This window comes from Polyergus mexicanus, unplaced genomic scaffold, assembly GCF_030449975.1.
Source record: "Polyergus mexicanus isolate NDT 795.1 unplaced genomic scaffold, iyPolMexi1.0 SCAF_21, whole genome shotgun sequence".
Classification (NCBI taxonomy): Eukaryota; Metazoa; Arthropoda; class Insecta; order Hymenoptera; family Formicidae; genus Polyergus; species Polyergus mexicanus.
In genome coordinates this window covers 2,565,542-2,637,630 of record NW_027223341.1, presented here as the reverse complement: position 1 = coordinate 2,637,630, position 72,089 = coordinate 2,565,542, and the positions used below count along the sequence as shown (strand labels likewise).

The 72,089-nt window shown below is 33.2% G+C and overlaps 3 protein-coding genes across 7 annotated transcripts; 2 read left to right on the top strand and 1 right to left on the bottom strand.

Annotated features, from left to right (window-relative positions):
• Positions 1-25,289: 25,289 nt before the first annotated feature.
• LOC138942168 (uncharacterized) lies at positions 25,290-26,066 on the bottom strand. Its single transcript, XM_070312217.1, has one exon. It carries the CDS (start codon positions 26,064-26,066, stop codon positions 25,290-25,292), a length of 777 nt encoding a protein of 258 aa, XP_070168318.1.
• Positions 26,067-34,642: 8,576 nt separating this feature from the next.
• LOC138942095 (17-beta-hydroxysteroid dehydrogenase 13-like) lies at positions 34,643-48,356 on the top strand. Of its 2 annotated transcripts, none has more exons than XM_070312133.1 (8): positions 34,643-35,322; positions 43,680-43,826; positions 45,624-45,778; positions 45,903-46,080; positions 46,311-46,440; positions 46,583-46,703; positions 46,950-47,075; positions 47,266-48,356. In XM_070312133.1, the coding sequence occupies exons 2-8, from the start codon at positions 43,686-43,688 to the stop codon at positions 47,333-47,335; spliced, it is 921 nt and encodes a 306-aa protein (XP_070168234.1). In that variant the 5' UTR covers positions 34,643-35,322; positions 43,680-43,685; the 3' UTR covers positions 47,336-48,356. The 2 variants fall into 2 exon arrangements, with proteins under 2 accessions (XP_070168234.1, XP_070168235.1); XM_070312134.1 differs by lacking the exon at positions 34,643-35,322 and adding an exon at positions 35,943-35,957.
• A 13,717-nt stretch (positions 48,357-62,073) lies between these two features.
• On the top strand, positions 62,074-67,739 carry LOC138942103 (uncharacterized). 4 transcript variants are annotated; one of them, XR_011448268.1, is made up of 9 exons: positions 62,074-62,684; positions 62,788-62,919; positions 63,896-66,071; positions 66,146-66,275; positions 66,477-66,755; positions 66,874-66,924; positions 67,005-67,228; positions 67,314-67,476; positions 67,557-67,739. XR_011448268.1 is itself a non-coding variant. In XM_070312146.1 (8 exons), the coding sequence occupies exons 3-8, from the start codon at positions 66,236-66,238 to the stop codon at positions 67,688-67,690; spliced, it is 891 nt and encodes a 296-aa protein (XP_070168247.1). In that variant the 5' UTR covers positions 62,074-62,684; positions 62,788-62,919; positions 66,146-66,235; the 3' UTR covers positions 67,691-67,739. The 4 variants fall into 4 exon arrangements, 2 of the variants coding, with proteins under 2 accessions (XP_070168247.1, XP_070168246.1); XR_011448267.1 differs by having other exon boundaries at positions 66,146-66,372; positions 66,468-66,755; XM_070312146.1 differs by lacking the exon at positions 63,896-66,071.
• Positions 67,740-72,089: the final 4,350 nt, after the last annotated feature.

Here is a 72,089-nt window from a genome sequence, read left to right as displayed (position 1 = left end):
TTATTATTATTTTATTTATGAAAGCATCGTAAAAAGCAAAGCTACTGAAAAATTAATAATTTATGTGAGTTTTCGTTTAAAAAAACAAATTTAAAATAAAATCGCTAAAAAGTATGGAATTTACACACGAAACACGGTCACTGAAAATCATACTTTGAGATATTTACTATTTGAAATATTAAATTACACATTTTATGTAAAGAAATATCATAAGAAATCGATTTGTCTAAAAAAATAGATATGTGTGATTTAATTTATAAAATTGTTCTTAGAGTGATTTATGGTAAACGTTAATTAATATCAATATTCCCCATGACCCTTTAGAATAACTTTTGTTAAAAACAACGAAATATGAAGATATTTATATTAATTTTCATTTTTAGCATTTTACATTTGTAATGCAAATTTTAATATTGCTTTGCTTCTCGTATTTCTATATATAATACTTAACAAAACTGTATTTTTCATTTCTTGTAGACTACATCTCAACGATTTCTTACGTTTCTTCAGCGACAGATGTGGAAATATTCTGAAGGATAAATTACTTTCTAAAGGTATATATATTATCAATAATGAATAAAATTTGGTACTTGAGGCTTTCGCGGGGTAGAGAAATACTTATTTTGATTTTCGGTATAGCGCTGCGTCCTTCGTGAGTTTGTTTCCGTTTCATGAGCATTTCAGTTCACTTTATCAGGGAGGAGAGCAATCTGATACTCTATACTCTATCTATAGTATCAGTTATACTGCTCATTAGTTATTAACGATAGAAGTTTCAATGTTCATATTAGCAAGGTCACCTCCGGTGAGCTTGACCTTGACATGACTTTGTTATTAAGGTCTTGTCTCTGAATAATATTCAAAAGCCGATATATCGACTATCAGTCACTCAACAATTTAACATGTGTTATATTGCATTTACATTGTTGAATGAGAAATATAATATATATGTAATATGTAACTGACTCATTGTCAGTGTTTACTGAGAAGGTTTTATGCGTCTCTCATTGTTTACTACAAACTTATTAATAAAAGAAATTTCATAAATGAAGCGTACATTTCCGACACTATCTATATTTAGAATACACAGTGATCATTTAGATATTTAAAAGATATATACTGTTTATTGAAAAATTAAAAAGTATATGCGCGTGAGCGGGATGGAAGGCTTTCGGTCCAATCCCGCAAAAAATCTAACTTTATCCCACTTTATCCTTATTACATTTATTGATTTGTTGAAAAAATTATACATTTACTGTACGTATATTTTAACGACCAACCAACCAATCAATATAATGTAACAAGGATAGGGTGGATTAGGATTAGGTTTTTTGTAGAAGGAGGTTGGCGCTCCACCCTGCTTACGCACATGTATTTTTTAATTTTTTAATAAATAGTACGTATCTTTTAAGTGACCAAACAATTACTGTGTACTTAAATGTACCGTATCAAAAATGTACGCTTTATTTATGAAATTTTTTTTGTTAATAACTCGGTAAAACTGCATAATAACGGACCCAGCTCCAATAATCTTGACCTTGACATATGTTGTCAAGGTCATGACCCTGAGTAATCTGCAAAAGATTTTAACCGTCGCTCGTTTTTTTATTAAAAAGTTATTAACAAAAAAAGTTAACTAAATAAAACGTAATTTTTCTGATACTATGTACATAAACTTTCCTTAAATATATCCATTAAATATGTTCAAAATCGAAACGTTGAATTTAATCGATCGAATTCAACGGCAAGTTTCGCTGACAAATTCAAACGACAAAGAAACGACATCAAAACACGAGCGAGGGTAAACACCGTCGATCAGCCGATCAGCGCGTGAACGCGTTGTAACGGCAGGGCCGTTACTACGGCGAAATATACATATGTACATACAATAACATATCTGCCTCGCTTACTCTACCCTACTCTACCTATCCCGCTCGCACAACCACCGCGCACGTTCTCTCGCTCGCACGCATGCCACACGCACCATCCCACTCACACTAGGCGCGCTATCTCGCCGGGCATGCGCTCTCGCTCTCGACACGCCGTATCTCTCTCACGGTTCCCCACGCGGAATCGACCCCACTCCCGGCCGACGGTATAGTGGGAGGCCCCGGCCGGGTATATAAGCCCGGCCGGCCGAGGCATCAGGACCAGATCCTATCCCGACATCCAGCTCCCGACACCGACCTGACCAGTGCCTACTACCTCCTCGGGCTAAGGTTTCTCTTAGCCCTGTCGGGTTTCGCCGGCTCCTGTCACCGCTCCTCGGGCTAAGGTTTCTCTTAGCCCTGTCGGGTTTCGCCGGCTCCTGTCACCGCTCCTCGGGCTAAGGTTTCTCTTAGCCCTGTCGGGTTTCGCCGGCTCCTGTCACCGCTCCTCGGGCTAAGGTTTCTCTTAGCCCTGTCGGGTTTCGCCGGCTCCTAGCACCTACCCGGGCTGAGGTTTCGCTCAGCCCTATCGGGTTTCGCCGGTCTCCGTTGCCAAGGCCGGACCCGACGTGACACTCGGGCCTGTCGGCAATACCCACCTACCTAGCCTAACCGTAGTAATAAGCCACCTGTAGATATCGCGTCGTAGCCCTAAGACCGTTAGCCATAAGTCCGTTAGTTCTAACCGCGTCATAGTAAAAGCCTGTTAATAATAAGTCCGCTAGAAATAAGCCTGCTAGACCTAAGAGCCTGCTAGTTATAACCGCGCCGTAATCTTAAGTTTGTCTGTAAATAAAGCCGCACCATCGCGATTAAGCCGCGTTTCTTGCCGCGTACCGCCTTGCGTTTCTCGTCGCGTACCGCCTTGCACACCCGCACCTGACACCAGCTTTCTGCCGACCGCACGCTGACCAACATCGCCTGGCCCTGCACGCTACTTTGTACATAGCTTTATTTAAATAAACTATCTTTTCTACTTCTATTGTGTTTCGTAAGCTTGAGTCTCCCCTCCTCTCGAACCCTGACACCGACGAGCCGATCCGAGCGTCGAGCGAAGTGACCGCGTTACAATGGCGCCCGAACAGGGACCTGCCCAGTAGAGACTCCAGCTTGCGTACACACCCCGATGAAGATCTCCTGGATATACGCGCTTACGAAAGCCCAACTCGTGACTCTTCTAGTCAATCACGGCCGCGATAGTACCGGTAATATCGATATTCTGCGACACCGGCTGCGACAATTCGTAACCCAGAACTCAGACCTGTTCCCCGAATACGATACCACCGACATGCCGAACGAAGGAGAGGCAACGCCAGGCCGAACCGAACCGATCCTTGACCGTACCGAACCGACACTGACCGACCCCACCGCGGTTCTAGACCGAATCCGCAAATGGGGCCTCTGCTTTGACGGGAAAGACCCGTTTGCGTTCCTCGAGCGGTTAGAGGAACTGAAACGATCCTACCGCTACGACGACGAATTGTTTCTCTTGGGGCTACCAGAAATGTTGCGAGGAAACCCGTTGTTGTGGTACCGAAACAACTACGAGGACTGGACCACGTGGAACGCCTTTTGCACCGCCTTTAAGCTAAAGTACCTCCCACCGGACTACCAGGACCAGCTACGGCAAGACGCACAGGCCCGGAAGCAAAGATCGGGGGAGTCTTTCGACCAATACGCCACGGACCTGCTAACAATGATGAGACGAGCTGGGGGCTACACGCCACAGGAGAAGGCCCGCTTGGTATATAACAACTTACACTCCAGCTACCAGCTATACATTTGGCCGGCAGAAGCCACCAGTATCGCCGAGCTAAGCGCCCGGGCGACCGAGCACGAGAAGGTCCTGCGCCGGCAAAAAGAGGAACAACCACCGACCCTTAGCATGCCAAGCCCACCGGTCGCCGTCGCCGCCTACAGCCGAGAAGAATGCTGCTGGCGCTGCAAACAACGGGGCCACACGCGGCTCGATTGCAAGCGGCCGCCACGCAAGTTCTGCTCCCGCTGCGGCCGGGACGGGGTACTTACCCGCGATTGTCATCCACCGGCGGGAAACGGCCCCCGGGCCGGGGAACCAGCGGCCACCGCCCGACCCGACCGAACCCCATAAGGTTCACACCTAGGCCGCACTTAAAGATCCAGCTGCTCAACCGGCACTTATGGGCCCTACTCGATTCCGGCTCCGAGGTCTCGTTTGTGAGTCCTGCCACCGCGAAACGAGCCCGATACTGCGGCCACCCGCCTCGGAGAGTAACCCAGCAAATTCACTTGGCCGACGGCACCGAAGTACCAATCGAGCAAACCGTGGAACTACCCATCACCACGAACGACCGAATCGTGACGCACCGATTTCAGGTCATGCCGAACCTCAGCGGACCAATCCTGATCGGCATTGACCTGTGGGCCAAACTGGGAGTAGCCCTACCAGTACCTCCGAGCGCCAATATCCCGGCGGTACCCACCGTAGGAGAAGTCTCGGCCGGGCTAACGCCACGAACCACCGACGAGGACCGCCGACTACGGGAGTTCCTGAGCCAGGAACTATCAGCTTTCAACACCGTGCGCGGACCGACCGACCGTATTGTCCACCGGATACATCTGACAACCGATCAGCCAATCAAACAGCGCTATCGGCCGCGTAATCCAGCCATGCAGGCCGTGATCGACCGCGAGGTACGCAACATGGAAGAAGCAGACGTAATCGAACCTTCGCGAAGCGCCTGGAGTTCTCCAGTGGTGCTGGTACGAAAAAAAGACGGCACCTATCGGTTCTGCGTCGACTTTCGCAAAGTTAACGAAGTGACGCAAAAGGACGCCTACCCACTGCCGCACATCACGGCCACTCTCGATAAGCTACGGGGCGCCAAATACCTTAGCACCCTGGACCTGAAGAACGGGTACTGGCAGGTCCCGCTGGCCCCTGAGAGCCGGCCAATCACCGCGTTCACCGTGCCGGGGAAGGGACTCATGCAGTTCCGAACCATGCCGTTCGGGCTACACTCGGCCCCCGCCACGTTCCAGCGCCTCCTAGACTCCATCCTGGGGCCAGAGCTAGAACCAAACGTACTAGTGTACCTGGACGACATCGTCGTGGCCAGCCCAACTTTCGAGAAGCACCTGGAACACCTGGCCGAGGTCTTCCGCCGCCTACGCTCCGCCCAGCTCCAGCTTAATGTGGACAAGTGCCACTTTTGTCGAGACAGTCTACGATATTTGGGCCACGTCATCGACCGCCACGGTATCCGCACCGACCCCGCCAAGGTGAGCGCTATCGCCGACTGGCCAGCACCAACCAGTCTCCGGCAGGTCCGGCAATTTCTGGGATTGGCGTCATGGTACCGACGCTTTATCGCGGACTTCTCCGCGCTGGCCGCCCCGTTAACGCGTCTGACGCGTAAGAACGCCCGCTGGACTTGGACCGCCACCGAGCACGAGGCCTTCCAACGCCTCAAAAGTGCCCTGACATCCGCCCCAGTACTCGCGTGCCCAGACTTCAAAGCGCCGTTTACCCTGCAGACCGACGCCAGTACGCACGGACTGGGCGCCGTCCTGACGCAACAGCTAGCCGAAGGGGAGCGGGTCATCGCATACGCCAGCCGGACGTTGAATCAGGCCGAGCGGAATTACAGCGCGACCGAACTGGAGTGCCTCGCCGTCGTCTGGGGGATCCGGAGGATGCGGGACTATCTGGAGGGATACCGATTCACCGTACTCACCGACCACCAGTCCCTGCGATGGCTCCAACGCCTAGAGGCCCCGTCAGGCCGACTGGCGCGTTGGATGATCGAGCTTCAACAATATGACTTCGAGATAAGGTATCGACGAGGCGGCCAGAACCAGGTGGCCGATGCGCTCTCCCGTCAGCCCGAGGTCGCCGCAACACGGCAAACACCGCCATGCGCATGGTACCGCCGGGTCAAGAAAGACGTCCAGACCCGACCGACCGATCGACCGGACTATCAGATACGCGACGGGCTCCTATATCGACACATACTCCACGACTTGGACTTCCGGGAAGTACCCGCCGACGCACAGTGGAAGCTATGCGTCCCGACACCCGAACGCGCCGCCCTGCTCCGACGTTGGCACGACGATCCCGCAGCCGGACACCTAGGGACCGCCAAGACCATGACACGCATCGCCCAGCAATATTATTGGCCGGGGATGCTCCGGGAAATCGCCCGATACGTACGCTCCTGCGGAACCTGCCTAGCCCATAAGACATCACAACAGCGACCCGCCGGCATGATGCACACCGCTCCGGTCGACGCACCGTGGCAACAGGTCTCGATTGATCTAGTGGGACCACTGCCCCGCTCCAACCAAGGGCACATGTGGCTCCTCACAATGCAAGATCGGTTCACGAAGTGGCTGGAAGTCAGGCCCCTGCGGAAGGCCACCGCAACGAACGTCACGAAGGCCTTCACCGACCAAGTCGTGTACCGACACGGGTGCCCACAATGGGTCATATCCGACAACGGGACCCAACTAAAATCCAAGCAACTGGAAAGGCTGTTAACCACATTCGGAATCAAACACCGCACTTCGCCGCCCTACACGCCACAGTGCAACCCGGTGGAGCGGGCTAACCGGACTATTAAAACGATGGTGGCCCAGTATATCGGGAAAAACCAGAGGACATGGGACGAACACATCACCGCTCTCCAATATGCGTACAATACCGCATGGAGCGAGACCACGGGGCATACCCCGGCCTACCTGAACCACGGGAGAGAGCTCGCCAGGCCGCACCCGGAAGACCGGCGCCAAACAGTAAACGCAGCCCCACCCGACACGACCCACCGACGGCTACAAGAGGCATACGAACTGGTACGAGTATGCTTAGCGCAGGCATTCCAACGCCAAGAACGGCACTATAATCTACGGCGGCGGGAGTGGAGGCCAAAATTAGGAGAGCTCGTATGGAAGAGGAATCATACCCTATCCGACAGGGCCAAGACGTTCAACGCCAAACTCGCCCCGAAATTCGTGGGGCCCCTGGAAGTGCGAAAAATCATCTCGCCAGTCATCGTCGACCTCCGGGATCAACGCGGGCGCTGGTACCGGCACGTGCATGTGCAGGAGCTAAAAGCTCACCCAGACCACTCCCCGGCGACCTAAGCCCTCCTAAAAACAGTATCGGCGAAAATCCCGAGGTTACCGACCGCGATTATCGGCGTTCTTCGTTGGGATGATAATCGCGATTACCGAGCGCAAGTGTCGGTACGTGCAAAGACACCCGCGAACCACGGCCGATGGCAGTACCTGTCCCGGCACGCGTCCCAAAAAGCACCCAAAACCGCGCGTGCCGTCTACCGAGCATCCCGCGCTAGGGTATAAAAGGCCGAACGCTGGGCCACGGGACAATCAGTCCATTAGCGACAGCCCAACCATGCCGAACGAACAAGAGAGGAGGCAGCTGGAGGAACTGTTCGGACGGTGGTCTGACGACGAGGAGGGCGAGATCGCGGAGGGGCCGGGACCGACACCCGTCACGCCGCCGCAAGCGCCTGACCCACCCCACCGGCCGCCACCGCGGATTGGGACCAGGGTCCAGCGGGGCGACGCCGAAACCAGGCGGAAAATCCGCCTCCTGACCACGCCGCCACCACCGCCGCCGGGCCGACACCGCCGCACCGCAGTACCACCACGACCACCGGCCACCCGAACCCGATCGACGGCATGCGCCGCCGCCGCCACGCCAGCCGCAACCCGCGGACCGCGCCCTCGGCACACCGCACCGCCACCACCACCAGCGCCAACCCGGCCCCGGCCGGCCACGGAGCGAGGAGCCATCCGGCTCACGCACGCCGTCGGAACACGGCCCCCGGAGCCGATCAGGGTCAGAGTCGCCGCGGGGAAGGTTTTAGAAGTCCCGTACCGCGCCGTGCACCACTCGCGGCGGTACCGGCGATGGACCTCGGATGGGCAGTGGACCCTCCGGTTCAATAAGGACGGGACCCTTCGCAGTAGCCGCCTCCGCCGAGCGGCCCCACCCGCAAGAAGGGGGGTGATGTAACGGCAGGGCCGTTACTACGGCGAAATATACATATGTACATACAATAACATATCTGCCTCGCTTACTCTACCCTACTCTACCTATCCCGCTCGTACAACCACCGCGCACGCTCTCTCGCTCGCACGCATGCCACACGCACCATCCCACTCACACTAGGCGCGCTATCTCGCCGGGCATGCGCTCTCGCTCTCGACACGCCGTATCTCTCTCACGGTTCCCCACGCGAAATCGACCCCACTCCCGGCCGACGGTATAGTGGGAGGCCCCGGCCGGGTATATAAGCCCGGCCGGCCGAGGCATCAGGACCAGATCCTATCCCGACATCCAGCTCCCGACACCGACCTGACCAGTGCCTACTACCTCCTCGGGCTAAGGTTTCTCTTAGCCCTGTCGGGTTTCGCCGGCTCCTGTCACCGCTCCTCGGGCTAAGGTTTCTCTTAGCCCTGTCGGGTTTCGCCGGCTCCTAGCACCTACCCGGGCTGAGGTTTCGCTCAGCCCTACCGGGTTTCGCCGGTCTCCGTTGCCAAGGCCGGACCCGACGTGACACTCGGGCCTGTCGGCAATACCCACCTACCTAGCCTAACCGTAGTAATAAGCCACCTGTAGATATCGCGTCGTAGCCCTAAGACCGTTAGCCATAAGTCCGTTAGTTCTAACCGCGTCGTAGTAAAAGCCTGTTAATAATAAGTCCGCTAGAAATAAGCCTGCTAGACCTAAGAGCCTGCTAGTTATAACCGCGCCGTAATCTTAAGTTCGTCTGTAAATAAAGCCGCACCATCGCGATTAAGCCGCGTTTCTTGCCGCGTACCGCCTTGCGTTTCTCGTCGCGTACCGCCTTGCACACCCGCACCTGACACCAGCTTTCTGCCGACCGCACACTGACCAACATCGCCTGGCCCTGCACGCTACTTTGTACATATCTTTATTTAAATAAACTATCTTTTCTACTTCTATTGTGTTTCGTAAGCTTGAGTCTCCCCTCCTCTCGAACCCTGACACCGACGAGCCGATCCGAGCGTCGAGCGAGGTGACCGCGTTACAGCGTGATATTCGAAATGAAAAACTGTGACAAACAGCTGGACCTCGAAGGTTCGACGTCGAAAAAATCTTGTTGTTCCCATCGGCAGAGCGCGAGTTTCCGCGGTCGGTCGATTTAGTCTGCCTCTAACGACGTTTCGAGCCGGTCGACGTTCATCGAGCTCGATCAACTTTCTTTCTCTATTCTCGCTCGTATCGGAGTTACAGTGGCTTACTCGTCTCAAAATCGAATTGGCTCGCATCCGATCGCACACATATTCTCACGGCGGTCTTTTCGGGAAAACCTCACGCTGTATTATTTTCTCTTTTCGTGCTAAGACATTGTGAAAGTTAATTGTTTGGAGTCCGAGAGTCGACGCTCGTTATCCGCATCGCGAATGTCCTCTGCCTTGCGCTAAATTCCATCCAGCGTTCGCGGTCAAGATTTCCGTTATCGCGAGAGTTTCTAGCAAGAAGCTCTTAATCAAGATTTCCGAACCGCGCAAAAGGGCAGTAATTAACAGGACAATCAAGATATCCGTCGGAACTGCGGGATACGTGCCGTCGCTCGCTCCTATTCTTCTAAATAAAACGAAATCAAAATAATCTGCATTCGAATCTTGTCTATCAACACCTTATCCTCCAGCAAATCCACGGATTCGCGTTACACATCGCTTCTCGCTCATCTCTGAGCGTCTCTATACAATTTCGGGCGATCTGTCGTCGAGGTCGACTCCCGAACAATGTCCATTAAATATATCCAATTTTCCTTAAATATATCCATTATTATGCAGTTTCACAAATAACTCTTTAATAAATAGTGAGAGATGCATAAAATCTTTGAATATTGAACTCAGGGACAAGAAGTGGTTCCGCTAATGTGAACATTCACTAAAACTTCTTTTATTAATAACTTTTTAATAAACAATGAATGACAGGAACAAGATCTTAATAACATCAAGGTTAAACTCATCGGAGCTGACTTTTATCAATATTTAACTTTGAAACTTGCCATTTTCACGTTTTGTGCCCATTGAGATTTTTAATCAGAAACATAACAACTATAACACATCACAAATTCAAGCAAATTGACCGAAAACATTTGTTCTCATAAGAATCATGTGTGAAGTTCTTTTTCAAATATAAGTTTTATAACTTGTATAAAAACTACATCTGATTTAAGTTCAACTAAATAGATATATACAAAAAAACTTGAGTTTACGTCTTGTAGAGATATTATATTATTAAAATATTGAACACACACACACACGCACGCACGCGCGCACACGAACACACACACATACAGGGTGTCTCTTGTCTCACAACCTCTGTACAATACTTTAATAGTATATTCTAGAGATAAAATACAATCAAAAATTCTAATACAAAAATTTTGAGGCTGCGATAGTTTATGAATTATAAGCGATCAAAGTTTGCTAATGATATTGCGTGGAGCTTGCGCGCTCAGATCCGTAAACGCATACACGCGTACCGATCTCTGTCATCTGTTATTGATTTTACAAATCAGGTAATATTGATTTTTACTGCACAGCTGATTTTATTATTTCTTATGTGTATGAATATTATGTACGACGGTTAGCTGATATTAAGGAACTATAAATATTGTATATAAAATATTTAATTTGTTCTTAAATAACACTTTAAATGGTTGATGAATTATTATATTTAAATAGAAATATAAACTTAATACCCAGTCAGCCAGGTCTGTTCTAACAGATATTGCCAAGTGCTTGCTACAAATTATTGTCAGCAAAAAGGCTACAAATTTGGTACAAGAGTTGTTATTACCGATTAAGCTGGCAGATTGCCGGCAAGAATCAAGCAAAGCTTGTTGACATAACTACACAGCAAATTGGCGGCAGAAACCGAGCAAAGCTTGCTGACATGACTGACATCAGATTGTCGACAAAAACTGAGCAGGATCTAGAGTGCGCAATCTGATGGCAAATTGGCAGCAAAAACCGAACAAAATCTGCAGCTTATTACAAAGTATTATAAAATAGTTCAGTCGCTTATCGCTATGCGGCGCGTTATTCATTATCTATACCCGTATTCAAATTCTTGTCATGAGTGTATATAAAGCCTACAAAATGCTAATAATATTATAATATATATATTTCTATCAGTTCAATTTTTGACACAATTCTTATACAGAAAATTCAGATATTGAATTGATTTTTTGCAAATCGGACAGATAATTGTTCGATTTTCACTTATTCAAACAATTTCTGTCCAAAAAGATCTTTAATTTTATAAATTAAGTTATTTAAATTTACCTATATGTTTTAACATATTAATATATGATTTTATATAATGTCTAATTATCTAATGGTCATTTTATGACCAACACTTATCATTATTTTGTTACTTAGGGTTAAGGCTTTAAATCTATTTAAATATATACTTTTATATGAATGGCCAAAAGCTGCAGAATTTGTTCGGTTTTTGCTGACAATCTGCTATCAGATTGTCTTGTGCAGATCTTGCTCGATTTTTGCCATCAATTTGACGTCAAATCATGTCAAGCTTTGCTCGGTTTTTGCCGTCAATTTGCTGTCAGGTTATGTCAACAAGCTTTGTCACCAAAACACAAGCTTAATGCGGACACAGATGGCACTGGATTTGTTACCAAGTTTTGAGCGAATTTGATGCCAATTTGGCAACAATTTGTTATCAAATTGCTTACTGGGTATTTTCACACATTTAAGAAACGAAGTTTACTTTTTTTGATCGCGCAGAGAAGTTTTGTGGAAATTAATTTATTTATTTTATCTGTCTGCAATAACAAATGACAAATTAGTACGTGTGTAAATACAGTTACGAGCCTGAGGGCGCGAATTCTACCCAATATTATTGGCAAACTTTGATCACTTATAACTCACAAACTATTGTAGCTTCGATATTTTTGTATTAAGGTTTTTTACTCCATTTTGCCTCTAGAATACGCTATTAAAATATTGTACGGAAGTTGTGAGACACCCTTATATATGTATATATGTATATATATATACATATATACATATATAATAAAAATGTTAAATCTTGCTTTTTATGCACAATATATTTTTTACTAGATATCAATATATTAATTGCATTTTTGCAGAAGATAACAGCCATATACATAATTCAATATCTGATGAAGAATATGATTATGTGTCTTCTGAAACAAAATCAAACATAGTACACAATATAGAATATGACGCAAAAATTAATATAAAAAGGAAAACACCATTAAAAGAATTATTAAATTGCGAGAAAAAAAATAATTCACGCGTAAAATGCCACAAAAGAAAACAGGAACTATTAAACATTGATAAGGGTAAGCATGTAAATTTCAATATTATATTTACAAGCGTCACATTCTTTAAATAAAATAAAATTAGATGATACACCACATTAAGTTTATTTTTATTATTTTTACAACTGGATAACATTACATATTATGTAAATTTATAACAATTTCTATTGTTTATATTTTGGATTTGCGTAATATAATTTCTATTGTCTCTTTTTTGGATTCGGTGTTTGATTTTTGCTTACTTTATAAAATTTACGTTCTCGTACATATTTTGTCAAAACTTACGGTGGATTATGAAGTTATATACATATTAACATTGAATATATCATTATTTGCATCCTTATAAACACAAATCATGAAACAAACTTTTTCATATATTATATAAAATGTTTGCATTTTTTAATATTAAAAATAAATCTATCAATTATTGTAATACAAATTCCAGATTTCACTTTTCTTTTAAATATATATCGCTATATTACTATAATAAATATTTTTAAAAATTGTACTATATTTGTTGATAGAAAATTTTAATGGAGGACATGAGAACGCACCGAAACAAAATAATAATTTCCCTAAATTACCAGAATTATATGTGGTTGTACAAAAACTTAATGAAGCACCAAAGAACGGTACTATCAACATAGATGAACCATCAAAGAAACATTGCAAAAGAAGAATTTAATTGCAGTAAGATAATTTTACTACAGCATTCTATTGCTGCAGAATTAAAATAAAATAAGAGATTCAAGTTAATCTCAATCATATCTCTATATACAATATTATTAATTTTTGTCATTTCCCTACAGACGATGAATTGATATACGAGGTGCTTGAATATTTATATTTAATTGACAATAGTGAGTGCCTCTTCAGAAGACCTTCCGTTCCATACTGTGAATTGGAACCTGGAGGATAATCAAACTACTTAAGAAGAAAAATCTTTCATAGACGTTTGTACGGTGTGACTTGTTAACGAGCGCACATACGTCTTCATACCCTGCGGTCATCTCGCTTGTTGTTCCCCATGTATCGAACGTTTCGAAGCCAATCGATGTCCGATATGCAATGTAAAATGTGAAAACTATGTAAGAGTCAGAAAACCATAAAACATGATTCAAACATATCTTTACGTAAAAACAGACTTAAGTCTAAGAGTTAAAAAAACGCCGTATATTACTTTATGAGAAAAAAATTATTTTGTGATAGAGATAGAGTGAGATGCAATTTTATTTACTTTCGAAAGATAATTTGATATTTATATAATTTAGTTACGCGTCTTCTTACGGGCGGAGTTAATAACTTACTTTTAATAACTAGTTAAAAACTGCGATGTCAATGGCATTAAAATGAGTTACAAATATGTCAATAAGTTTAAAATGTAACAATATGAATTTGGAAATTGGTCGATTCTTGATTGGTCGATTGGTGGGTAATTCTTCCGATCTTATGTAACAAAAATGATAACAAACGGTTAACGTGATATTAACCAGATGTATAAACATATTGTCGTACCTGAATGTCATTGTGAACATGATGCGTATAATTTATTATATCCGATTGTTTTTGACAATTAGCTACAAGCATTTTCGTAACGTTACATTTTTTATTTTTTTTTCTGTTTGTCTTAGAGTAAACGTTTGTATTTTTTAAAAGACGTATGATTATAGAAATTGCAGCTTTTACATTTATTCTAAGTCAAAAGATACTATTTATATAACATATAGAGATTAAATTTGTGTAAATGTATGTTGTGCCAAAGATATTTTAACTTTTTTTCTTATAATATTGTTACATATTATATCGAACGTTGTGATTTTATTTTGTATTTTTATAAAGTATTGATATGAACATCGTAAAACATTGTTTTATCGTATCGTATAAACATTTAATACTGATACTCCAGTATTATCTAAATAAACGTAAGTAGAAAACGCGATATCAATCAAATGTAAATGTATCTGAATGTCATTGCTATAATGATGCGTATTATTTGTTTTGTCCGACCGTTTCGAACATTTCGCTACAAGTTGATTGATAACAACAAATTTTTCATTTGTTTCCTGTTCATGTTTTAGAGTAATCGTTTGTATCTTTCAAAATACATACTATTATAGTAATTATAGTTTTTCCAATTACTTTAAGTCATTACATATGATTCAATTAACATATAGAGATTTTACTTTGTACAAATAATGTATTTGGTGCCGAAAATACTTTAATTCTTTTTTAAACTATTTCAATTATAATGCCAAGCGCTCTACGAATGTTACATTTTTTTTTAATGGTGGTATAAATATCGTAAAATATTCATTCTTTATAACATCTAAATATGTAATACCAATGCTGTTATCCGTAAAACAGTTACAAAATAAAAGTTGGTCAAGAATAACACATCTTTTCTATCGAATGAATAAAACTATATAATGTCTTTTTATGTCCCGATAAATTTTTTACACCCATCCTTATACCCAAATTATATCATCTTTTATCTGTCTCTTTACAATATGATATCCAAATATGCGAAAGGCTAAACGAAGTGCTAAAAGCAATGTAAAATTAATGACATCAGTATCTTTCAATTAGAGAGATATATAAGTATGAATATATTTTATTTTGACAGATATTATAACCTTCAAATGTATCTCCTTTTCACGATTTCATATTTTACATAGATTTACCAGTATAAAATGTTATAAGAATACTGATTATATTTTCCCAAAATGATTTTTATTTCTCTCCATCTGTTACATATTCAAACAAACAGTGCGCACGTTTCTGTGTACAAATGAACGGTGTCCAAACGAACGGTGGGCAAATGAACGGTGTCCAAACGAACGGTGGGCAAATGAACGGTGTCCAAACGAACAGTGGGCAAATGAACGGTGTCCAAACGAACGGTGGGCAAACGAACGGTGGGCAAATGAACGGTGTCCAAACGAACGGTGGGCAAATAACGGTGTCCAAACGAACGGTGTCCAAATGAACGGTGCGCGTCTTTCTGTGTCCGAACGAACGGTGTCCAAATGAACAGTGTCCAAGTGAGCGGTGTCCAAGTAAACGATGCGTATTTTCTTATGTGTCCAAAAGCTAGTGTATCCAAAATTACTGTGTCTAAATGCACTGTGTCCAATTGAACCGTGTGCAAAATCTCGTGTCCATTTGTAACGTGTCCATTTGCACCGTGTCCATTTAAATCTGCCTTTCATGATACGAAGCTAATCGATCTAAATGAACTATTTTATTTCTATGCCTTCTAGACTTCTGGATACAATAAACAACATCATTAAGCTTCTTAATTATTTTATAAGGACCTTCCCAATTGCTTTGTAACTTGGGAGACCTACCAACAATCCTACGAGGATTAAACAACCAGACTTTCTGTCCACACTCAAAATGAATCTGACGAGCCTTTCGATCATAGTAAGCTTTTGCTCTTGAAGACTTCATATTTAAGCGTTGCCTAACCCTATCATAAATTCTATTCAATTTTTCTTTTAGTTCCGTCACATAACTTCCTTCCGAAACATCCACTCCAACTTCTGGAGGACTACCACGAAGAAGATCTAAAGGTAGTTTCAAATCTCGACCAAAACATGATTCGGCTGGAGAAATTCCTGTAGTCTCGTGTTTGGCTGACCTATAAGCTAATAAACACATTCCTATCCAACGATCCCAATCTCGTTGATTTTCCGCAACAAACTTAGCCAAATAATTTATAATTGTTTGATGCTGTCGTTCGACCAAACCATTGGACTGAGGATGAAATGGGGTAGTTCTGGTCTTTTTAATTCCCAATAAACTTGACAATTCGTGGAAAACACGAGAATCAAAATTCCTCCCTTGATCGGTGTGTAATTCTGAAGGTACACCGTATCTTGAAATTACTTGATTTACGAAGATTTCCGCAACAGTATTCGCCCTGAAATTCTTCAACGGAAAAGCTTCGACCCATTTGGTGAAACAATCAGAAACAACTATTAAGTATTTATTCCCTGTAGAAGATGTCGGAAATGGACCCAAAATATCCATTTGCATTCTCTCAAATGGAACTCCAGCGTTATAAATTCATAATTCAGATTTCCTTTTATCAAAAGGTCCTTTTTTAGCAATACAAACGTGACAAGACCTGCACCAATTTTCAACGTCCTGCTTACAGGTGCCCCAATAAAATCGTTTTCGGATCTTTTCCAAGGTCTTGTTCACTCCGAAATGTCCACCGGAAGAAGAATCATGAGCTTCTTCCAAGATCTGCCGAATTCTCCTTTGTGGAACTACAATTTGAAAAACAGAAGTCTGTAAATTAGGAGATTCCTACTTCCTAAATAAAACGCCATTTTTTAAAACGAGAGAATCCCACTGCGACCAATAAATTTTGGAAAACAAATTTTCTGAAACAATTTCCTGCCAAGAAGGACGCTGATTCTTATTTTTTCCAAGTAAGATCTTCGCTATCGCCGGATCTTCTAATTGATCCTTCCTCCAGTTTCCTAAATTATCCAACCCAAAGACAATTCTTCCAACGAATTCCTCCTTTTTCAAATTAATTTTGTTGCAATAGTTGCAATTGATTTCTGCACAAGGGCGTCTCGATAATCCATCAGCGTTCCCATGAAGTTTCCCTTTTCGGTGAAAAATTTCAAAATCATATTGCTGGATTCGCTCTAACCATCGCGCCATTTGTCCTTCTAGATTTTTGAATGACATCAACCACCGTAAAGAAATGTGATCAGTTCTAATCACAAATTTACGTCCGTATAAATAGTGATGAAATGACTTCAATGAATCTATAATAGCGAGTAACTCTCGTCGAGTTACACAATAATTCCTTTCTGATTTTCCCAACACACGACTATAATAAGCAATAACTTTTTCTGAGCCGTCCTGAATTTGAGATAACACTGCGCCAATACCATGGTTTGAGGCGTCAGTATTAAGAAAAAATTGACCTTCATTCCTGGGAAAAGATAAAATAGAAGAGGACATTAAATGTTTCTTTAATTCCTGAAAAGCTGATTCGCACTGTTTCGTCCACACAAACTTTGTCAAATTCTCGGTCAAAGAAAATAATGGCTTAGCTATTAAAGAAAATCCCTTCACAAATTTTCTATAATAAGAACAAAAACCCAAGAAACTACGTACCTGCTTCTTGGTGCGAGGAACTGGCCAATCCCTAACAGCAGAAATTTTCTCAGGATCCGTTGTCACTCTTCCTTCAGAAACAACATGACCGAGATATTTAATTTCTCTTTTGAAGAAAGAACACTTCTTCGGATTCAATTTTAAATTGGCAGAGCGCAAACGCAAGAAGACTTGCCTCAAATGGTCCAACATCTCCTCAAAATTTTTACCGAAGATAATTACATCATCTAAATACACCAGACAAATCTTGGATAATTTTCGTAAAACCTTTTCCATCAATCGCTCAAAAGTGGCAGGGGCATTGTAGAGTCCAAATGGCATACATGTAAACTGCCACAAGCCATTTCCAATTGAAAATGCTGTCTTCTCTTTATCTTCAAATCTAACGAAGAAAACCAAGAGTTTCCGGATAACTGGTCAAGTATATCATCAATCCGAGGCATTGGATAGGAATCTTTTTTAGTCACGGCGTTTAATTTCCTGTAGTCGACACAGAATCTAATCGTCCCATCTTTCTTTTTCACCAAAACCGCAGGAGACGCCCATGGACTTTGTGATTCCTCAATTACTCCTTGACGTCTCATATCCTCAATAATCGTATCTACCTTTTCCCGCATTTGTAACGGAATTCGTAGGGGGGGGGGGCCTGCTTAATTGGATTAGAATTGTTTACATTAATTTCATGCGCCTCCCTATTACAATTTCCAGCCACTATTTCCTCCGAAAATATATCCTGAAAATCTACCAAAAATCGAGCAAAAATATCCTTCTGTTTACTTGAAAAATCTTGAGATTCCTTTTGAAAGAGTTCTTTCAAAAATGGAGGAACTTCATTTGTACAATCTTCAATGCGTGAACATAAAAACTTTTCTTTTTTCTCCACACTAGGATTGCCAAAGATTGGCTCAAAAATGTTTTCCAAATTAACCATGGACAGAAAATCATTTCCCAATAAACAATCTTCAACTATATTAGCAACAAAAACCGGAAGTTCTACAGAACATTTTCCCAAGTTAATCATCACGATTACCTTGAATTTTACGGGGACTTCTTCCCCCGTGGGATATTTCAAATGAAAAGAATTATCAAGAGGGATTCGCCGCTTAGGCATTCTAACAAAATTACTCCTGATAAGAGACACATCCGAACCCGTATCAATTTTAAAATTACACAATTGTTCATCAATAAACCCTTTAAAATTAAACAATTTCTTATTATTAGTGCCAGTATTATTGTTAACATTTTTACAATTACATAAATAACTTTGTAATTCTATTGGGGCTCCTTGTTCTCGCGTCGAACCTGCCCTGAACAGCTCGACAAAATTCAGTTTCCCCCTTTCTTTAAGAATGGGCACTCCGCTCGAAAATGGCCTGAGCCTCCACATTGCCAACATTCTTTTACAAATGTTTTATTATTATTTGTGCCAGAACTTTTGTAAAAATTTTTATATTGTTCCTGTTTCTTTTCTTTAGCTTTATCGCCAGAATTTCCAGAACTTCTTTTATTGTCAAATTTGTTAAAATTATTTCTATTCCCGAAATCAAAATTCCTTCCTTTAGCGAAATTATTATTATTATTATTATTATTGCCAAAATTGAAATTATTATTCCGTCTTTCAAAATCACTTTCCTGTATAACTTTCACCGCCATGGCCCTTTGTATGGCCATTTTCAAGGAGGTGATTCCCTCCAACTGCAGAGTCCTTCTCACAAATCTATTAGACAACGCGGTAACAAACTGCGCGCAAGCAATTTTATCTCGAACTTCGTGTGTACATTCGGGATATGCCAACTGCGAAAGCCTTTCAATTTCAGAGCCCAAGGTAGCCTCATCTTCCCCCAACTTTTGCCTTCTGTTCGTAAATTGGGAATAATATGACTGTGACAAAAATCCTTCCCCAAACCGCAATTCTAATTTGGATTTCAATTCCGCGTAATCGAGATTCTCAATATTAATGACACACTCCAATACCGCACGCGCTTTTCCTCTAAGACATGATACGAGAGCGACGCTTTTCGCAGCGTCACTCCACCTATTTGCTCGCGCGATTAACTCGAACTGTGAGAAGAACTCCCTTAGCGGAACAGTCCCGTCAAAAATATCCGGCTTTAATTTAAAACCTAATTCCGTATTAATATGAATTGAATTACGCGCGTCTCTCTCAAAATTAGGCGTAACATTAGGCATAAAATTTCTGTTAATAGAGCGACTTAGCTGGTTGTTATCATCCAGCAGACGAATCCTCTGCTTCATTCCACGTAACGCTTCGTCGCGTTGGCGCAGTTGTGCCTCAAATATAGCTCGCTGCTCATCGTGTTGGCGCAATTGCGTCTCAAAATCGGCTCGCTGCTGCAATCGTTCCTCGCGTAGCTCACGGATCTCACGCATCGCTGACTGAAGCGTAACCGTTTCCAATGATGGTCCCGATGTTGTAGCCGCCGTTGAAGTCAGACGACTCCTCTTTCTCGTCGTAACTTCTACCGTCGGCGAATTTTCCTGTTCCATCTCCATTTTTATAGACGAAAAAACACACAATTCTCCAGAAAATCATCCACTCCGTTGTATCCCGGACGAGCCCCCAAAATGTTGCGTCCGCGGATCGAAATCGATATAACTCGAATCCGCGTGACACAACTGACACTCGCGTACCGCAAGTAAATAATTAACACTCCTTTGAAAGAACGAAAGGAACTTTGATATAATAACACAGAACACTATTATACAAGGAACACAGAACAATAACGGTTATCGTAATCTCGAATACGTCCGCCCGGAATGGCATCCGTCGCGAGACTCTAAGATGGCCGATCTCTCTCCAGATGAACACCGTTGTTTAACAACAACCCTTAGCAACGTTCTCCCGGAGACGGGTACAGCAGATTCAGGAATAACGGTCACAGACGACCCGCAGGGACGCAACAATATATATATAATATATATATATATATATATATATATATATATATATAAGTCTCGCACTGTATAAATGTCAAAATTTCGAGAGCACTTTGTATACATACAAATGAAAAATATGAAAGTGAAATCAGAAGTTATTTTATTTTATTCATTGTTTTTTGATGAGTAAAATAATCGATTTTTGTTTAACTGTACACATGTTATACATATTTTCTTATAATTTTTGAGTTACTGTATACACTATACAATATTATAAATTTTATTTGCAAAACTGTAAAAAATGATTAAAATTTGTTTTAAAGAAATCAAAAATAATTATTTTAGCTTATTTAAAATAAGATCATTTAGACAAAACTGATATTATCGTATTCGATAATACAAAGATTGTAAGAAAACATGTACAAATAAGACAAATAATATTTGATTTTTATTATTTTTATAATATTATATAATAAAATTTTTATATTAAATTAAAATATATTAATATTAATATTTTTTTTGTTTCAGGAACATTAGGAACAAGTTTTAGAAGAAGCAGAAGTAATTTGAGTGTTAATATATATTCTTTAAGTTTACGTTAAAATAATTAAATAATTAAATTAAAATAAATAAATTTAAAAAATATTTAAGTTTATATATTGTAATTAATTATATATTGTAATTAAGTATATTGTAATATAAGCATTTTTTTCTTATTGTACCATTTTGTTTCTGTTTTTCATTGTATTATTTGCGTGTGTTAATATATATTCTTTAAGTTTATGTCAAAATAATTATATAATATATTCTTCAAGTTTACATTAAAATAATTAAATAATTAAATTAAAATAAAGTTTAAAATATATTGTAATATATGCCTTTTTTCTTATTGTACCATTTTGTTTCTGTTTTCCATTGTGTCATTTTATTACACTGCTGTTATTTGTTCATGTATATTATTTATTTAATCGTAAAAAATTAGACATACAGGGTGTTTTAGAACAACCTTCCATCCTTAAAATGACGTATTCCTGATACAATTCTAAGACGATTTTTCCTTTACCAAAATTTGAATTGAAGCGTAATTTTTGAGTAATAAGCAAAAATAGTTAGCAAATCACGTGTCGAGTACAAAAGACAGGCAGGAGCGGCGCAACGCGCCGCAGCTGACCGTCCAACGCGTGACTACCACCGCATGAGACGCTAACTATTTTATCTTATAACATAAAATTATGCTTTATATAAAATTTTGGTAAAAAAAGAAATGTCTTAGAATTACGTCAGGAATACGTATTTCTTAAAATAACGTCAATTTAGCGAAAGTTGTTCCGGATCGTCGCTTGTCGGATGCTGCGATCAGCTGATAGCTACACGCGATGTGTGTATGGTGGAGTGTGTGCGTAAAAGGAAGAAAGAGACAGATAGGGAGAGAGAGAGAGAGAGGGGATTTTCTAAATTGAAAAACTTCGATAACTTTATTAACGACTCTTTTGGTCATAATATAAACATGTTTTCATTATTTAAAGCTTAATAAGCTTTGTAATTGCATATTGATCATTAATCGTAAATATCGCATTAATCGTTGCTTATCAGCTATATCTAATCTAAAAATTTCTAGTGGATTCTGCGTTATCAAGCGATGCGGTAGCGTCGCGACGCAAAGTATATGAAAAAATTTCTTTCTGGCTTGTCAATGGTTTGCCTATGTACAGGGGCCGTGACGCTACCAAGTAGCTTATCCGGAGTTTTACGTCTTACGAATATTTCGAATATTTTCATGTAATAAATTATTTTGTATTACATTGTAAATTATATTTTATATTAATCTTTGCATTATATTTTGTAATATATATTTGTAATATGATTAATTCTATTATTAGATATATAGAATCAATTGTAATATATATTTTGTAAATATATATAAAATATTACTATAAATATTTATGTTTTACTTACTATAAATCAGAGTTGGGCATTTATCCATAAACTATTATAGTCTATGTCTACGCAATGTAAACTATGTGTAATATGTCATCTATGTCAATAATGAATAATCTATGATCTATGGAATATGGTTTGTCAAAGATTTTCTATATATTTCGTTTTTTATGTTTCATGCTTGAAATATAATTACAAATAGAAATCTAAGCAGCCGAAGACTGATGACAAGGGATAAGGTGTCTGTCATAGTCATGGACGTAAAATAAGGCAGAGAAAAACGTAAGTCGTAAAAAGTTATTATACAATAGCATTACATTTTTTTCTGCCTTACTTTACTAAAATCACTTATATAGATACATTAACTATTTTATAATATAATCATGCTTTTTTTTTGCATTCTGACATCTAATTTATAAAACTTACATAGTTTACATTGTCTATGAAAAAAGTCCATGTAAACAATTCATGTAGACGTAATTTTCAAATCTACGGCACAACCCTGCTATAAGTATTATTATAAAATATTTATATTTTTTATATTTTAATATACAAAACGTTTATTTTATTATTTTTCAGACAATAGGGTATTATAAAAAAAAATGTTATATAAATTTTATTTTTAATCAAAAATATATATTATAAAAAAATTATTTCCAAACTTTGAAGATTTTCCATCAACAATAAATAATTTAAAATAAAGAAAGAAAGATGATTAAAATATAAAATTTTCACGTGACTTGTAAACGCTTCATTATTGGTTAGTTCGTGCGTGACGTCACTTCGTTACTAAGACGTCGATCTAGTACAGGGAACAAGAAGATTGTTAATGTTTTTGACCCTTTTTAAAGAAAAATAGTAGTTAACGAACTGAGTAAAATGGAAGCGGGATATGTTAAGGCAAATTCAACAAATCTGCCAAAAATTGATGCGCTAATGGTGTATCAATTTATTAAAGAAGACGACCGTTTTAATGCTGCCGAAATGCGAGGAGTAAAAACATCTGCGTATACATAACAAGAAATTCATTAATTTATATTAAGACTCAATTGTTGTATACGTAGTTAAAATATATATCTACTTTTAAATACAAAGGTCTGTGTGTTTTATGTATATTTTAAGGTTATGTTTTTAATTGTCTGTTGAAAGTACATATATCTATTAATCAGTGTTTGAACAACTAGTCCTAAATGTACAAAATAATTTTAAATACAGGGCATGTCGAGAAACATATGGAGATTCAGCAATAGGATATGTCTGCCTAAAACGAGAGAATTCAAAGTGCACTGTGAAGGCAAGGATTTATCCGGAGCATCGAGTAAGAAGTAGAAGTTACTCAGTAACTTTAATCGTGGATGAGGAACAAGAGAAAGTGTTCAGTGTTGAATGCCATGATTGTGCAGCGTCGTTAGGTATAGTTTCATTATTCTCAGAACCAAAATATAGAATCAATGTTTACTATAACTTGCATGCAGTATTCGAAAAAAGTTTAAAGTTATATTTTTCAAGAATGAAAACTATGTTCTTATTATATAAAAGATGTTCTGTAATATCCTATGGATAAACACTTCTCATTTAAATACGGTGTTTGAACAAGTATTTCGACTTTTTATGCTTTATGTGATGACAACACTGATTTTATATTTGCATATAAACTTAAGCAAATTACTGCGAGATATTAGTAAATGTTATTATTTATATTTTTAGGTAGTTGTAAATATTCGGTAGCCTTTTTAATGTGGTTCCACAGACGAACAGAAAATCCAGCATCGACAGAGGTTGCTTGTTATTGGAAAAAGGCTGTTTAATCAACTATTGGAGCAACTAAAAAATACATTGAAACTAAGAAATTGTACAAAAAAGAAGTACAGAATATAAAAAATTTTCCTAACAACGCAACATTTCTGCAGGACATTGTGAAAATAGCCAAGGAGAAGCAACTTGACGGTCAGTTATCGCAACATCATTTTGAACTAAAGGAACGCCGATTATACTCATTGTCAATGCATCGACTGATTGTTGAGTTTTCAGCATGTGGAATGAAAACTGCAGATGATTTTTTAATATTTTGTATTTCCAAAATGTCAAAGAATTATGTTTTGAAGCGGAAAATGCAACTAAAATGCGAAGTAACAGCCATTTATGGTTCGAACTTCGCTACGGTAGAATAACTGCATCGATATTACATGAAGCTGCAAATTGTAACACCGAAGATGGAAGTCTTGTACAGCGGATCACTGGCGCATCTAAAGTATATGATACAAAAGAAATGGAAAGAGGGAGATGTCTTGAGAAAGAAGTACTTAAAAAAGTTGAGAAAATAGTAGGCCAAAAACTGAAAAATTGTGGTCTTTTTTTAATGCCAAATTACCCGATTTTGGGAGCTTCTCCGGATGCTATGGGCAATGATTTTATTGTGGAAGTGAAGTGTCCAAATTCAGACAAAGCTATTTCTCGATTTCCATCAAAAAGAAAAGTAGCTTCTAAGTGCAAAGCACAAATAAATCTTCAAATACTAGCTACAAATACAAAAAAGGGTTTATTTTGTGTTGCTGATCCTGATTTCGAAAATAACAGAAAAGTGACAACAGTTTGGGTAGATTATGATAAAGATTATACTACAGCTGTAACAGAACAAGCTATCAGTTTCTGGAAAAAAAATATTTATTGTAAATTGATAAATTCTATTTTAAGATAAAATATGCATTAATAAAAAGTTTGTTATGTGAACAATTAGTTTTTTATTTTTCGTATAATATAATTTTATATTAATAATTATAAATTATTATGTTCTTATAATAGGTGCTTGGAGGTTTATTAAAGCTGCTACAATACGAACAACATCATCTATGTATGGCATGATGTTATGGTTTAAAATAGAATGTGGTTCCAAAAGTGAAAATTCTCGTAGTCTTCTTATCACACGTTCTACGTAAATTCTTAAACTTGCTATACGCTTCGTTAACATTACTTCTATCTTAGACGATTTACCTCCACTTTTTACACTAGGAGGTCTTATAAGTTCGCACTAAATTTTATTTAAAGATGTTTGAATCTGCTTAAAACCACGATCTGCCATAATTCCACATTTTTTTGGCAAAACATCCATTATACCGCATTGTTCAAACAACTCAACATCATTTATTCGACCTCCATAACCAGAAGAAATAAAATTAATAAATCCATCCGGTGTACAACATATTAAATACTTCAATGTATTGCACTTTTTATATTCTGACCACGTTAAAGACTGTTGAAGAGCGTTTGATGGTTTCTCGATTTGAATTTCGAAACAGTCAATTATTCCATAAACGTGAGCAAAATTTGCACGAAACGGTATAGATAATGCCATTTTAACGCTTTCTCTAGGAGGACAATAAATAAAAGTTTTTAAGAAATGACATAATTTTGGTACACTATTTTGAAAAATTTTTGATGCTCCTGCTGTGCTGATTCCAAATTGGTTACCTAATCTTACAAAATTGACATTCAGTTTGATTTTCATCAAAGTCAATTTTATATTTTCTGTTGATAAACAGTTGCGTTTATGCAGTTCATCAACAATCCATAACCAGTCATTTGGAATTCCAATGTATTGTTTTGTCTGTGTGCTAATAAAATAATTTGTTAAATGTAAAACGCTTCTTTTTGCTTGTAGGTCTTGTTCTTCACAATACTGCAAATAATCTTCATGACATGATTCATATTCGCTCCTAGTAGTACCAGTTGTAATCGTTTTGGAAAAATCGGTTACAACTGCACCGCTATTGTCACTCTCCGTTGGTACATTAATGGGTGAACACATTTTATTTACAGTATTAGGCAGTGTTTGGCAACTTTCTTCAACAGTACTGCACTTTATATTGCATTGAATTTTTTTACTTCTAAAAAAAACCTTCGTGTTCTTGTTTTCTTTATCCCAAGGACACTTCATATTAATTTCTATTTTGTCATTCGATTGCAATAATACTTCTCCTTCTTTTTCTGTAACGATTAATGGAACTGCATTGCTTTTTTCAATATTAATACTATCTGACTTGCTCGGTATATTTGAAAAATCAATTTCATCATTTATTTTATTATTCTCTGTGAGTATTGAAAAACTTATCGAAGCACAGTTTTCATTTGTTGAAATTTCTTTTTGTCTGCATACTTTTTTTGGAACTACAATATTTCATTGTTACTTTTAACATTTGGTGATCTATTTTCATTAGTTTCATGAGTTTCGCAATGAAATAGTATTTCGGATATCATTCTTTTATTATTTAATTTTTTAAATGCACCTCGGTCGTGAGTACTTGCAGCTGTTCGACGGTTAGGTTGACAATCAAAAATATGAGGTGCTGCATTTTTCTTCATTTTTATTGGTGCTCCCATTAATTTGAAAATCATAAAATTTTCCATATCTTCTTTCAACTAAAACAGGAAAATTAAAATTCTTATAATATAAATATGCATGTAAATAATAGAATAATAATTCTTTTAACAAAAAAACTACTTTAGTAACAATCATAAAAATTAAGTCTTCTTCCACGCAATTGATTTTTTTTCACCTTTATGCATTTACGATAATATTAAACAATGTTCCAAAATATAGGAAAATATCACTATGACTTTGACATATGAAAGTATAATATTAATTTAATATAATAAATAAAATTTATATATTTAAAGAAAAATAAACACATTGATCTTTATAATATCCTATATCTCGTTTCTTTTCATTACACATTTCATTGAAATAATCAATGACATAAAATTGATGATCAGATATTGCATAATGTGAATGAAAGGATGTATATACTTATAGACATATATACTTTTGTCAGAGAAAATCATAAATTAATTTCGGAAACCGCTCTTCAAAAGTGACTGACTTTCGAAATTAATCCATGATCCGTAGCTATATATATAGGCGTCTTTTTTCGGCAATATTCATTTGCAAATCATTATCATAATTATTAATTATTTATTTTCAACATATCTGAGTAAAAATGTAATAAAATAACGATAAAATTAATCCCACCAAAATTTTGGTATTGATATTTATAATTCATTTGTCAGAAAAACAATGGAAATTGAAGCGTTGCCTATCTGATAAATATTATCCTATTTTTAAATTGTGAATTTTCCTCACGTATTGTGTGTCTATCCGTCATCCAGATGATCTAAAGGTAATAAAAAAGAAATTTAATTGTGTGTAGACATTACAATTTAGTGAGATGTAGGAACCTTGCATTTCACAAGAATATTTCTGCTCGTAAACAGAAAGGTTAAAAGGTTAAAAGCTTAAAAAGATAAATAGAGGAAATGTCGACATATTCGACCGAGATTAGATAAAAATTTGCGTTACAATAAATAAATTATTTGCGCATCTAAAAGATCGAGTAATATAATATAAATTAATGTTTCTCTCTTGACATGTTTTTGATGATTTCAGACGATACTAACCAGCACCAAGCGCTTTGAAAAAAGTTATTTGTATAATTTGTTTTATCCTTGGCTCGGCACAGGTGTTTTCACCAGCACAGATAACATAATGGCATTAATATATAACCGTACATACTTTATTATTACAATTTATTTTCAATTTGTTTTCATCACGGAAAATCAAATAAAATACAGAATTAGTTACAGAACTATACTTGAATATTATTTTTAACGATAAACTCTTACATAACTTCTTTTTGGTACTGTAAAAAGTAATAAATTTGAAAGAAATTTGCAAGTAATATCGTATTGAGAGATGATCTCGCCGTGTATTCTTAAGTAAATAGAAGTAATAGATGTTAGAGATAATAGATAAAAGTATAGATATTTTTTGTTTGTCTTATATAATATATATTTCGTATACTTTGAAAATTATAAGATTAAGATTAATTAAAGATTAATTAAAGTTATAATTAAGATTATAAGTTAAGTCTAATAAGAACTCGATCGCTTCAGCTGTTATTCAAATTTGAAAATCTCAGATACTCTTAATTGGCCGACTCGCGTATAAATACGCGGAGTACCTTGTTATTGCGCGTGACAGCGCGAGACATTACCATATCTCTTAATATCAATTTGAAAAAGATGTGAACCAATTAACTGACATTTATTACAAATTATTTGCGCTTGCAAAAGGAAATCATTGATGGGGGAATACATATAATTTTCATAAAATTCTACGCAATTAAAAATAAAAATAAACATGCAGTTGAAATTTAATATAATAATTAAAATTTGTATATTTAAAGAAGAATAAACACATTGATCTTTATAATATCCTATATCTCGTTTTTTTTTATTGCACATTTCATTAAAATAATCAATGACATAAAATTGACGGTCAGATATTGCATAATGCGAATGATAGGATGTATAAACTTATAGATATGTATAATTTCTTCACACCGAGAAAAAAAAATTGTTGACTTGACTAAATTCGTCCAACTAATTACTATTTCTTTAATTGAAATATTTTAATATTTTAAGTCAAATACCACATATTAAATAATTAAATCTAACATGAGGCATATTTGATTTAAATAGTTAAATATTCCAATTAAAGAAATACAAAGAAATAGTAATTAGTTGGACGAATTTAGTCAAATTAACAACTTTTTTTTCTCAGTGCAGAGAAAATCATAAATTAATTTTGAAAGCCGCTCTTCAGAAGTGACTGTGACTTTCAAAATATATACCCCACGGAGGGGGTATTATAACCAGGATTGGGAAGTAACGCGTTACTTGTAACGCCGTTACCGTTACAGTTACTTTTTTTCGGTAACTGTAACGGTAATGGCGTTACAAATTTTATTTGTAACGGAAAAAGTAACTTCGTTACATTTTTCGGTAACGAGTAACGAATTTAACAGTTACTTTTATCGTTACTTTTTTTAAATTTTTTGATTTATTTAAGATATTATTCTTGCTATTGTGCGTGATAAAATTTTTATCTTAACCGTAAAGCCGTAAGCAAATCGACCAATTAGCATTCTTATTATGTTGTAAAAATGCTTGAATGTGATTGATCAACTTATGGCTCTTGCAGACCAGTGCGATGACGCGACGCGCGATATCCAATGAGAGCTTTATCTTTTCGGAAAAGCAGAACTCTCATTTACTACCAGTTCTAAGTACCTTGCAACGAAAATTAGAAAATCTCAATAAATCTGACCTTATAGATTGCCATTCATTAGTTGAAGCTATTCAGCAAGGTTTAAATAAAAGGTAACTTATTAATTTGATTAATACATATGTTATTTAATTTTAAATAAGGATTTAATTGAAAAATATTATTTTATTTTAAACTATTGATTCAAAAGTATTAATTTCAATAAAACAAACAATGTCGCTTAATTTACTATATTTGATTTTAGATTTCTTACAATATTTGAAACAAAAGAATTAATAATAGCAGCATGTTTACATCCAAAATTTAAGTTAAACTGGTTAACCGGAGAAAAAAGAAAACATGCTGAAAATTACTTGGAGGATTTATTGGGAATCCGATCAACTGAAAATTCTTCAAAAGCTGGAAAATCTGACGATCACGATGATTTTTTCATTTTTGAGCAAAAAACGGTGCAAAATGAATCTGAACAAGAAGAATTGCAACGGTTTTTAAAATCAAATAATTGTAATATAGAAATGTTAAACGACTATCCAAAACTTAAAAAACTTTTTATTAAATATAATACAGCTCTACCAAGCAGTGCATCTGTAGAAAGAATGTTTAGCATCGGTGGCTCTGTATTAACACCACAAAAAGGGCATTTAAATGATGATACTATGGAGCAACAAATTTTATTAAAAATTAATAAAGAATTTCGATAAAATTTAATCATTTATTTTGTAATAAACCTTGAATGAAATCTTGCTTACAATTTTTTAAAAGTTTTTCTTATGCAAAATAATTTATTAGTTTGTATTGTAAAAAAGTAACGGAAATTGTAACGACTTGTTACTTTTTAGTAACTGTAACGGTAACGAGTTACTTTTTAAAATTGGTAACGAGTTACTTTTTAGAAAAAAATAACGGTTACGGTAACGAGTTACTTTTATAAAGTAACTTTCCCAACCCTGATTATAACTATATAATTATAGATTAAATTTATTTTCGGTATTCGTGTTTCACAAATTTCAAGCTATTCAACACATTGAATCACGTGTAATATTATAATAGCATGTTGCAATGCGAGATATATATTCATAAGTTTTATGAACATTATCAGAGAGAAATCGCTGACATTATTACATTTTTGATAAAATCGTAGGAATTTACAAGTTTTACTTCACAACTATATAATCAAAAATATAATAATGTCAGTGATTTCTCTCTGATAATGTTCATAAAACTTATGAATATATATCTCGCATTGCAACATGCTATTATAATATTATACGTATGCACAGGAAGCCAAAGTATTCATACGTAGTATTTATTTATTATTCTCAAAGTGGATCTTACTGCAACAAAATTTTGATCGTTTTAATTTATTAATCTGTTCATCAGTATACATACATAGTATGTATACTTTAGCTTTCTTTATATGTATAACTATGTTACATTATTTAAGAAAAAGAAAAACCTATGATAATTATATATCACATTGCACAGCATGCTATTACAATATTAGTTATACATATGCGAAGAAAGTCAAAGTATACCATATATATGTAGTATTTATTATTCTCAAAGTGAATCTTATTGCAACAAAATTTTAATCGCTTTAATTTATTAATCCGTTTGTCAGCATATATACGTAGTATATGTATATTTTGGCTTTCTTTGCATACATATTGAAAGACAGAAGGACGAATTAAGTGTGATTTGAAAAGAACTATATTTAATTATAATGAATATAAATATATTTCACATTACACATATGTCTAGCAATTGTACAACATGCTATTATAATATTAGTTACATGTATACATAGAAAGCCAAAGTATATATATACATAGTATTTATTATTCTCAAATTTTGCTTTTTTGTGCCCGCTGCCAGCGCGTGTGGAGGAGATATGTACACAAGCGTAAATCGTACACGTGTAATGCGCAGAACTCTCTGAAAGAAAGATCGCAACGTACTCGTCTCACTGTACTCGCGCTTCTTGTGCTTACGTGTATATATACTGGGTGTAACAGAGCGCCCGTTTCAGCAGTTTTTTGAGAAAACGACGCATTTTCGTGAAAAATTTTTCATTCAAAATTTGTAGAGCTCTAAGTGGTGCATTATATAATAATATTAGTATGACCTAGAATAGTACTGTCAAGGTCATATAAAACTCACATTAAATTTTTTAAACGAAACCCCCTATTTTTCATTACATATTCTTATAGCTTACATCGACAGCTTTACAAAACACTATAATAAGGAATTTTTTCATTAAGTACTTTTTGAGTTATTTTATATTTTAATCTGACATATTTTGACATAAAAAATTAAATATTTCGTAAAATATTTAGTATTCGATAATCTTACCGTAATACTTTTATGTACAGAATAATGAGACAAATTAACTAATGCAAAAAAGCTGTGAGATAAGCTACAAGAACATGCGATAAAAAAAGGGGTTTTCATTTAAAAAATCATAGTTGACCTTCAATTTACCCTCAAGGTCAAGTTCAAGGTCAATTTCAAGGTCACCATTCGATAGAGCATACCCGATTTACTTAAAAAATGTTTGCGATTTTTGATAAAAGCCATTTATTTATTTTCATTTTAGAAGGGGTGTACGGATGGACTGGGACACTCTGTATATATCGGCTCTCCTAATGACGACGTCCAATTTATACAAATCATCGCTTGCCACTCGGCCACGAGTATTCTGGAATGCGCGATCTATACTTTATGTAAGAAAACGCGCATTACTTAAAGTTGATACGTAACAGACGGATATATGCGCACATTGAATAACTCCGATAAATTTCGATGGATCTGAATAAAATTTTGTATCCTAAATAAAATTAGATTCTTTTTGGACGTATGGTTTTAGAGATACGCGATATCAAAATTACGACTCCGGATTCGAAATCAACAACCACAAAAACGATTATACCGATTTTTGAAACGTAACCGATCTTACCAATTTTGGTACAGAAAATGGCTCAAGTACGGAAAAACAAATTTTCGCTACCATAGCTAATCATGGTTTCCAAAATAAAACTCTAAACTGCAGCAAAACGGTTTGCTGTTGCACCTAATAAATAGGTGTAACAGCTAAGATGTTTGCTGCCCATTTATTATGATTGAAATCTAGTTACCATACGCAGTTTTTATCTAATTTCTTTTCCGTGAGTGTTAACCGGTTTAACTAGTTTGCCTTTCAAGATATGATACTTTTATTATTAATACGTTCTTATTTTTAGCTGGACGAAGTACAGTATAGTCTGGCTATAATTACAGGCTTCAGATCTTTATAGCTCGCAAAGATTTGTTTTACTGATACATGTATCTGTTTAGGCTTAAAAATATTTGCAATTTTATTTTAAACATATAGTGAGTAGTGTTTCAACTAATTATCGCATCAAGTGAATCTCTTAGATAATCGACAGTATTTGTATAAAATAAAAATTTTATAACATTTTATTGTAAAATCCAAACAATATTTAATAATATCAAAATAAGTATAAACGCGTTATTCTTACATACAAGTTTTCTCAAATATCGCAAGTTGTTAGCTTGATCCAATTATTATAATATTATTAAATATATATTATATTATTTTTACGGAAACTTTTAACAATTAAATGAACAATAAAAATAAAAAAGATTTTTGTAACGTGTATTCAAGTATCAGTAAAATAGTAACCTGAAGAAGATCAAGATCAATAAAACGGTCCAGGACATCAAGAAACGATGTTTATCACTATATTGTTGGCATCAATGTTTATTTTATTGGTATATTATTATTACGTACATTATGGAAGAAACGGACCACTGGTTAATCTTTTACCAGGACCACCGGGTCATTCGATTGCTGGAAATGCATCATAGGTATATATTTCAGCAGGCAAATATAAAATTTCTAATCTATTTACATTAATTGATAGATGACTCGTTATTCATGCATACATACAAGTAAAAATTAAATTCAAAAAAACTTATGATCTAGAACGTAGTATACCTATCAAAAGTATGCAAATTACATATCTTACAAAGCTAAGACTTTCCTCTTGGCAATATCCATTTGCAAATCATTATCACAATTATTAATTGTCTATTTTCAACGTATTTGAGTAAAGATGTGATGAAATAACAATAAAATTAATCCCACTAAAACTTTTGTATCGATATTTATAATATATTTTTCAGAGGAACAATGGAAATTGATGTGTAATCTATCAAATAAGTATTATCCCATTTTTAAATTCCGGATTTTTTTCACGTATGCTGTGGCTATCCGTCATCCAAATGATTTAGAGGTAATAAAAGAAATTCAATTATCTGTAGATATTATAATTTAGTCAGATTTAGGAATATTGTGTTTCACAAAAAGATTTTTGCTTGTAAAAAGATTTCTTAAAAAGATTTATTAAGTACTTTTTGAGTTAGTTTATATTTTATAATCTGACATATTTTGATATAAAAAATTAAATATCTTGTAAAATATTTAGTTTTCGATAATCTTACCGTAATACTTCTATGTACAGAATAATAAGACAAATTAATTAGTGGCAAAAAAAAACAAATAATTGTTTAAAAAAATACATTGTAAATAATTTTCTTAAAAACAATTTTTTTTTTATACTAATTGATTTGTCGTATTATTCTGTACATAGAAGTATTACGATAAGATTATCAAAAACTAAATATTTTACGAGATATTTAATTTTTTATATTAAAATATGTCAGATTAAAATATAAAATAACTCAAAAAGTACTTAATAAAAAAATACTTTGTTATAGTGTTTTGGAAAGCTCTCGATGTCAGCTACAAGAATACTAAATAAAAAATGGGAGTTTCTATTTAAGATTTTAAAGTTGACCTTCACATGACCTTCAAATAATTTTCCAAGGTCAAATCATTGTCACCATCTTATGGCCGCCTTGAAGCCACACAACTTTTGTTTGAAACTTTTTTATGTCAGAATATTGTAAGTGCCTTAAAAATCGTGGCGACCGTTACGAGGACCACCCTGTATACAAAATTTCAATCTACTTACCCGATAGGACCAAATATATTTTCTGCAGCAGATTCAAATATAACATTAACCTTATAATGTTATTATATCTTGACGTCGCGAACATTAACCTTATTTATAACGTTATTATATCTTGACGTCGCGATGCTACCGCGTACTGCTTGAAACGTATCATATATAGTATACGTATGCACGCACATACACATTGTCTCTCAAGGCGTATTTGCACACTCAAGCGAATAATCGTACATGAGCGCTGTAAACGCGCCTTGAGGGACAAAATCGTTTTGCGTGTGTGCGTGCGAGCATACGTACGTGAGAGTCTGAAACTTACCTTATTATTATAATAATGAAGAAGAACGAAAAATGTCACATTTCTGGTACGATTATCATTCCTCAGGATTGACTGCACTAATCTTATTCAAACTGGTCGCAATCGAAAGCTTGCATCCACATTGTATAAGAAAAGTGCCGTTAGATTTTTGATTAACGGCTTGGTTCCTGAAGAATTTTAATCGAAAGTTTATTAGACGTAAAACTCCGGATAAGCTACTTGGTAGCGTCGCGGCCCCTGTACATAGGCAACATAGGCAAACCGTTGACCGAATCGTTTTTTTTATATACTTAGCGTCGCTTGAAAACCGCATAATAAGATGATAAAAGCGGCAAACACGCGCAATCTGTTGCAGATCACTATCAAAGTCATCTCCGATAACTTAGTCTTTGCTTTTCGCTATTGAAGGTCTCTTGCTTCGTTTGCAACTGCGAATCTTATGTTAGCTAAATTTTGGCACCAGCTATCTCTGCAAGATACACATATAAATATTTTGTAAACAGTGTATTGCCTATTTTTCGAGTGGCATTCAATCATCAGATTGGAAGAAAATTCGTATATCACGAAAGTTTTGGACGGCGATTAAAATCAGGTAAATAAAATTAATCTTATCGTATTTACAAAAAATAAAAATTTGAAAAATTATAAAGAATTAAAAAAAAACTATTTTCTCAAGAGCTATGAAAATAAACAGTAATAAATATAAACAAATATAAATATAAATATAAATATAAACAGTAAAGATGACGTTTATATATTCCCTTATTTTTATATAATTATTAAATAGTCGTAAGAATCACTTCATTTAACGAACTTTTGGTGTGAAATGGAAAAATGTATGTAATTAAACATGCCCAGTATCAGACTGATAAAATCAAGTTGTAGAAAATAATATTAAAAAATGTATTACATATATAACTCGTTTAAAATCGCGGAAGTATAATATACAATATATTCAGTATATGTATATATATATATATATATATATATATATATATATATATATATAAAGTATATATAATAAAAACAAGAAACACATCTAAATATTTTCTTTTGTTTTATGTATGCACGCTATTGAAAATGATGTAAAAACGGCATCCTTGCGCTATCTATCGTTTGACTGTATTGACTAAAACGTTTAGTTTCCTTTTTCTCTCGCGGTTGCACTAGTCTTTTAGTTACGTTGTGCACGCGAAGTCATGTAAAGAATAAGCTGATATAAAAGGTGTAATTATATAAAACAGTGTGTTATATTCCTGCCTCTATTTTCCCACGCGCGCATAAGTCTAACAAGGGGAGCGTCAAGTCGTGCACACACGGTTTTCGCTCAACTTTAAATATGTTTTAGTACTAACCCCCCACTAATTCATGGACAAGTGGCACGACGTAATACTCAAGCATTCGTAAGAAATTTGCATTAAAAATTTGTCGTGCGCTTTCTATACCGAATTAGCGGGAGAGGTTAGCAGATAGCAGCGTGGCGCAGAGGATAAGCGACGGCTTAGAACGCTACCCGTTGCACATTCGAATCCTGACTTTACCAATTTTTTTTTTAATTTTTACAAAATATTGCAACAAGTGAACGCATATGGAGTAAAAAAATTATTATTTAATAATTATTAAATTTAATGTTAAGAGGTTGCCGGATTACCGACAGAACGCGAATATTCTTTATTTTGCAAAATCTTTTTGTTGATTATAGATATCAACAAATCCTTTTCCACAATTAAGGTACACATAATAACGGAGTGCGGAGTTTAACATTTCATATGAAAAGTTAAAAAAAATGAGAAAATTACAGTTTTGTTATCGGCTTCTGCGTCAACATTTATTTAATATAACAAATGTGTAATCTACACGTGCCTAATCAGTAAACTCCGCACTCGGCATTTCATCAAAGAGTATAAGTGAACTTAGAGAAGTGAGTTTAGAAGCTTTATAAAAAAGATTTTGCAAAATAAAATTTTCGTGCATATGTGTGTGTGCGAGATGGAGGCTCAAGAGTAAAACAGAGCAGTAGATTAGTTGCGTGATGTCGCGATAGACGGAGCTGTAATCTTACACGACAAGGACAGACATAATCGTACTACCTTTGTCTCTTTCATGCGTGTAGAGTAATATACATGTACGCACTAACATTATTGCAGTATCTTTTTTCTCTCGATCATACACTTGATACGCTCTGTCTCTTTCTAATCGCTCGCTCGCTATGTACTACGTATCGCTTAGCTTCATGCTCCTCGCATATTCACTTACGCGTTCACTCGCGCTTCTCTCTCTCTCTCTCTCTCTCTCTCTCTCTTTCCTTCTGCTCGTTCATTATTGTATAGTGTATTCTTTTATTCTCATTATTATATTCTTTTATTTGCTCAATTTTTATTCTTTCTATTCTCGTCTCCCTACATGAAAATAAATAAATTTATTTATTTATGTTTATTTGATACATCATAAATGAGATACACAAATTATTTTCTTTTTCTATTTAACTATAGTTAAATACAACACATGTACATACAAAAATACACATAATTAAATACTTTTTCTATTTATGACATACACAATATCTCATTTATGTTGTATAAAATAAAGACGAATAAATTAATGTATTATTATGTAGGAAGACGAGAATATAGAAAGAATAAAAGTCGAAGAAATAAAAGAATATAATAATGGGGATGAAAGAATACAATAAAGAACGAGGAGCAAGCGAGATGACAAACATCAAAGAGTTCCGAAGTCTCGTTCGCGAGGCTCTCTTTATCTATAATATCTCGGGTTACATATCGTTCGTAAAATTTCTGTTTTTCGTATTTTATCGATATCAAAATAATTCTAATAGATTAATGAGATTCTTACGATTAAAATAATACTAATCATGACATAAATCGGATAATTTTTAATCAATTATGTTATTAAAATTATGATTACTTATTTCATTTAAAATAATCGGATTTATATCGTATTTGGTGTCATTTTAATCGCAAAAATGTAATTAATCCATTACAATTATTTTCAGATATATAAAATGCGAAATACAAAAGTTTTATTTTCTATAATAAGATGACATATATACGTGAAAAATTACAGATAAAAGGAGTCACGCGAGCGAGGCTTCGGAACTCTTCCATGTTTGTCATCTCACTTACTCCTTCATTGTTTCTCGCTCTCGCTTTTGTCGACTCTTCAGCGTCGGGGATCTTTACTTATCTACAAAATATAAACATCTTCTAAATAAAAAATGAAACTTGTATTTTCCATTTCATCTGTATAAAAATAATTATAATGGATTAATGAGATTCTTGCGATTAAAATGACACGAAACATGACATAAATCGGATTATTTTTAATCAATTATGTTATTAAAATTATGATTACTTATTTCATTTAAAATTATCCGATTTATGTCATATTTGGTGTTATTTTAATTGCAAGAATCTCATTAATCCATTATAATTATTTTTATACTAATAAAATACAATATGAAAGTTTCAGTTTTTATTTTATAAGATGTTTATATAAGGAAAGATCCCCGCGCGATGCTGGAGAGTCGACAAAAGCAATAGCGAGAAAGAATGAAGGAGCAAGCGAGACGACAAATATCGAAGAGTTCCGAAGTCTCGCTCGTGAGGCTCCCTTTATCTATAATCTTTCACGTTAGATTAATATATATAAATTATTATAAAATTTATATATATATACAGGGTGTCCGGCGTCAATCGCATCACCGGTCGTGTGCAGGTAGAGCAGATGAAATCGAGAAGAAAAGTCCTTTACCTTTTTTTTCTATAACACTTAATAAAAGAGTTATTATTGAGTAAAGTATGGCCAATCAGCGCCGACCTTTAGCCGGGCGCACGTCAGTGAGCCGCGCGCTGTGAATGTGCAGCGGCGTACACTATTAAGCGCGCGGTTCACCGACATGCGCCCGGCTAAAGATCGGCGCTGATTGGCCAGACTTTACTCAATAATAACTCTTTTATTAAGTATTATATAAAAAATTGGTACAGGACTTTTCTTCTCGGTTTCACCTGCTCTACCTGCACATGACCGGTGTTGCGGTTGACACCGGACACCCTGTATATATATGTCATGTTACTATAGAAAATCAAATGTCTGTATTTCGCATTTTATATATCCGAAAATAATTTAAATGCATTAATTACATTATTGTGATTAAAATGACACGTCGTAAAATATTAATAATGTTTTTATGTATCGAATTAATTTTAATCAATATGAAAATAACTTTTTATTCGGTTACAGAATATTCGTTTATAAAGATGCGCATTTGTTTTTATTATTACGCGATATTTGTAGCATGCATGTATCTATGTATGTACGTATCGGGGAATAAGGCGACTGTACTATTCACACGCACACAGCCAGGCACATGCGATAATATCAGTGCGCGGCAGTACTCAGTCTCAGTCTCAGTCGCGCGTGTTGTGTACATACGCGTAACGAGAGATAACCGCAAAAGTGTGCTCAACCGTTATAACGCGTTATAACGCGTGGAATTTAAAAAACGAGTGTTGTATTTGTGTAGTCATAGTGTGTTCATATAATAGGGCGAAAATGTAATGAGAAACGCTTGTCTCGCTTTGTCCGCAGACTTTCTTTAAAAAGAATAAGGGTCAAAAGGTTAGTATATTTATATACCATAATTCTAGAAGGAATTGTTTTAATGTATACTATATACTAATATGTCGCTAGATATAATTGAATTTTTTTTCCGTGCAGTTTACACAAAAATATAAGTATGATAATGTAATATTATATAAAAATGTAATATTTCAAGTTTCTTTTTTTATTTTTTGATTATATCTTTAAAGCAATTCCTAAATAGAAAACAACATAAAGACCTTTGTATAAAAAAATTGTAACATAAAATTAATCTTTAAATAGAATTTAGAATTACTACAATACATGAACATACACATTATATGTATATGATGCACATAGTATTTAGTACTCATATAGTATTTTTGTTATAAAGAAATAGACAGACATGGGCAAAAAAAAGAAAGAGAGAGAGAGAGAGAGAGAGAGAATAGGAATGAGTAAGCGAAGGAATGGCTGTACAACGATATATCGATTAATAATTCACATCAGTCGCTAAATATTAGTGAGCATAAAGTATTGCTACGGAGAAAGATCCAACTATTTCCTTTTTTTTCTTACTTTTGGCACTTGTATAGACACTTGCTCACTTACACTCATATCCTCTTCCTCTTTGCCATTCTTCTCTGTCCGTCTCTTTCTGATCCGAGCATACTATGTGTGTTATATATTATCTATATGCGATCTTTTCGTGAACTGGTTGTAAATATTTCATACCAGATGCGGTTTGCATGTGCGCTCTAAATATTGCCGAAATATTTGATCCCAGAAGCGATCTTTTCGTGAACTGGTTGTAAATATTTCATACCAGATGCGGTTTGCATGTGCGCTCTAAATATTGCCGAAATATTTGATCCCAGAAGCGATCTTTTCGTGAACTGGTTGTAAATATTTCATACTAGATGCGGTTTGCATGTGCGCTCTAAATATTGCCGAAATATTTGATCCCAGAAGCGATCTTTTCGTGAACTGGTTGTAAATATTTCATACCAGATGCGGTTTGCATGTGCGCTCTAAATATTGCCGAAATATTTGATCCCAGAAGCGATCTTTTCGTGAATTGGTTGTAAATATTTCATACCAGATGCGGTTTGCAGGAGCGTTCTGGTTAAAAATATGTCCCAGAGGCGAATTACGTGTGCTGGGTATTGTAAAAAATATCCCAGAGGCGATTTACGTGTGCTGGTTATTGTAAAAAATATCCCAGAGGCGATTTACGTGTGCTGGGTACTGTAAAAAATATCCCAGAGGCGATTTACGTGTGCTGGGTATTGTAAAAAATATCCCAGAGGCGATTTATGTGTGCTGGTTATTGTAAAAAATATCCCAGAGGCGATTTACGTGTGCTGGGTATTGTAAAAAATATCCCAGAGGCGATTTACGTGTGCTGGTTATTGTAAAAAATATCCCAGAGGCGATTTACGTGTGCTGGGTATTGTAAAAAATATCCCAGAGGCGATTTACGTGTGCTGGTTATTGTAAAAAATATCCCAGAGGCGATTTACGTGTGCTGGTTATTGTAAAAAATATTCCAGAGGCGATTTACGTGTGCTGGTTATTGTAAAAAGTATTCCAGAGGCAATTTACGTGTGCTGATTATTGTAAAAAATATTCCAGAGGCGATTTACGTGTGCTGGTTATTGTAAAAAATATTCCAGAGGCGATTTACGTGTGCTGGTTATTGTAAAAAGTATTCCAGAGGCAATTTACGTGTGCTGGTTATTGTAAAAAATATTCCAGAGGCGATTTACGTGTGCTGGTTATTGTAAAAAGTATTCCAGAGGCAATTTACGTGTGCTGGTTGCTTTACAATATTTTGAATCGGATGCGATTTAATAGTTATATAAGATTAGCAATATAACCGTTATTATATATTATAATACATATATATGTATTGTGCCATTGTATGTATGTATGTATGTATATATATATATATATATATATATATATATATATATAAAAGGCACACACATATATATATATATATATATATATATATATAAAACAACATACATGCACACACACACACAGATACATGGCCAAATATTATTCCTCTTGGAAGGATATATGGAAAGGCACACACACACGCACATATATATATATATATAAGTCCATATAAGTAATGTGTGCAATTGTGTTCAAATATGCAATAAAGGCAGACACGTGTCTATGTTATACTGTTATCTATACGCTTAGATACGCTTAAATATGCGTGCGAGGCAATAGAGCAGTAGAAATACACGATGTTGTCCGATTTCATCATATTGAACACAATTCTCTTTCAAATATGCATAAAACATGCAGAAATATTATCGGTAACAGCGGAACTAAAATTATTGATATTATCGATAATTTCGGTCGGTATTATCGATAATTTTAGTTACGCTTAGATGAGGGCGCTAACCCGTCGGAGTTCGGCCGTCGCTCCGGCATCCTCTTAATACTTTAAATATAATATTTTATACTCGCATACTTTAACGCCTGTAACCATACGAATAATATCGATTCGCAATACAATTAAAGACTCCATAATCATTTTTAAATAGTTTTATTTTTATATATCGGAATTCTCTTCGGAATCCTCTTTGGGTGTACAAATTTTTGGATGATAATCATCAAAGAAACATTTGAAGCACAATGTCAATTTACACCAAGCACATTGAATAAAGCTTACATCTTTACAAGTGGTTGCAGCATGGTTTTTTCAAATTTCTTAGAGAGAAGCAGACATCATTTACATTAAATACCCGTGTCTCTACTCCCCTCTACCAGATAGAAAATAACGGTTTCCGCAGGTAGCAGATACAACTGCCTCATAATCGAGTTTTCGGCAACAGAAAAACTTCCATAGTAGTACAAAAGCACTGACCGGTCATTTTTAGAAAGAATTTAGGCAGAATTTAAAAAAAAAAATGATTATGGAGTCTTTAATTGTATTGCGAACCGATATTATTCGTATCGTTACAGGCGTTAAAGTATGCGAGTATAAAATATTATATTTAAAGTATTAGCATTAAATTTAATACAATAATTATTAAATAATAATTTTTTTACTCCATATGCGTTCACTTGTTGCAATATTTTGTAAAAATAAAAAAAAAATTGGTAAAGTCAGGACTCGAACGTGCAACAGGCAGCGTTCTAAGCCGCCGCCTTATCCTCTACGCTGCTATCTGCTAACTTCTTTCGCTAATTCGGTATAGAAAGCGCACGACAAATTTTTAATGCAAATTTCTCGCGAATGCTTGAGTATTGCGTCGTGCCACTTGTCCATGAATTAGTGGGGGGTTAGTACTAAAACATATTTAAAGTTGAGCGAAATCCGTGTGTGCACGACTTGGCCCTCCCCTTGTTAATCAAAAATCAAATTATTTTATTTGCAATGCAAAAATTAAAATCATCTCGACAGGATAGCGCATAGATCAAAGACTTATCGTGTATAGTTAATTTATCCACTTTTGTGATTTTAAACGAGTTATATGATAATCTCGCCCTTTGCTTTAAGAAAGAAGTCCCTTAAGGATTGCAGCGGAAAAATCAAAATCATCTGGATATAATAGCGCATAATTAGCGCATAAATCTTGCGTATTTGTTTTTCGAAATTATTTGTTATTAATAGGTGGGGAGGGGGCTCGCTGGCTGTCCACTCAGAGCCCCCCCTCCCACAAAAAAGATTTCTTTTTTGCTGAAAGAGCGCAAAATTTTTTTTTATGAATTTGGTGAGCGCATAATTAGCGCATAATTATATAATTTTTTTATTAAATTTCTGTAACATGGGGGGCTAGCTAGGCAGACGTATATTGGAACGCGAATCTCTGCGAACGAGCAATTAACGTAATATGTATCGACCCTCACTCGTGTATCTCATTTCGATACGTCGCGTGATCGACATCTGCGAAAAATCAAAATCTGACACGATCTCTTTTTCGAATCGTATAAAAATTCTCAATTATCCTGATGATAATCACGCCGTTCGCTCTCGACTTCATTTTCACTTGTTACAAGTCCACCGGTCTATTCAGATTAAGAATTGTATTGAGAATCGGTCTTGCAGCCTTGTGAATTTTAATCGCCGAATCGAAGCCTAATACAACTCGCTTTTCTGCTGTCGTGCGATTAATTATCACGGAACTATAATTATTAAAATATTGCCAAACAAGAATAAACGCTGAGTTATTTCCAATAACATCAATCATATCTTGACAAGCCTTCTGATAAAGTTGTACTAACTGCCTCGGGAAACGATATGTGTAGCTACCAAACCAGCCAGAAAAAACATCAAGCGAAAATTCGTAGCAAGTTCTCGAAATAATTTTATTATTTTTTCAGATAATTATGATGAAAATATATGATAGCATGCTCCTTCTGGCAGAAATACTATTTCTTATTTTGAAAGTTTTATATTTCATTTGCGAGAGCATATTCACGATATTTATTCCTACAACAAGAAAGAGCGTAGCTGATGAAATTGTTTTGGTGCGTACGGAATTCATAATATATGTATAGATATAGAAAAGATGTATTATCTTATCTAATTCTCGAAGAGTTCTACAGTTTTTGATAGGTTTTAGCAATTCTTCCAATCTTTAAATATTTTAAACAATTTTTGAATCTTAGAGCTTCTACATCTTCCGCTAAAAGTGGCCAGAACTTTCTCATCTTTGGTTTTACAGCTTTGGATATTAATAATAATCGATTGAATTCTTTGGGGTGCAAATAGAACTGTCAACAGAACTCTGAAACACCAAAAAAAATTTTAGAAATTTTCTAAAAGCAATAACTAAAAGTGGCCAGAACTTTTTTATCTTTGGTTTTACAGCTTCGGATGTTAATAATAATTAATAGAATTCTTCGGGGTCCAAACAAAACTGTCATTAGAATTCCGAGTTTTAGCGGAAGATAAAGTGCCAGCTCTAAGATTCAAAAATTGTTTAAAAATATTTAAAGACCGGAACTATTGCTAAAACCTATCAAAATTAGGACTATGCGAGAACTGTCGGAAACTGTCAAAAAAGCCACGAAAATAATCAGCATCTCATAATTCTATAGGAAATAAGGTGCTAATTCGTAAAAAATTTCTAAGTCTCGAGAGGATAAAATTTTTTTCGAGTTCTATTGAGAGTTCTATTTGCACCTCTACGAGTTCTATCGATTATTTTTAAGGTTCGAAGCTGTAAAATCAAAAATGTAAAAGTTCTGGCCGCTTTTAACGGAAGATGAGGTGTCAGCTCTGAGATTAAAAAATTGTTTAAAAATATTTAGAGGCCAGAACTTTTGTTAGAACTTATCAGGAACTGGAGAACTCTTTGAGAGAACTATAAGATACTATGATTTAAATGACATTTTTCGCATTTTGTGGTGCCACGGGAAGTTGGCACCTCATATTTTCAAAATGCAATCTTTTTAGGTTTTTCGCCGAAACTATATTTAAAATCTATAAGAAACTATAGAACTATTTAAAGTGCAAATAGAACTCTTGATAAAACTTTCGATTTTTGAATTTGAGGTGCTAACTTCACACCGGGATCTAATTCCGAGCACTGAATTAATCCATAAATAACAAGTTACAAACGTTTTCTTATGTTGCACGGGTTTCAGATATTCTTTTAAAACCATTTATACTCCGTCCAGCGAGAGAATAATCTCGGTCCGCGCATAGGCAGGCAAAATGGGGAGAACATGGCGAGGTACTTAGTACCGTATACGTAGATACGGCTTCCTCGGGTTCGGGATTATCATGTCAGTTTAGAAAATTAAATGGATGAAATAATCTCGATTAATTTCAATGTGATATAAAATCGAAATCTTACACGCTATATGAAATTAAAATAAGGAATAATATGACACGCAACTACAAGAGCAAGAGTTGTAATATATTTAAATTACACAGTCGGGAGGAACTTTGTTGCTAGCACTGGCAAGTTGCACGAGCAATATGATGATGTGGTGGGAGCTTTCTAGGCGTTCTGTGGAAGGAGACCTGCGCGAAACGAACAAATTTTCGTCTGATCCGAGGTTATTCTCTCGCTGGACAGAGTATAGAGCCAGTTTATCATCAAATTTTTTCTCACCCAAACAAAAAAGAATTAAAAATAAAACAAGATTTGTTGTATCTTTCTTTTGTTTATTTTAAAATCTAACCATTGTTTGATAAACAAATTATTAATTATTTACTTTTTATATAAATTGGGTAAAAATTTGTAAACTATAAAATTTATAATAATATATAATTCACGCAATGCGGCTTGGTATTTAATACATATATTACGATAGATAACAGGTGCGGGCCACGGTATCGGGAAGGAATTAGCGATTGGTTATGCAATGTTAGGAGCGACAGTGGTATGTTGGGATATCAATGAAGAAACCAACAACCGAACGATGAACGAGATTAAAATGATGGGAAAAAACAATATATACGCTTATAAGTAAATCAATGTTGCTCGATCTCATAGAATAAAAAGCGATTCGAATAGTTTATGCGCGTACAATTAATCACACATATCTAATTATTGTCAACGCTGATTAAAAACTTGATCGGTATTTTTATAGATGCAACGTAGCAGATAGAAAAGAAGTCTTTAAAGTAGTTGAAAAAGTAAGAAAAGAAGTCGGCGACGTTACTATTTTAGTCAACAATGCCGGTATAGGGATTGCTAAAAGACTCATAAATCAAAGCGCCGATGAAATTACACGAGTTATAAATATCAATTTAATATCGCATTATTGGGTAAGTAACATATTTGAAATAAACATGCATAGCAGCTATGAGATATATGTATATAAAATAATTGGCAATGTAATTTGCATTATTTATAAAAAAAAAGATACACCTTGAAAATTAGTTTATATTTGAAATTGAAATAAATTTAAGAGACTACACATATACATACACACGCACATATATGTTCGTAATAAGCCTCCACAAATTATTCTCAAATAAAACAGAATCACTTTTAGATGTTGCAAGCGTTTCTACCAAATATGATCGAAAAGAATCGCGGTCACGTTGTGGCGGTCTCATCAATAGTAGCATATCAGGGCGTTACGCATGGTACGGTTTATTGCCCCACAAAATCCGCGATCAAAGGTAATTTAATCTTATTATAATCTTACGTGTGTAAAGCATATGATTATTAATATTTAATGTAAATCGACAAACATTATATTCAAAGTATAAAAAAGATATAATTGCAAATCATGTTTTATAATATTGTCTTCATGTGTTACAGTACTTATGGAAGCTGTTAACGATGAATTACGTACATATAGCAAAGGTAAATCTTTGATTAAATTCACTACCGTTTATCCGGCTCTAGTACTTACTGGAATTGTCAAAAAGCCAAAAATGAGGTATGTTTACATACTGATATAAAATTGACGAATTGTAATTAATATTTCGTAGTAGCTTTAGTGTGTAAATTTATAAAGTTATAATTTTATTCATACATTTTATAAATTAGCGTATAAAAAACGTGTCTTTTATTGTATAATAGATCTTACATTATTCACACACATCAAAAATATTATACATTAAAGTAATAAGATATTTTTATAATTATTGGTGATAGATAATTTTATTTTATTTGTCAATAATAGATTTCCGAGTATAACAGGAGGAATTTCACCGCAGAAAGCAGCTTCACTAATAATCGATGCGCAAAGACAAAATTTCAAAGAAAGAAGTATACCTTCAGGTTGGCTGCCGATATTATATTTAAAGAGGTAAATAGCGCAAATAAAAATTCTATCATTAAATACGCATAATATTATATATTTTCAAATAATCACTACATATGTTAATAAGTTGTGCAAAGCGATTCATAAATCACTAATAAATGTAAATGCTATTATACTACGATTATATTATTTCTGTTTGTATATATTCTCTATAATAAAAATATTTTGATTTCAGAATTTTACCCAACAAGATAGTTTGGTGCATACATGATTTCTTAGGTTTCGGCGCTGATGAAGAAAATTAAAAAATACGGAGAAATATGGGTTTTTTTTATGTACATCATTATATATCTGTATATTTTACACACACACACACACACACACACACGCACACGCACACACGCACGCACACACACACACACACGCACGCACGCACACGCACACACGCACGCACACGCACGCACGCACGCACGCACGCACACGCATATATTGCTTCAAATTTGTTATTTTACATTAAAAACAATAAAAAAATTGTATTTTCCAATAATTATAATTGTTAAAATCATCATAATTATTATAACTAAATATTATAGAATTATTCATAACAATTTTATTAATATTTCCCAATAACTATATATATACCAATATAATTATGCTGCAATATTTTTTATAGCAAACTATCGTTGTTTTATTAAAATAAAAAAATAATTTTGACAATTTTTCTTGTAATTCTATGTATATATACATGAAATGTTTGAGTGTGTGTAAAATATGTTAAATCTTTTTCATAGCATCATTAATTCGCATAAAAGGTAAACGTGGAACTTATTAAAACTTATAAACAATATTTCATATTTAGCTTTCAATAATTCTACATTGGAATAACTTTCAGTTATTAAAATATTATATCAGTAAGTAAACAATTTTTTTATCCATTGTACATTATGATTAATAAGTATTGTTGGTTTCCCAGACAGCACAAGGATGTCCTTAGGACGTCCAAAGGGCATCCAGGACATATATGTAGGATATCCTCAGGATATCCCATTGTAATCCTCAGATCTCCTCTGGATGTCCTGAGGAAGAGTAAATGATAGCCGTATATTAACCTCTGGAGAATCCAGGGAGATCCTGTGGAACATCTTAAGGATTTTTATAGGGTATGTTAGGGATATTTTTCGTATGTTTCAAGGAGCAAATTTTAAAATTTAAATATAAATTAAAATTATGTTTTGTTATTTACTGCCAATATTAAAAATCTAATATTAAAAATAGTTCACTGTTCTTTAATATTTGAGGCTTTCGAGCTGTACATAAATATTTTAGGTTTGGCTCCTGGGTTTGAGTTGTGTAATATTGTCTAAACAATCCAATATCTGAATTCCCTATGTTGGGATTGCATCAGAAATTGAACTGATAGAAAATAATTACATTTGTAATTTCCTGTCAGTTGCTCTTTGCAAGCTTTATATAATTCTCATGACCAAATCTCAAATACGAGTTCGCATGTCGCATAGCGGTAAACAAACGAACTAGCGGTTGAATACTATTGTTTGTGAAGTTTTTGGAATGTTGCGAACAGTAACATTTCTCATGAAATATTAAATAAATAATAATTTTGGATATATGAAAATGTGCGCATCAAATTCAATTATTAATATTAAACGAAATTAACGTTAACAATTAATTGCACATGTATATATCCTCTGGAAATCCAAAAGACATCCAATATAATAGACAAGGCAGATATATCCTACGGACATCCAGGGGTTATCCAGTGGACATTTATAGGACATTAATACTTATTATAATACTTAAGATTTCTAAATTATATTAAATAGCCGACACAACTAAAAATAATTATGTATGCATATTAAATTTTTATAAATATATTTATAATAATATCTTAAAACATCCTACAAATGTCCTGAACCGTCCTGGACATATTCAGGATGATCCTGAGGATGTTTTGTGCTGTCTGGGTTCCTTGTAGTTAATAAATGTGTATGATAATAATTCCATGCATTTTAATTTGTCATATTAATACTAAGCTTCCGAAGAATTATGAGAATGTATGGAAGATAAATTTTATATACTATGTATAAATATATAAATTTTGCAATTAGCCGTTTAATTAAAGAGCTATAATGAATCTTGTTATATAATCAATAATTTTCAAAGATTTTCTGTGTACCTGTAATACGAGTTTAATTACTCGTAAAAAATAAAACATTGCTTATAATAATAATAATAATAATAATATGCCGTTGCTTTGAAGAGTGAGAAAGCGATTTTTATTTATCTAAATCTTTCAATATCATTGTCATGCACGGTTGCTAAATTCATCTTACGGTGACAATCCTTTGTGTGACAAAATTCGATAAGTGTTTTCTCAGAATTTGTTTACACAGTGAACATTCAAATAAAATACTCAAATTTAATAAAGATAATTTTATGTGTTCAGCGTGCAGTAGAGTTAATCAAAAACAACATTCATTGTTGTCAACATTATACAAGATTCAAAAAATTCAAATTCAGACAAACTCTTCCAATACTACAAAATATTTAATTTTATATATAATAAAGCTTTTAAAATAAAAATCACTGAAAGACTTTTTAATTTAAAAATAGAAAAACTTTTTAATTTTATAAATAGAAAAAATATTTTGAATAAAAAAGAATTGTTTAATTTAAAAGAAAACAAAAAAAATAAAAAGAATAAATTACTATATATCCTGCTATGATTATCTTCTAATTCTAATTAAAAAATAAATTTGAATAAAACGGTTTTTCATCAACAAATATATAGAAAATGTATTTAATATGGATAGAAATATCATCATTAACATGACTATAAAGATATCTATATAAATATATATTTAATATATATAAGAGAACTTACTAACGCGACCGGATGTATTTAATATTTCACGTAATTTTGTTAATATAGGTTTATCATTTAATGTGCAAATTGGTTCGAATTTACCCAAGTTCGTAACAACAGTGTTGTTACGAATTAATAATTCGTATGAAACATTCCCGTTGTTAAAATTTGCAATTTTTGGTGTTCTGGCTTGAACATCATCTAAATGTATAATCTATACATATGTATCTTATATTAAATATTTTTAATACATTACATATATATATACGTTAGTTTTTAAAGAATATATATTAAAGATAAACTAAATAAGATATTATTAATAAGATATAAAATATTATTATAAGATATTATAAGATATTATTTATTTTATTCTTTTATTATTATATATTTATAGAGTTATAAAGAAAAAAGATAAGGGCACTTATATGATTCGATAATATAAGATGTTCTACATGATCGATGTCTTCGTTCCATACAACCACTTGAGCTCTTTTTCCATTATTATTATTCAAGTAGAATTTAAAAAACTTATATTGTTTATTTCCGACTAGGCGTGGAGACTCAATACCATCAACATAGCCGATTATTTCACTATATATTGTAATATAGAATAAATAAAAATAATATAGAATTAATAAAAATAATTTTTTTTCACAATTATATATAAAACATTCGATAGTTAAGACACTCTAAATAATAAAAAGAAATTGATATAAGAAAGGAGACAGGTTTATAAAAATAATTATACAAGGTGGTTTAAAAATATGTAAACGATCAAATATTTCTCATAAACAATACATTTCACAAAAAAAAAGGCTTCAGATAAAAGTTGTATGAGCAAATTATTATTTTTTTTTAATAGGGTCCTTCGTGAGCTTAATATTTCAATAAGAGCACATTGATAATATAATAGATACTTAAAATAACAATGATTATTAACTCTTTAAAATTTTGGGAAATATTTTAATTTGTTCGCGCGTAAATTAATATATTAAAATATATTTTACTTTATTTAAAGAATTTATTGTTAAATAAGATTTATATAGGTATATTTTCAGTAATAAAAGTTTACGATTAATTCAAGGTAATTTACAATTTATCAAAAAAATAATTTGAGACACTTAATTTTTAGTTATTTAATGTTAAAAGTTTAAGAAGAGATTATAAATATGTATATATGTTAATTACGTAACATTTTTGCCAAATTAGAAATTTGGTTTAGAAAAAAAACATTTATAGAAAACATGAGAAAAATTTATTAAAAAAATGAAAATAACCGTAATACTCTGCCCTAAAAAATCGTTAAGACATAGATCTAAATTTTTTCGAAATTGTACATTAATTAATAATTATATTAATAATTATATTAATAATTAATTTTATTGTATGTTATCACTTCAATCAAACCCATATTTTTATTGATAAATAAAATTATAATTATTAATTTTTTGCTTTTAATAAAAATGAATTTGACATTTACTTACACAGTTGAATCGTAAATTTGTATATTATTCAACACATCATTAGGAGTTAATAAGCTTTCTGCATTGTTTTGCAAATCTTCATATTCTTTCTTTTCAAACACATCATTAGAGATTAATAAATTTTCTGCATTCTCTTGCAAATCTTTATTTTTTTTATTTTCCATGTTTCTTCGCGTAGTTTTCCACTTCTCACTTTTCAATTTCGTACCGTTGAATACAACAAATTCAAAATAATAAACATTTGTAATTTCGTTAGGTTTTTGTTTAAATTGCAAAATTCAAGAGACAAAAAGTTTGATCAATATTTGTTACTCTGAATGTAGTCAAATAATATATTCGAATGCAGTCAATAAATATATTCGATTATTTATGAATGTAACGGAGATCAAAAAGAATCAGAACAAGAAATATATATATATATATATAGAGGGTGTATGCATATATAAATATGAATATTGTGTGTGCGTGTGTGTGTGTGTGTGTGCGCGTGCGTGCGTGCGTGCGTGCGTGCGTGCGTGCGTGTGTGTGTGTGTGTGTGTGTGTGTGTGTGTGTGTGTGTATTCTACATAATATATCTGTACACGTATACACGTATACACATATGCACGTATATACGTATGTATGTAGATATGTACCTAATGTACCTAATGTACCTAATGTACCTATGTACGCATGTACATAAGTATGTATGTATATATGCATATATGTATGTACGTATGCATATGTATATGTATGTGTGTGTATTTGCGTGTGCGTGCGTGCGTGCATGTGTGTCTGTTATTTATTATGGTAAAAAGCGCGCGCGTAGCGCGCGCCTGTGTTCTAATTATTACAAAATCTGAACAGTATGTTTAATAATAGTATAATTAGTGTATGCCCGCGATTTTTACATAAGTTTCTTCAAATATCAAAAGTTGTTAGCTTTTGGTTTGATTATTATAATTTTATTAGATGTATATTATATTATTTTTACGGAAATTTTTAACTATTAAATAAACAACAAAAACGAAGAGAGAAACGCTTTCGCGATACCAATCGCGATAATTATATAAATTGTATATTATATAAAGACATTATATAATGAGGTAATAATTTTGATAAGAATCGGATAAAAATTTTTAAAATGATTCTTTATTTATGACGGAGTTTATGAATGCTTCATTAAGCAGCTACGGCTTATTACAAAGCAACTTTGTATCTTTACATAGCAATAATATGTAAAATACAATAGATTTTACAATAAAATGTTATAAAATTTTTATTTTATACAAATCGATTATCTAAGAGATTCACTTGATGCGATAATTAGTTGAAACACTACTCACTATATGTTTAAAATAAAATTGCAAATATTTTTAAGCCTAAGCAGATACATGTATCAGTAAAACAAATCTTTGCGAGCTATAAAGATCTGAAGCCTGTAATTATAGCCAGACTATACTGTACTTCGTCCAGCTAAAAATAAGAACGTATTAATAATAAAAGTGTCATATCTTGAAAGGAAAACTAGTTAAACCGGTAAACACTCACGGAAAAGAAATTAGATAAAAACTGCGTATGGTAATTAGATTTCAGTCATAATAAATGGGCAACAAACATCTTAGCGCTGTGACACCTATTTATTAGGTCCAACCGCAAACCTTTTTGCTGCAGTTTAGAGTTTTATTTTGGAAACCATGATTAGCTATGGTAGCGAAAATTTTTTTTCCGTGCTTGAGCCATTTTCTGTACCAAAATTGGTAAGATCGATTACGTTTCAAAAATCGGTATAATCGTTTTTGTGGTTGTTGATTCCGAATCCGGAGTCGTAATTTTGATATCGCGCATCTCTAAAACCATACGTCAAAAAAGAACCTAACTTTACTTAGGATACAAAATTTTATTCAGATCCATCGAAATTTATCGGAGTTATTCAATGTGCGCATATATCCGTCTGTTACGTATCAGCTTTAAGTAATGCGCGTTTACTTATATAAAATATAGATCGCGCATTCCAGAATACTCGTGGCCGAGTGGCAAGCGATGATTTGTATAAATTGGACGTCGTCATTAGGAGTGCCGATATATACAGAGTGTTCCAGTCCATCCGTACACCCCTTCTAAAATGAAAATAAATAAATGGCTTTTATCAAAAATCGCAAACATTTTTTAAGTAAATCGAGTATGCTCTATCGAATGGTGACCTTGAACTTGACCTTGAACTTGACCTTGAGGGTCAATTCAAGGTCAACTTTGATTTTTCAAATGAAAACCTCTTTTTTTATCGCATGTTCTTGTAGCTTATCTCACAGCTTTTTTGCATCAGTTAATTTGTCTCATTATTCTGTACATAAAAGTATTACGGTAAGATTATCGAAAACTAAATATTTTACGAAATATTTAATTTTTTATATCAAAATATGTCAGATTAAAATATAAAATAACTCAAAAAGTACTTAATGAAAAAATTTCTTACTATAGTGTTTTGTAAAGCTGTCGATGTAAGCTATAAGAATATGTAATGAAAAATAGGGGGTTTCGTTTAAAAAATTTAAAGTGAGTTTTATATGACCTTGACAGTGCTATTCTAGGTCATACTAATATTATTATATAATGCGCCACTTAGAGCTCTACAAATTTTGCATGAAACATTTTTCACGAAAATGCGTTGTTTCCTCAAAAAACTACTGATACAGACGCTCTGTTACACCCAGTATATGTACACGTAAGCACAAGGAGCGCGAGCACAGAGAGACGAGTACGTTGCGATCTTTCGTTTGGTGAGTTCTGCGCATTAGAAAGAACTTAGAATTTAATTCGTCTAGAACTTAGAATTTAATTCGGATTGCGAAATCAACGGATCCAAGGTCGATTACTGGAGACAGCAAACCTGATGATGGAATCAGCGGCATGAAGCTGGCGGAAAAGGGTGTGTACGAGTTGAAAACAGATTCAGCGATCGTGGTGAGTTTTGTGGGATCGAGTGCCAAAGTATCGAAAAAAAGATCGGATAAAAAGTTCAAACCGATGGGACAGCAAAAAAATCACAAATATGGGAAAAAGATAAACTCGTTTAACGGGACTTATAAGCATAATTATGACAAAATTCGAAAATCAATAATGTTTCTTGTTATAGGTGTGGACAGAATCATCTGACATCCGATTGTACTCTTCCTCGGCACATTAAATACCATGAATGCGGCGGTAAAGATCATTTGCCTAAAACTTGCAAGAAAAAAGTTCAGACTCAACTTTTAGAAGAGGTTTATTAGAATAGATGAGTTGGAGCATTCACGTTTTTGGAATAAGTTTACGGTCTCTCTCTGTTTGGAAAAACGGCGAGTCATCTTTGAGATAGATTGCGGAGCTGCCGTCACGCTGGTTAGTGAAAAATGGTTGCGGAAGGTATTTCCACATTTGGTGGAATGATACAGAAAACACAGTTGAGATTACGCTCATATTGTCAACGAGAAATTTCGCGCTTTTAGGTTTCGTTAAGATTAGGTATGTGATATAGACGACATATGCGAATTGAACTTGTATATATTTCGTTATAACCGAAGGACACTAGGAAATGTTAAATCTAGTTTAATTGAAATTGAAAATATACAAACGCTCGAGATCCTAGCCAAATTCAATACCAATCATCCTTTAATGATACTCTACTATTCATGTAAAACAATTTAGGGGTCTATTCTGTAATTTTTAACGATGTCGTTAAAAATTATGTCATTGCGCAGCCAAAACGTATCGAAAAACAGCTGCGGAATGATATCTAACGAAATGATATTGTTAATGGTTACAGAATACGCTCCTTAGTTTGATACCTCAAAACTTGACAGAAGTTAGAGCGTCCACAGACATTACTGAAAAATTCAGAGTTTCATAAAAAATGAACCCTGTCACCAATTCTCATCAAATTCAATACATCTTTTAATGATATTCTATTCATGTATAAAAGTTTAGTCCAATATCTCAAAATTTGCGAAAGTTACAGCAACCACGCCCTTTTGGTGCATATATGGTACACACGTAAATACACACGGACGGACATTTTTTAGAAACGTGTTTTTCCGGCGTTTTAGACTATTCTGAACACATTGGCATCGAAAACTAAAAAAAAAATTTTTTTCACGAAAACAAAGCTTCCTCTATGAGAAAGCAAAACATTATTCACGTAATAAATTTTTAAAACGAATAAAATTTTTTAATTGGCCATTGTTTGTTTATTTATTGTATAATTGTTTGTTCATTTATTGTGTAAGATAAAATTTTGTCAGATACTATCTAAATCTAAACAGTGATTAATAGTATCGTAATTATAACGAGTTTTATTCTTACATCAATTATCTTAAACGTTTAACATAAAACTTGTTTCTCGCATTGTTATAATTTTATTTAGTATATATATATATATATATATGTTTACATCGTGCACTATATGTTATTTACATTCAGATTCTACAACAAAAGAAATTAAAAAAATTATTGAGTTACTGCGGTTTTTTCTTCTTGAGAGATATATGATATACATATGTATAATATATATGAAACATATGCGTATAATAATCTTTAGCTATAATCACTTTTCAAGCTTCGAAAATGATATAAAAGATTATGTATTAAGATTATTAAAATAGGTCACTTAGTTGGTCTATTTATTAAACTTAATATATAATCGTTTATATTATTGTCGAAACTTGAAAAGTGATTATAGTAAGATTATTATATAGATGGTAGGTCATTAATTTTATTTGGACATTTTATAATGTTCGTAGATAAAATAATAAAACTTTTAAATTATATATTATTCTTCTCATTATTATTATAATTATTATGGAATCACTCAATCTTGTGTACCCTGATAATGTGCGTCCACAGAAACATATTTTTATTATATCATAAATGATAATTATATATATATATATATATAAATATAAACAAATTTCTAAACTAAAATAAATATATAATAAACTTTCTATATATATATATATACTAACTATAGGAAATCACCCAAACAATAACACATATTTATTATATCAAAATTAATGTTTATATATAAACACATTTTTAAACTAAAACACAAATGTATAACATATATATATAAAAACTGTCTCTCTCTCTCTCTTTATATATATATATATATATATATATATATAATTGTAACAATTATATAAATTGATGCATTAAGAACATATAACTGTAATAAAATTAATGTATAACATAATATTGCTACTGATTTAATATATTTATATAGTTGTTATATAAATATTACATGTATATTCAAAAACATTTGAAAATTATGATGTAACATTTATATAACAAATATATAAATATCAAATCAGTAACAATGACGTTATATTTTCATTTTATAATAGTTATGTTCTTAATGTAACAATAATATAATATTATATAATTGTTACAATTAAATGTATAACGGCTATATAACATTTTTGCTTCCTTGAGTGGGAAATTACAAGGAATGAGAATGTTACATGTTACAATCTTGTAATATTACTTGTTATATTCCGTTATACTGAATTATGTAACCGTTATAACATAGTTACAAAAGTGTGTTTGCTGGGTAGTAGAATAAACGTGTTACAGTATTGCAATTAAACAACAAATAATGTTAAGCAATTTATTAATAAAATTGCAATCGGGTAATTTATCGTATGTGACATAAAAAAAGGAATTCATTAATAGTTTGTCAAATAAAAGTTTTGTTAAATTGTATTACAAATTATACCCAAGTGAAAAGTGTTTGTTTCAGAAATGCTTAAAAGAGGATCGATCATCTTAATAGGAATTAATAACGACAACTTTCCTTTATTTGCAGAAATTGCAAATATTTTTAAAACTAATACAAATGTATCTTTATCGTCACCGTCACATTTCTATGCTACTATAAAATATCTGTTTACAACATACTTCGATAATCATTATCAAGCTTATGCTGTAAATATATCGGAAAAATATGATACCATAAATTTCGACTGTGTACAGTATTTCAAAGTATATACATTAATTCAAAAAGCAGATGATAACTATTATATTAGTTATTGAAACGTATTCTGTAACATTAGTTATTGAAAAATATTATATTATTTTCTAGTGGATATATATACAACTTAAGTGATTTATATAAAGATTTTAAAAAAGAGATTATTTTCTAATGTGTATGTATTTTATTTTTTATTTTATAACTTATTTTTAAGTAAAACATTAAGTTTAAGTACATTAAGTTCTGTAATTTTTTTTTCTGTTTTATAATGTTCCATAAACAGAATATCTTTTATAAGACTATCTTTTATAATATCTTTTATGTTTCACAAACTACAATATTATTTAAGTTCTTTTTAATATGCTGTAATGAAAAACTGTAATATATAAATATATGTATATAAATAGAATACATTTTTTTTAAGAATAAATATATGAAAAAAGATACTAAGTTAATATTAAGTTTAAGTACATTAAGTTCTGTAATTTTTTTTCTGTTTTATAATGTTCCATAAACAGAATATCTTTTATAAGACTATCTTTTATAATATCTTTTATGTTTCACAATTTATGTTTCACAAACTACAATATTATTTAATTTCTTTTTAATATGCTGTAATGAAAAAATATAATATATAATATTAATATATAATAGATATATATAAATAGAATATTTTTTTTTTAGAAATAAATATATAAAAAAAGATACATTTTGTATGTAAATATAAAATAAATACTCATCAAAAAATAACTTATTCATATTTACATTCTTCCTCACACATTACTTCCATAATAAAATAACTATATGAATGATTATTTTATTATACTCAACATAGTAATCCCAAACAGTTATTATGAAATTGTTTTAACCATATTAAAATGATCAAATCTTTCTCAAGAAAACATGTTAATAGAAACTTTTTCTATAGTTGAGTAAACATTATAAACTGAAACTGTTAGAACCATATACATTGTAGACCTAATTATATATAAGAAGTATTAATATTACTATTAATATAAGTACGCTTATTATATTATGGCATATAGTTTTTTGATCTTTCAATTATGGTCATTATCATTATATTTATAGTACGATTTACTATATATAAATCGCAGGTGATAGTATATAAAACCATGTATATGGTTATATGAATTCATGCTAAAGCTATGACAACAATAATGTAATATTGAGTCAGCTATAATTTGCATTGTTAAAATAACTATAAAAATGTATTTAATTCTTTCCACTCGAGATTACAATTCACGATGGAGACAAGTGAAAATGATAAATTTGATTTCTTGGACGTCACTATAATTCCAAAAAATAACCGGTTGAATTTTGTTTGGTTTCACAAACCTACATTTTCTGGCAGGTACCTTAACTTTCTTTCACAGCATCCTTTGTGCCAAAAAAGAGGTACTATTATAGGCCTGGTCGACAGGGCTTTTTTGCTCTCCCATCCTAGTTGTCATCAAAGAAATTTAAATTTTATCATTAACATTTTATTGGACAATAACTACCTGTTAGATTTTATATTTATGACCCTTCGAGATAAACTCAAGTATTTATTTAGTAATTACAATAAACATAGTCATAATTTCTCTGATAATAAGGATGACACTAGTGAGGGAGGAAAAAAATTTTTTACAATTCCATATGTCCCATCAATCTCTGAGCGATTCAGGAGTATAACTAGGGATTTGGACGTCAGACTTTTGTACGTTAGCCTAAACAAACTACATCGTTTCATCAAAGTACACAAAGATCATGTTCCCAAACCATTATGTAATAATGGGGTTTATAAAATCGAATGTGATAATTGTGATGCATCGTATGTCGGTCAAACGAGCAGACAATTAAAAACGAGAATCAACGAACATCGTAATCACATTCGACGTAATACAATACTTCTGTTCATTCTGTTATTACTGATCACAGATTACAATTTGATCATGATTTTAAGTGGAACGATGTTAAAATATTGGATAGTGAACCGTATTATAATAAACGTTTGATATCTGAAATGGTTTATATAAAAAGACAAAATAATAGTTTAAATCTACAAATTGATACGGATTGCCTGCATGAGGCGTATGTCAATACGATAGACATGCTCCCGAAATTATGACCTTCGGTTCCTATATTTATATACAATACTCTAGACACATCATAGACATTATATTCATGTGTTTTCGTTTTGCTCTTTAAATCTATCATTACCGTTCGCACTCGTATATATTGAGCATATGATTTACGTTTTAATTTGTGATATGTAATAAGCGATATCTGGTGACAATGAGGAATAAGAATCCATCTCTTTGTGAGTTCTTTAATTGTTCTTTGTAGGTTCGGTCTCTAATAATTTTGTAATTATTCAGATATGCATGTTCTCTGCCATGGCATACGTTAAAGAAATGGTTGTCTTTACGGAGGCTTTATGCTGCCGTATTTACTTCTTTACTACGAACATTGAAGAACACAGCCTACAGATGACATGTATAGTTTAATTTTAAACGTGACTTCGACATGCTCCGCATTTGTACCGCACAACTTTATAGCGTTAATTGCGTTAATTGATTTGTAAACAATTGTAACGGATGTATATCTTTTTATATATTTTTTTTTGCGCTGAAGAGGATCCAAAAATGGATCGAAACGTTCGCTAGATTTTATATCTTAATAAACTAAATTCGCATTTGATTTTCTGTGCTGGTTCCTTAGCCTTTTCCCCATTTCGTTTTAACATTACTGAAACCTTTACACATATAATTCTTTTATAAAAATGTAGTTGTCCCCAAAAATAACTAAAAATTATAGTGAAATTGTGATAACTGCAACTATTTTTCTCTCTCAGTGTATGATGATTGCAGGAATAAGCCACAAAGATTACCAGGGACCTACAAAACAAATATACAGATTGTAATATACAGCCCAGTAAACACGCAGGGCTCATTTCCGTAACAATTATATAATATTCTATATGTATATATTACAGATCATTAAAATGAAACTATAACGTATCAGTTATATCAATAACATAATAAATCTATAATTGTTGCATAGAATTGTTATGTAATTTTGTCGTTACTTTGTTATGTAACATTTTTACAGTTTTGTGAACGTTAATGTGCATACTCTAAAAGTTTCGTAAATGCTACGTAACTCTAACGACGTAAATGTAACGTTATAATAAATACGTAACATTTATACAGTTTTGTGAACGTTAATGTGCATACTCTAAAAGTTTCGTAAATGCTACGTAACTCTAACGACGTAATTGTAACGTTATAATAAATACGTAACATTTATGTATTTTTGTGAACGTAAATGTGCATACTCTAAAAGTTTCGTAAATGCTACGTAACTCTAACGACGTAATTGTAACGTTATAATAAATACGTAACATTTATGTATTTTGGTGAAATGTAAATGTGTATACTCTAAAAGTTTTATAAATGCTACGTAACTCTAATGACATAATTGAAACGTTATGTTAAATACGTACCAATTATGTATTTTGGTGAATGTAAATGTGTACACTCTAAAAACTTCATAAATGCTACATAACTCTAACGACATAAGTGTATCGTTATGTTAAACATGTAACATTAACATTATTTTATTGATGTCAATGTATACATTTTTGTTAAAACCTTGTAAAAAGAATTCGTAAAAGGAAGAGAATTATGCAGAAACAAGAAAATGAAAGATTTTGAGAGAGGAAAGTTGCGATATATTTATTTATAATTTAAAAGCGGTAACAATATATCAATCATGCCTTTTTTAGAGAAGAACTACAACATCACAAACGCGTGCTCCGTGCACACCATATACATTTATTGTGTGTGTACCACATTTGATTTTTTTTTGTGTGTATACAGGGTGATTCAAAACAACTTTTAGTTCTTAAAATGTCGTATTCTTGAATTAATTCTAAAACGATTTTTCCTTTATCAAAATTTTATCCGAAGCTTAGTTGTTAAATTATAATATATGTACACACACACACACACACACACATATGTAATACACAGACACACACGCACACGATAAATGCGTGTGGCGCACGCAAAGCGCACACTTGTAATGTCTAGTAATAACAAAATTTCCATATCGTATTACACATAAAAAAATATATACCATTGTTGACATTTTTGAGTGTTCTGAAAAGATGATAAATGCATATAATATCATTGAGAAAAACGTATTTGAAACATATTTTCTTAATATAGAGTTATAAATGTGGAAAATAAAATTATATATTAAAAAAAAAATTTTAAAATATGCACCAGATATCTTTTTTTGAATGATATATGTATACTATTTTTCTGTTATGTAACATTTATGAAATTTTTATAGTATACACATTTACATTTATCAAAATACATAATTGTTACGTATTTAACATAACATTTCAATTATATCATTAGAGTTACGTAACATGTATGAAACTTTTAGAGTATATACATTTACATTCACCAAAATACATAAATGTTATGTATATTTAACATAACGTGTCAATTATGTCGTTAAAATTACGTGGCATTCACGAAACTTTTAGAGTATACACATTTATGTTCACCAAATTGCATAAATGTTACATAATAGAGTAACGACAAAATGACATAACATTTCTATGTAACAATTATAGATTCATTACGTTATTGACATAACTGATACGTCATAGTTTTGTTTTGTTCATTTATAACATATAGAATATTATGTAATTATTAAGTAAATATACGTTTACTGAAATTTTTTACTTATGTTCTTTGTGCAAGACGCATAATTAGTAAATTTTTCTCTACATTATGCATCTGTGTAAGTTATGTGAACATGCCCTAGGGGGTAAGTCTGTGATTGGCTTATTGTTAGTCGTATTAAGTATACGTGCAAGCATAGACATAGTCGCTGCTACTTGCGAGCGAGAGAGAACGCAAGGAGCACGGAACAGAGTATGTCCTTTTCTACGTGTATCTTTACCCCCACTCCTTAAATAAAGGCAAACGCTCGGTCTAGATATACTATGTCTATGCGTGCAAGGCTGCGTTCGGAAACATCACTCGTGTGCACACGAGTGTCGTTCTATCTTTGTTATGTACCAAAAGTTAAACAAAGATAGAACGTCGCTCGTGTGCACACGGGTAATGTTTCCGAACGCAGCTCTAGTGCGCAATCATCGTACAAAGCATCCCAAGCTTCTGCGCGCTAGGCTTTACTTTTCAATATGGCCAAATCTACGAAAACAGTAGTTGTGCGTGTGAAAAAATTGTGTTGAAAGTGTGAACAGTATCGAGATATTGGTAAGTATGAAATAAATATTAACTTAATAATTAATGCCAACAAATGATAATTGTTGTCTTGTGGTAAAAAAGCTATGCTACAGATTGAATTCCTCTTGTGCAGTGAACAAAAGATACATCGCGTACCACGTGAAAACTGAAAACCACGTGCGCCTAACAAAGGACAAAGGACCTCGTGCCGGCGAAAGATACACCTAGTTTTGCCTCATTATTTTTATATTTTGGCATTTTTATAGTAAGTACGATTTATTTTATGCAACATTATTTTTCCCATGTTTTTTTTACAATATTTGTTGCACGGTCATATAATGAGAAAAACAAGAAATCTCTTATTTGCACTACTTTTTGAATCAGAAGCTTGAATATTTCGAGTGTAAAGTTACATCATTTCTTAATTATAGATTTTTTATTTTTTATTGCATTGCGGCATACTAAATTCCGGTTTATAATTTTTTTATAATGATCGTAATGGTAATTCCAATGATAAATGATATCAATTATGAAATATAGCTTTTATATTGTTGAACAAGATATCTGCATTAGAAAAAACTGTAGATATATTTTTTCGAATACTTCATATATTTTGAAAGTTTATTATTGACTGTTTTCATAATAATTTTTTGCAAATGAAATAGAATCTTATAATTAATAAATATTTTCTATGCATGAGTCTTAATTTTTCAATTTGGTATTTGATCGTGAATTAATTTGATGTAAACTGATTTTTATTCAAGTATAAAATATTTAAACATGATAGCATTAATTATTACAAGTCATTACATAATGAAGTTATAGGTCTTAAAAAATTGTAAATATTATGCGTGCAATATGCTTATATAATTACTTTAATTTATAATTTATAGTTTATAATAACATGCAACGTAACAAAAAAAATTATTCGTGTTTAATTAATTACAACACTAAAATACATTACAAAAATATTTCCGTTAAAAGACATTAAAAAATTATGTAGGTTGTTTCACCATAATTGTGAGAAATCAAATTTTTCATATATAAATGAAATACTATTTAAGAAACATAGATTGCATTTTTTCTGAAATTTTCTATTAGCGTCCTTAAAATATTACATAAATTATATTTTAATTATTGAATTAGTTTGTTTCGATAAAAAACTGCAAATGTCTTAAAACATTTTTTATTTGTCAAAATATTTTTAATTCTCCATATAAGCTTCCTATATATTGTTTCAGTGAAAAAGGAAAATATAATATAAACAATAATATCAGGCAAACCCAAACCTATATTCGTATACATAATCGCAATTCATCTATTTCCTATTGCTTTATAAAATTATATTATGTCCAAATCAAAATTAAGACTAGACATTAATTCTTTAACGCCAAGGCAGCGGCGACGTATTTTCTTAAAAAAATTTCGTAATATCTGCCAAATGACTATTAATTCAAATTTGGAAATTCAAAATAATATCGTAAGTTTATCGAATGGGCCAGGTAACATCGAACAATTACCTCAGCAGCAAAATGTACTAAAAGAAATTGATATCGATTATTCCAATGTAATGAACACTCATAAGTGTACAGAAAATAATCATGATTTAGTTTCTGAACATTCGGAAATTAGTATTGATAAAAATAGTCTTCAGTTAAGTATTTCAAGTGATAAATTTTCTAAAACAGAATTTTGTAAAACAGAACTTATTAACGACATCCGATTATGGGCTATTGAAAATCGTGTCAGTCATTCTGCTATTAGTAGTTTACTGAAAATTCTAGTAAAATACGGCCATAATGTTCCGATTGATGCTCGAACTCTATTTCAAACGCCCAAACAAGTAGACATTATTGAAATGACACCAGGAAAATATTATCATGCAGGTTTAGATGATAGTTTGAAAAAATCTATTCGTAAGCATTATTGTCGAAATAATTTACCATCTCAGATAAATATTAATGTGAATATAGATGGTCTTCCTTTAACAAAATCTTCTGGGAGTCAATTTTGGCCTATTTTAGGTAGTATAGTTGCAGATATTTACACCGAACCGTTTATAATTGGTGTTTATCATGGTTTTGAAAAGCCAAAATGTTGCAATACTTTTTTGAAATATTTTAAGGATGATTGTTTAGAAATTTTCCGAACTGGCATTGTAGAATACGGCAAAAAAATAACTGTGAAATTGAACGTATTTATCTGCGATGCTCCTGCAAAATCGTTTATCAAGGGGACTAAAGGACATAATGCGTATTTTGGATGCGGTAATTGTATTCAAGAGGGAGATTACATAGAAAATCGAGTAACGTACCCAGAAATTAATGCAATGTTAAGATCAGATGAATCTTTTAAATTAAGAAAACAAGAAGAACACCATAAAATCACTTCAAATCTTGAAGATTTAAACATTGGAATGGTTACTCAATTTCCTTTAGACTACATGCATCTCGTACTATTAGGAGTAATGAAAAAATTGTTGCAGTTTTGGATTAAAGGTAAACATAATGTTCGTATGGTTGCAACTCAGATAACTCTTGCTTCAACTTCTTTATTATCTATGTCATTATTCCTACCTAAGGAATTTGCTAGAAAGCCAAGGAAATTAGATGAGGTTGATCGCTTTAAAGCCACCGAATTAAGACAATTATTATTATATACTGGGCCAATAATCTTTTTTAAAAAATTATCACGTGATAAATATGTTCATTTTTTGAGTCTGAGCATAGCAATTCGAATTTTATGTAGCAAAGAATATTGCGTACAACTGCTTGATTATGCACACAGTTTATTATTGTATTTTGTTGAAAATTATTGCACATTATATGGTCGTCAATATTTATCATATAACGTTCATAATTTAATTCATTTGTGTTATTATGTAAAATTATGGGGAGTGTTAAATAAATTTAGTGCGTTTAAGTTCGAAAATTACATGCAAAAAATTAAATCAAGAATTAGATCTTCGAGTCGGCCATTAGAACAATTAGTCAATCGTTGTAAAGAAGAAGATAATTTTAATATAACAAATGTAGAAAAGAATTATCCAATACCAAAAGTACGTATTATAAATGGCAAAAAGATAATAAAATCAGTTCAATGTAAAGGTTTCTATCTAAGTACAAGAACTGCTGATAATTGTTGTCTTTTGTTAGATGGTACAACGATTTCACTTACGACAATTTATTTTAAAAATAAACAGATTTACATTATTGGCAAAAAGTATTTAAATATTAAATCATTTTTTCGCATTCCATGCAACTCTTTAAATATCGGAATTAAAAAAATTAACGAGTCACAGTATGAGTTAATTACTATTCCATTGTCTGATATTAAATTAAAATGTGTAAAACTGCCTTTATGTGACGAAGAAGCTGTGATCTTGCCTTTACTGCACCAACAAGATATATGTTTATGGCGAGTACTCATATTGATAGAATATATAATTGAAAACAATATTAAATTAATTAACAAGTTTTACTTTTTTACAGATTATTAATAATGGTAAAAAATTTCGCTGTCGTAACTTTTCCAAGCGATGGGAATAATGAAGAAGAGATCGTATCAGAAGTTCCATCTTTATGGCTTTCTTCCAATTTAACAGAATGCTGATGGCCATCGGTAAAAAATATAAACATGTTTATTGTGAAACAAACTCCACCTGTTACTAATAATCCTAAATGGACACTTTATCCTATCAAATTTCATGGATATTATGGTAATTTATATTTTACTTCAGAATTTATGTAATTATTTTTTTAATATTTTAAAAAAATAATGTAATTTGTAAATTACGGTTTTGTCCTAATCAAGATTCATTAGATGAGGCTAGACAAAGAGCAACGAATTATTCTTCAAGCGATGAAAATAATACAAATCAAATAAAGAAGTCATGCACAAAACGGTCACTAAATACAGTTTATGATAATGAATCTGAATCTGATTCTGATGACTCACGTTCAATTATACCAAATCCACCATCAATCCACAATGTCTCACAATCAGCCAAAAATATTCAATCAATCTCAAATATTTTGGATTCAACAATTATTAATAATATTGATATGGAAATTCTTGATGGAACTATAGTACCTCACAAAAGTAATTTTTATTTTAATTCTTTTATTCCATTTTTATTATCTCTATAATAAAACGGTTTTTTTTTAAATTATAGTTATTGTTTATTATGAGTAATCTAATACTTTTTTAATATTTCTAGATATGCAGGATGTATATACGTTAGTGTCAGAAATGTCAGATAAAATGGAAGGTTTTGTATTTACTTTTTATCTTATAATTTTATTAATATCTCTTTATGGCATTGTTTACTCAATATTATTAATTTTTTAGATAATTTTGAAAAAATATGTACAGCTATAACTACAATTTCATTAGACATACAAACTATAGATATTCGTTTAAAAAACATAGAAACACAACATAACCAACATAAGTCTAAAGACTCTGCCAGGGATACATCAAATATACAAAAATCTTTTCCGTTTAAGAGTATAAATGAAATAATAGCTTTTGAAAAGAATTTATCAGAAAATGCAGATGAGTACAACAAATTTGTAAGTTTAATTAAGTTATTTAAATGCAAATTTTATTTAAATAGAATAATGTAAATTATATTATTGGTATGTTTTATTTCTAAAGATGCTGTATATATCTCGCATAGGCGGAGGGTCCGCTAAAAAAAATTTAATTCGTATATATCGAACTTTATTTTCTAATGAAGTTGCCAAGGTATCATCCTGGAAAGGACTACGTAATCATTTTAAAATAAGTAGTTTAAAGTTTATATTGACGGGAATACAAGGTAAAATATATTTTTATATTTATAAATAAATTTATAAAATATGCAATTTAATTTAATGTAAAATTTTTTTAATAATTCAGCAACAATTTTGGCTCAACATCAATTCACAAACAAAGAGTTTGAAGACATCACGAAAGAATGGTTTCGCCAAGGTGGTCAAAGGCTTAGCAGACAACAAAAAGACTCTGAAGAAGCAAATCCGCAAGTTATTTAAATGTCTCAAAAGCTTATTATTTTTTCATTATAATCTTTTTTCTTATTAGTCTATGAGGTTTCGGCTTATGATCTTTTTTTTATTGGCCTAGAGTCTTAATTAACATAAGAAATATTTTTTTTAACTAATGTTTTTTTTATATTGAATGATTTTAACACTAAACCTACCACGACTGGTTAAACAATCGGTCAAAACGTTATCAAAGTTTAAAAATTTCTGCATTTGGTATAAATAAGTTGTCGGTAGATTTAGTGTTAAATACTTAAGTTTTTAAATTTTTATGTTCTAAAATCTAAAATCATAGTCTGCACTCTTTTCATTTTGAGTTCTCAACGTCATTATTTGAGTTAAATACTTCTTTTAGGAGAATTAGTAGAATTAAAGTATGCATTATGTTGATACATTTAATAGTTTATCTAACAATCTTTTTAATTACAAAAAGTATAATTGCTTTATTGTTTTTCTTTCAAATGAAAATCGAATTGCGTTTCCATTTTTGTTTAAATTAGATTTATTCTAACGGTACACACTTATATTATTAACAAATGTGTTATAATTAACGAATCATACATGAATCTCAAAGATTTTGACAAGTGTGTTTATGAAAAGTTTATGGATGTAAAAATTATAGTTTTCATGTGGGGAGAAGCCTAAAAAACTCATTTCTTATTGATGTATAGCGTTAAAACAAAAAATAATATCGCGAATACTCGAGTGTACCGTGAAGTTTAAATTTATCATATTAATTACTATTATAATAAATTTATAATTTATAATATTTCTAAATTTAATTAATTTATAATATTATTAATTGTTATTAGTGTACTATATTTTGCAACAAAATTAGGAAATTATTGTACTTCGGCGTAAAAAGGCGTAGAAAGGATGAAATTCAAATTGATATACTTTTCGAAAAAATTATCACAGAATGATATTTAAAACAGATTTTAAAGCTAGAAAACATAACTTTCCAATGCTCTAACGGAGATTTTTCTAACGATTTTTCTTATACAGATTTTATTACAAGTGGTGCTACTTTAAAATGAGCTTTGTAATTGTAGAAAAAAACTTCAACTTTAATAGGCGAGTACGTAGAGAACAATTTTTTCATCAATTCTATTAATTGTAATAAAACTTAACATTTTCTCTTTAAAATGCTTTTTTTAAACAGTTCTACGACCATATGACATTTTTTTTGCAAAAATACGTGAATTTGATTCTTTTTAATTTTGTGATTCTAATTGTTTGCAAAGTATATTAATTAATACAATATAAGTGCAATTTGTTATTTAAGTTTGAAATTATTATTAGCTATTAGTATATTTAAAGTTTTCTCTTAAAAAAAATATCTAAAATTATGTAATATAATTTAAATTATCATTATAATTGTAATTTGAAACAAAAATTAATTTTATAAATATTAATAATATTTGTTAAAAGATTTATTCATAAATTTGTTACAAGATTCATTTATTTAACAATTTAGCATATGTGGAAATAAAGAGTTGTTCAAGAAATCAAGTTTTTATTGTTATATATATCCATATCTTTATATATACACGATTTTCTAAACATAAATAATATAAGTTAATTCTCTTAATTTTAATAAAAAAACAACCATTAGTAATTTTATCCAATCAATAATTTTGCGCTGTATATTCAACTATAGCAGAATAGTTTCTTCATTTTAATCATTGATAAATATATATGTATTATTAATATATATATTTATCAATGATTAGACTGAAAAAAGACTATTCTATTATAGTTACTTAATTTCATGTCTAAATTTTAGATATTTGTTATTTGTTATTATCATTTTGTTACATATTATATACAGCATAGTGTTGCTGTATATAATACGTGACATTTTGATCTAAATGTTACCTGTAAATTACATAATGGTTACTAGAACAGATAATATGTGTTCTGTAAATAATATATAAATATTACAGAACAGTGTGTACTAAATTCTATTATAATGACGTAATTTTATATCTAAATTTTATGTATCTATTACGTATTATATACAGGCATAATGTTGCTGATATTTTCATCTAAACATCATTTAAAAGTTGACATAATCGTTACCATATCTGTTCTCTCAATGTTACAGAACAGTGTTTACTATGTTCTGTTACAGTTACGTAATTTATATATATAAATTTTATGTATCTATTACGTTTTAAAAGTTGACATAATGGTTACCATATCTGTTCTGTCAATGTTATGTAAATGTTACAGAACAGTGTTTACTATGTTCTGTTATAGTTATGTAATTTCATATATAAATTTTATGTATCTATTACATTTTAATTTCATGTATCTATTATGTTTGATATACAAGAATAATGTTGCTGACATTTCCATCTAAACGTTACTTAATCGTGGACATAACGGTTACCACAACAGCGAACAGCTGTTTTGTAAATGTTCTGTAAAAGTTACAAAACAGTGTTTATTGGGAGTATATAATAAAAACAAGAAACATATCTAAATATTTTATTTTGTTTTATGTATGCGTGCGCGCATAAGTCTAACCCAAGTCTAAACCAAAGATATCATATTTGACAGAATAGCGCATAAATCGAAGACTTGTCGTGTATAGTTAGTTTAGCTATTTTCGCGATTTTGAATGAGTTATATAAGGATCTCGCCCTTCGCATCAAGAAGAAAGTCCCTTAAAGGTTGTAGCGCAAAAATCAAAATCATCTCGATATGATAGCGCATAAATCGAAGACTTGTCGTGTATAGTTAGTTTAGCCATTTTCGCGATTTTGAATGAGTTATATAAGGATCTCGCCCTTCGCATCAAGAGGGAAGTCCCTTAAGGATTGCAGCGCAAAAATCAAAATTATCGGGAGATAATAGCGCATAAATCCTGCGTATTTGTTCTTTGAAATAAATTGTTATTAATGGGTGGGGGGGGGGCTCGCTGACTGTCCACTCAGCCCCCCACAAAAAAACATTTTTTTTTGCTAAACTAAAAGAACGCAAAAATTCTTTTTATGGATTTGGTGAGCGCATAATTAGCGCATAATTATATAATTTTTTTATTGAATTTGTGCAATATGGGGGGGCCAGCTAGGCAGACGTGTCAGAGTCTGTAAGACGCTTGGAAATCCGAAACGATCCTAGACAACGCTCAACGAGAGAGAAAAATGGGGTTGGGAGTACCCAGCCTCCTCCGAGAGTTTGCGGCACCTCAAATAAGTCCGACCACCTACGTGCAACGGCGATCGTCCAGTGGTAGGGAGTTCCCTGCCATTGACGGGTGTTCCCGTCAACCGTTTCACTCCTGAATTCCGCGAGGAAAGACCATCCCGAGTAAAATATAACGCGCTATACGCGCGCCGCCAGTAATTCCGTGACCGCCATTTACGCGACCGGACTCGCCATTAATTCGGCGCGCTAAGACCCGCGCAGGAGGAGGATCCTGCCGCAACACTGATCGACGTACGAGAATCAATACAGGCGCGTCAAAGGACTGCCCACCGGCCCGACCGAAATTACCGCCCGATAACTAGCGGCATCTGCCGAAATCGCGACCCGCGATCCGTAATCGATATTATATCGAACCGCCGAAATCGCGCTCCGCGCCACGCATACGTGCATTGCATTGGATGCACCGCACTCGACACGACCGCACTGCTATCCGTTCCGCATCTCACACGCCCACGCTTGCATTATTGTCACACACATACCGCCATTCGCATTACATGTATACTTTCGATACTCTGCTATTTTATTATACACATATATTATATTGTACATTCGCGCACGCATTCACTCGCCTATCGTCTCACACGCACACAACTACACGCCCACACACGACATACATCGTTTATACACATACACTCACGCTGTACAAACACACGTTTATCCGCAATAAATTATATTTTACCTAATAATACTTTCGTTCGTCTCTCGATATCCCCTTTCACGAGCCCCGGATCCCGACCGAGTTATCCGTCACCGCCTCGCGAAAGCGGATCATTACAACTGATATTTGTAATTTAATATACATAAAATTTTGATCTATTTCGGATCTTTCACAATATTTTTTGTATGTAGTGTATGATGTACAAAAAATTATTCATTTTTTTATATAATCAAAGTGAGCTCTCGAAATTTGCAGGTTTTTTAAATAGTATTATTATCTTCCCCAGGTCGTCAAACGAGAATACAAGAAGAAGGAAAAAGAAAAAGAGAGAGAGAGAGAGAGAGAGAAGAAAAGAAGAAGATAGAGGGGAGAAACGGAGTGCGGAGTTCACGATTTCATATGAAAAGTGAAAAAAAAAATGAGAAAATTACAGTTTTGTTATCGGCTTCTGCATCAACATTTACTTAATATAACAAATTTGTAATCTACACGTGCCTAATCAGTAAACTCCGCACT

Coding starts and splice junctions, on each gene's coding strand:
- LOC138942103 (XM_070312145.1), top strand. CDS start 66,291: ATGTTTATTGTGAAACAAACTCCACCTGTTACTAATAATCCTAAATGG. Junction 66,925..67,004: donor AATGTCAGATAAAATGGAAG/GTTTTGTATTTA, acceptor TTAATTTTTTAG/ATAATTTTGAAAAAATATGT. Junction 67,229..67,313: donor CAGATGAGTACAACAAATTT/GTAAGTTTAATT, acceptor TTATTTCTAAAG/ATGCTGTATATATCTCGCAT.
- LOC138942095 (XM_070312133.1), top strand. CDS start 43,686: ATGATGAAAATATATGATAGCATGCTCCTTCTGGCAGAAATACTATTT. Junction 43,827..45,623: donor TAGCTGATGAAATTGTTTTG/GTGCGTACGGAA, acceptor ATATTACGATAG/ATAACAGGTGCGGGCCACGG. Junction 47,076..47,265: donor CCGATATTATATTTAAAGAG/GTAAATAGCGCA, acceptor TTTTGATTTCAG/AATTTTACCCAACAAGATAG.
- LOC138942168 (XM_070312217.1), bottom strand. CDS start 26,066: ATGTGTTCACCCATTAATGTACCAACGGAGAGTGACAATAGCGGTGCA.